The sequence below is a fragment of the Cryptomeria japonica genome, chromosome 2, assembly GCF_030272615.1.
Source record: "Cryptomeria japonica chromosome 2, Sugi_1.0, whole genome shotgun sequence".
Taxonomy (NCBI): Eukaryota; Viridiplantae; Streptophyta; class Pinopsida; order Cupressales; family Cupressaceae; genus Cryptomeria; species Cryptomeria japonica.
The window spans coordinates 132,945,895-133,017,983 of NC_081406.1; the positions used below are offsets into that span (position 1 = coordinate 132,945,895).

General features: G+C 34.9%; 2 protein-coding genes across 2 annotated transcripts; one reads left to right on the forward strand and one right to left on the reverse strand.

Annotated features, from left to right (window-relative positions):
* Positions 1–22,525: 22,525 nt before the first annotated feature.
* LOC131073253 (vacuolar-processing enzyme alpha-isozyme) lies at positions 22,526–28,011 on the forward strand. Its single transcript, XM_058009661.2, has 9 exons — positions 22,526–22,912; positions 23,724–23,888; positions 24,009–24,165; positions 25,297–25,382; positions 25,641–25,840; positions 25,925–25,973; positions 26,523–26,741; positions 27,012–27,218; positions 27,453–28,011. Exons 1-9 carry the CDS (start codon positions 22,709–22,711, stop codon positions 27,633–27,635), a joined length of 1,470 nt encoding a protein of 489 aa, XP_057865644.1. The 5' UTR covers positions 22,526–22,708; the 3' UTR covers positions 27,636–28,011.
* Positions 28,012–44,501: 16,490 nt separating this feature from the next.
* LOC131073209 (uncharacterized) lies at positions 44,502–45,230 on the reverse strand. The gene has a single exon (XM_058009597.1). It carries the CDS (start codon positions 45,228–45,230, stop codon positions 44,502–44,504), a length of 729 nt encoding a protein of 242 aa, XP_057865580.1.
* Positions 45,231–72,089: the final 26,859 nt, after the last annotated feature.

Sequence of the window (72,089 nt, forward strand, 5' to 3'; positions counted from 1 at the left end):
TATTTGTCTTATGTGAATTATATCACTTAAATTCATTTCATTGAAGTTATAAAGATTTAATTTTTTTTATTAGGAACGTATATTTCATACGTAAGTTTTATAACAGAATATAAATTTTTTATATATATTATAAATCAATGATAGTCTAGAATGCTCTGTATTGTAATCAATAATTTCATTTCATTTCATTTCAATTATTGATTTTGTTTCAATAAATTAATTATTAAATATTTTAGATAGTTACAAAATGTAACACAAACTATTTTAACAAATGTTTTGTAATTAATCTATTTTAAATATCAAAGATATCTAGCATGTGAATCTTAATGGAGTCTTGTTATTTTTCTCAATGCAATTTTTTCATTTTATTCTTATGTCTTAATAATTTGATTTGGTTAAGTGACCCTTAGTCTATTAATGAATTTGAATGTCTTCCAAAGAGTCCACTAAGAATAAATATTGTCGAGTGCATAAGCTCAATGACATAATAAATATAAGGCTAAGATTATGCCCTAAACAAATATGTCATAATAGATACCTCATGTGAAAAATTAATTATTGTTTATCTTCCAGATAAAATAATAATAATTTAGTTTGTGTGGGTTCTTAAATACAACTTGCGCATCTTTAAATTTATTATTATTTCCATTCTAAACATGAAAATTCTCAATTTCTTCTTTAATAAAGATAGATTATATGATAAGAGTGGGAAATGGATCCTTTTATAGCCCATGAAATAGCTTACAACATATGAGACTACCTCATACTCCATGCATGAGACACAAAACTTTATCCTTCAAATAAAATAATAATAAATTAGTTTGTGTGGATCTCATATACAACTTGTGCATCTTTAAATTTATTATTAAATGAGGTGTACATGTTTCTTACTTTGTGTAAAGTTTGAACTTGTGACCTCTCTTTCTCTATAAGTTCTCCACCATTAGACTAGCTCACATGTACAAAAAAGAAAAACAATTATAAAAAATAAAGATACACAATAAATAAACACAATATAAATTTTTATTTTCCATTGAATTGAAATATAGATCTTTTAAACAAACTATCTAAGTCTTAATTTTCATTTATCAAAATAATTAAAAATATAATTCAAAACATCGAGAAAATAAAAATGTACAATTATGGCAAAATGGAGTTTGCATACGAGACCATTTTGGCAAAATGTGTGCTTTCCAAGCTTCACCCATCCCTTTGGGTACGAATAACTTGGCGGAAGCAAATGCCTTACTAACCGGTCTGGTGTTAGCAAGGAAGTGTGGCCTCTTCAATATACACATAGAAGGGGATTCTTTAGTCATTATCAACTCAATTACCTCGAAAAGATCTAAGACCTGGTAGCTATGTTATGTTCTGAAGCATACCTTGGATCTTCTTGATACTTTTTCGGACTACTCTGTCAGTCACACACTGAGAGAGGGCAACTTTGTTGCTGACTTGTTAGCAAACATGGGCTGCGATGGCATTTCTGTGGAGTCGATCACAATTCCTTCTAAACTGTCCTCTTTTCCCAAATTGCTCGAATTAGTACAAAAGGAAAGTACAACACTCTTATCACAAGCTACTTCCTATTAAATACTCGCATGCAAGCACATAACTAGTGTCGGTGAACAAGAAGGCTGACAGGACACTTGCATTTATGCTTTTAAATGCATTTTGTAGATGGTATGTATGGAACTTTAGTGCGAAGTACCCGGGGATTCTCAATATGTCACTTCACATGGGGCAAAATAGACTTAGGCCTCTCACACATCTCCTTGACTATATTACGGTCAAAAAATTAATGCAAGGATCAAAAACATGATCCTAAACTCTGATCATTTATTGCACTTTGAGATGGTAATTTTTGTTTATAAATGGAACCAACCTGCTCTTACACACACAATTCTTAGCCGAAATTTTTGAAAATTTAAATTTTTGAAGTATCACAGTGCTCTGCAATATGGAAAATGGTTCTTGCAGAGGATGCAAGCAATTTCACTGGGAGTATATGCCATGGAACGACTGGATTTCAGTGCAAATTCTAGAACCTTCGACGGCTTTTCATGGACACATCAATGACATGGACCTCGACCAACTTTTTATGTTACACAATCCACAATTGAGAAGAGTTGTCAAAGACTTCATCGGTGAGGAGATGTTATCCCTGCAAGCTAAAAGGATTTTGTATCCCCATCAACTTCTTAGTTCCTTTTTGTCAAATGCTCTAGATCTCTTGCAATCTATTCCTCTACCGAAATTAGTATTCTTCAAGTTGGTAAGACAAGATGTGCTTCCCCCAGCCCCGTTCCATGAAGCCTTGGCAAAATATAATCTATGACAAGGGTCGACTCTCCTTGGGGGCCTCTTTCCATGTCACTTTATTCAATCTAGCCATGCTTACATGGTACTCTATGACTGAATAAAAGCATGCCCTTGAACGATAAAATTTTTGCCATGTGAAGAACGGCTTGCATCAATTCGACAGACAATTGGATGACCACATTGTACATAGAGTCAAAATTAAAGTTGGGGCTCTAATGGAAATCCTGGAAATAGAAAATGTTGACCCCTGTTTGCAAATATTGCAACCTGTGGAAAGGGGTCGGACTATAGATAGGGTTCCAGACCTCAACGTATCAGCGCAGGATGAAGTCATGGGATGGACTACTTTCCTTCTGCAGGCTTTCGATGCCCCTGCAATTCAGACCCAGGAAGACGCTGCCATGAACAAGTAAAGTTATTCTGGCTTTGTTTTTTGCTACCCAGAATATGCTCTTTTTTTACGAGTGGAAAATCTAATGGCGACCGAACCGATAGAGGAGTCATCTTCTTTGCTTGTCGACTAGCACCGGTATTGGAGGCTTTTCTTTTTATGAACTGGTCATAAGGATATCATATCGGTATCAAAGCACTGGTACAACATAATTGAAAACCGGTTGTTGCAGCTAATCAATGCTCTGACAATCAGATTCACGCTTCTTAGTTGCCACGGTAACCGGTTAAGGGGGTTGGTTATTTTTGGTTTCCTCCAGTCTCACCCCGACCGGTTACTCTCTTTTTGGCCCCTAAGAGACTCATTCTATGGGCAGTCCCTATTTATCTCTCCGGTTTGGGTGGATTCTTCTCATAGCCTCCTTCCTTCTTCTTCATTGTATCTAAGCAAGGATATAGGGTTTTCTTTCTAGTTCTTTCCCTATTGAGCTCTTGAATCAGTTTTCTTATTAATATATATATCAGTGGCTTGCCACTTTTGATTAAAAATAAAATTAAAAAAATGTACAATTATTCTTAAAACATTAAATCCTTCCCAAATTTTATTCAAAATATACTTAAAAAAAAATCCTCACCTTTACTAGCCACCAAAGTTGACATTTTCACTCAAAAATCTTGAAATTACGAGCCATTTAACTTCATCCATAATAATAGATTCCATATTGATAATATTGATTATGATCTAAGAAACTTTGTCAACTACAATCTTCTTCACAATGTAGAGTCATAAAACCATAGCTTCATCTTGTTCACTTATTTCCTTCCTATCCAAAAGCATAAATCAATATGATTTAATGGTTAGCATATGAAGAAACTCTTAACATCACCTTTTGGCTAAGATTACATTTTCACTATACCATTAAAATCAAGGATAATGACTTTCAAAAGAGTCACATATTGCCATTTTTTTCTCTAACCTTAGTGATCTCAATTCATTATCAAAATATTTGTCATATGTGAATTATATCACTTAAATTCATTTCATTGAAGTTATAAAGATTTAATTTTTTTATTAGGAACGTATATTTCATACGTAAGTTTTATAACAGAATATAAATTTTTTATATATATTATAAATCAATGATAGTCTAGAATGCTCTGTATTGTAATCAATAATTTCATTTCATTTCATTTCAATTATTGATTTTGTTTCAAAAATTAATTATAAAATATTTTAGATAATTACAAAATGTAACACAAACTATTTTAACAAATGTTTTGTAATTAATCTATTTTAAATATCAAAGATATCTAGCATGTGAATCTTAATAAATAATTAGACAAATTATATGTTTATCAATAAGGTTAATAAAGATTATTGAAAACATATAAAGAATAAGATTAAAAAAAAAATAGTATAGTTCAATTGACTAAGTTAAATTGATAAAGATAATGATCTGTTCTTTGATTACTCCATCCACAAACATTCATATCTCTCGAAAATTACGTTCAACTTCTAAACAACTTGAATGAACTCGTCTTCTATTGATAAAATTTAATATAAAATAATGTATTATAAATTAAAATCAATTTTATAAAAATGAAAATATTAATATCTATATAATCCAATCGTTTAAAAAATAAAAATAAAAAATAATAAAAAACTATGACCTCAAACTAAAGAATACACTCTACTTGATATATTATCTTAATTGAAGGGAGGGAAACACACGTAACCTTAGTGTGCACGCAATTCGATAAAGCCATATATTTTTATATTAAAATTTATTAAAAAGTTCAATTCTAATGAAATTGTTATTGGCCCCTTCACCTAAGTCTCCATCAACTACTTCACGTGACAGCCCAGAAAATTCCAAATTTGATGTTACATTTCAAGATATTTCATTTACATCATTATTTGACTCTTATATTTAATGCACTTACTCAATATTAATATACCTCAATAATTGCATTAGTTGTTGTGATGAAAAAACACAAGATTTTGTTGTATGGTGTATATGTTGAGTTTGAATTTTGTCTTTATAATTAAAAAAATATTTGATAATCCAAAGTAAATGATATTAGTAAATTTTTTTTTAAGAATTTGATTTGAATTATAAGAGGTAAAGTTTGTTGCTTTTGATAATAAAAGCAACCAAAAACGAGGGCGCTGACCCATAGGTACAATTAAGAGAACAGTGGCATAGCCATTATCCGCATATAATCAGCAAAGTAGCAGCCTTTTACCTCTATCAAAAACAAAAGCCATACTACAAGAGTTTAATAGCGATAAAATACTACTAGTCAGAGTATAATTCATATACCACACAGGGCCATAAACAACAAAATATAAGCGAAGGTTTAAACTAGGCTTATCCAACCAATAACTACACAACATCGACAAAAAACTCCTCCACATGCAGAAAGTTATTTCTTTTTCGCTTGGCTCTTCTTAGGGAGCAGCTTTCTAGCGCATTCCTTAGTGAGGAACTTGAACAGGCCTTTGTAGTCGTCGTCCTCCTTGCCTTTCCCTTTGGTCGTGCTTTCCTGCAATAGGCACAGCGTAGTAGTCGAGCATCTCATAAAATTCAGAGCAAACTTGGACACATCGTGCATGTTGGTCTCCACCGCCTCTAGTCTATTGGTGATCACCTGCACATTGTCAGAGAGGGCCTCTATTTTTTTCTCAAGCTCTGCCAGGTTGGAATCCTCTTCCTTCACGTTGTTGGCCTCTTCAACGACCAACATTTTTCAATCCTGAAGGTTGGGGAGGGGAAATTGGCTGGCTCCGGACTCTTGGAGGAAGCGGGGCTTTCAAAAATCTGGGTGGAGCTCACAGAATGAGGGGTTGGATTGTGCTGGGCCAAGGGCATTTTAATAGTCGGAATGGAGTTGCCTGTGTCATGCGAGGAGGAGGGGTCTCTCAGGGATAGGTAAAGTTTGTTGTTGATAAAAAGGTTTAAATGATTTTATTTGAATGTGAATTTTTTGTTATAAAAAAAGTATAGTTTGTATTTATGAGAAAAAGGAGATTTAAAATATGAATAATTGTCAATGGGTGTTTGGTCTACTAGTAAAATTGAATGGTTTCAAATGAGCCCACTAGCGGTTAATTCTTGCTAAGTGCAAAGGCTCTGACATCATAAGAGATGTGGTTGAGATCGTGGCTCACGGGCTTCGTGCCCTTGTTGGGTTGCCATGCTCGTAGGTCTGGACCTCCATAAGAAAAAAAAGAAAGAATAATTTTGGTTTTAGTTATTTTTAAATGTAATTGTCTATGCTTTGCGATGTCTATGCTTTTATGATGTTTTGAAGAAGGCAAGTCTTTGTCTTTAAATCATTGGTAATGTTATTTTTTGTTTGTTGTGAACCATCAATCGAGCTAAATTTGACTAGAAAGTATCCAAGATCTAATGGTTTCTTATAGAAGAGTTAGGCTCAAATCATTCTTCTCATCAATCATGGCCTAACTACAAATAATGTGTTATACCTATTAGAGCATGCTTTGATCTACAAGGTAAAGTTGTGTTAATAGAATTACAATTCAAGCAATCTCCCTATCCCTTTTCCAAGCAAGTTTTAGTAGTTTTAGGATGTGTTTTTAAGGGAAACAAGCCATAATTTGGGGGTTAATCTTCAATTTAGGTCACCCACAACCTAAAGATGTCCCCATGTTGCACAAGATTATTGAGCTTTAGAGATTAGCATTTGGCGCAATCCTTCATGACGACAATTCTATTTTGAACATAGAGATGCACAGCTTCAAGTGAAGCATGTTGGATAGGTAGATATCAATGTCATTAGATTTCCACAATCCATTATAGTCTATTTGTATAATGCTTATGGATTTTATTGTGTGAGTTTTTTTGCATCAACATTTCGGATCACACTTTGTGACCCATCATGAGGATGATAGTAGAGAGCACCAGGAGAAAAATGTGATCTCCTGGTGCTCTCTACTATCATCCCGATGATGGATCACAAAGTGTGATCCAAAATGTTGATGCAAAAAAACTCACACAATCAAATCCAACAACATTACACAGATAGGTAGAACTCACCGACATTTTAACCTTGTGAAAGATTAATGTATATTTGAGCATAGTTTATATTTGTTGGGTAGAGTGAGTCCCAATTAGAAAAGTAATCATGTAAGTCAAGAACTAGGAGGAACAATTGAATAGTTTGTTAGTTAATGTAGTTAGTTATCTTGTTATCTTTCCCATTCTTATGCTTGATAACTAGATGGTTTTTCTTAACTATGTCACCCATTTCATGTGCGCATTTATAGTTTTCATTAAGTATGAAAGAACTAAAGCAAATTATGAGTAGAATGGATAATCATCTCCTCTTCTAAAATATATTAGTGTTATTGTTTGATGGATTTCATAATTGCATACAAATCACTTTTGCAAATGGAGTAGCATCAAATCATGCCACTAGAATTACCTACGTAATATGTGATTATATATCTATGCTACATCAGTACAACATTGAGTGTATAGTTACATGTGTTTATCTAGATTTTAATCCCGTATAATTTCTAGCATTGCAAGAACAAGCATCATGTAGAGGTGCTAATTAAGATCCTAGAAAGTGTGTTGTGAAAGTGTCTATGAGAATGGTATCTTGACATACATGTTTTGGTTGAGTGACTAGGTGATATGTGAGAAGCTAGGTATGAGACTATAGAATTTGGAAGGTTCAATAAATTTATGCAAGTTTTATGAATTTTTAGTATTAGCTAATCACGGTTCACTTTGATATTGATGGGGTCTACATGTATACCATATTGCTCGATTATGTAGCCTAAGTAATTGATTTTTTTGGTGTCAAAACTACATTTTTTTATCATTGACTTGTAACCTTGTTTTAGCACAATGTATCTAGTATGTGAGAGACTTTCTCCACATTGTATTCCTAAGTCTTTTGTAGATAGGAATGTTATCCACATATGATTTTGAAGGACTTAGTGAAGGGTCAAATTTTTTTGTTCATCGAGTAAATAATAATCACTAGAGAATTGGTTAAATCAAAAGGCATGGTCATGCATTTGAATAGTCCTTCCTAAGTCTTGAAAACAATTCCCAAATGTTTTCAATCTGAATATGCACTTGATGGTATATTGATTTTAGGTCAATTTTGGCAAAGTATTGTACACCTCAAAGTTTGTCAAGCAAGTTATTGATGTGTGATGAAAGGATTTTTTTCATTGCATTCTTGTTGAGTGTGTGATAGTTGATACAAAGGCATTTTGATCCATACCTCTTAGGTGTGTTGTCATTGCAATAAAGTGGGCATGTGAGTGCACATTGCTAGCACTTGTGAGTTTATCCATGTACATGTATTTGGGTGGACCATGATAAGCATAATTTTCTACCTCTGTGTAATTATCTTATGACACTTTTTAGTAGAGACCAAAGCTAATTTGGGTAGTTTAGACTCATGAAAATTTAAATAATATTTTTTGGCATGGACCATCCATTGTGGTTAAGGTCTTATAAGTAGTATATCACATTATTCTAGAGGCACACACATCAAAAGTGATAATGGCTTGCATGATTTTAACCTCCTACTTGGAAGTTTATTTTCCCTTAATGGATTTATTATGTTGCTACCATCCTAGGGAGTAGGAGCTTAGTTGTGATTGGTAGAGAGACTAGGTGTCAAACTACATCATGTGCAATGATTCTCTTTTGGTTGCTTTTGTTAATGATGAAGTGGATAAAACATTCATTTATCTAACACTTCATGTGGAAGAGATGATCACATTCCTCCAAATAACTAGTGGTCACAACATTGGTGTTGAGGCACTTTGCCTCTTGAAATTAGTATCCTCATTTTTTTATGGCTTGCATGAATAGGGGTTATTGTATGCAATATTTAGTGTTATTGTGAGTGTTGGTGTGATGACAAAAAATCCACATGTTACCTTGTGGCTTTTTACCACTATGAACTACCTAGATAATTTTGTAGATATGACTTGGGGTTTTGTATAGATAATTTGGAGTGCCATGGTTAATTTTGCATAAAAGTGTTTTTTTCATGCAAAATGCTTGCATCTTGTTTCCAATATAGATTAATTCTTATGCAAGTATTTTTTTTGCTTAAGATTCACCTTGGATTCAATATTAGACACATTATTGCTTCTCTCAAGATATTTGAAGTTGAAAAATATATTTCATCATGAATGGAAGATGATAATCAACTAATGTGTTTTAAAACTTGATGTCGCTAAAAAATGCTCTTGCAAGTGTGTGAAGAAGTTGTGGTACTCAATGATATATTATTCATAGATTGGCCCTTTCATTATTGGAACTTCACTTATTGATCCTCCAAATGGTCTAGGGGGTAAAATTCCTCTTGTAGAGTATCGATAAAGGCTTCATATGCTATAATTGGTTGGTTATCTTTGTTGTGTTGTGCTCTAAGTGCTTACCACCAATTTGATACATTAAGGAAATATTATTAGCATCAATAAATATTTGAATTGAGAAAATTACATGATTGAGCTATTAAATCCAAGTATCTAGTGCTAAGGCATTGTTTTTACTTTCTAACATAAGAATATCTAAATTGACATGAAGTTTGAAGGGATTTTAATATTGTACAAATTGTGTAGGTTTGTGTGGTGTTAGTTGAATGTTGTTAATGAAATCATGGAACTACCCAAAGAGTTCCCTAGAATTATATCTACAAAGTGGCATTGAAAATTTGTTGAATTTCATATACTTTGAGGATTTATCATTGACCATTTTTCTTTGATATTCATAAAAGCTTCATGATCCAAACTAAGTACACTGAGTTTTCTTAGTTTTTGTTCATATTTTTAAATTGAAATTAAAGAAGATATTTATATTTTACGCTAATGATCTGATTCCCAGGGTAAGCTAGGGACAATCTTGTAGATTAGCTAGTAATGCAACAAGATCATTGAATGTGGTATGGAAAATAGGTATACAAATCAAAGAACACTTAGTTGCAAAAGGGTTATGGAAAAACTTCCATTTAGATTGAATGTGATAACTATATAGAGAGAGGTCAAATGGGAATATATATAGCTTTTCTACTTGACAAAGTGTACAATGTAGGGAATTTTACAAGTAAGCCATTAGCTAGGCTCCACAAATATGTTGATAAGTGTCGAATGCCTATGGTGCACTAATTATGTGGATGGGGTCATGACACATGCCTAATTTATATGATGAATGTTGTATTGTAGTAATATGTTCATACATGTGTTAAATGTGTATATCACTAGTTGGGAAATCATGTTTTATTGTATAGAGGTCACTAGGTGGTGTGCTATATGGAGGTGTAACATTTGGATGTGGATACTCTGTCACAAATGTATGGTTTTGTTCAACACTAGCATATAAAACCATGTGCAAGGTCATAAGATGCATTTGAGCAATATTATATAGTGGTATGTGAGAATTAAATATGAGTGTGAGTGTAGTGTTATGTGGATGTGTGAGTACCATGTTGCATGCGTTCACTGAAGTTGAGTGTACAAATGAAGGTGATGAAGAGAACACATGAGGATGTCCTTAGATCAAAATAAATTTTACTTTGATATACATTCTCATACTAGTTACCATGCAATTCAAAGTGGGATAAAAATGGAATGGTGAAAATAACATAGCTTACACCTTTTCCCTTCACTTTGGACTCATTTAAAAAAGTTATTCTTTATGTAATGATAAATGCACAAGTGACATAATTTTATTGAAAATTTGGCACATAGCTTAAACCTTAACTATTTCAATCTACAACATTCCTATAAATTGGTTTTGATCTCTATATGCATCCATTTCTCACCCAATCCCAAATCTATAGTGGTGCAAACAAACAAGGTTCGATGTGTAATTTGCAAAAATACCCCTTAAGCTTTTAGTTTTCAAACATAAATTTATGGTTAACTTAACACTTCTAATTAATTGTTGTGTGAACTTGAAGCACAAAATATTTTACTTGCACCATTTGAAATTGTATTTAAGGATCAACTCTAGTTCATTTTTATACACTAAGATCTAATACTTAGAATTCATGAGACAACCTCGTAACTCTATAATCATTCAAAAATTAATTTAGAACATTCATTATTACACTATCTACTTACATCAACATATAAAGTATCTCTTGCATATTTTTATTTTCATTCATTTTTAAAAGTTGTTAACTTATCGGGTAAGTGCACCAAGTTGTGGTACCAAAAAGGTGCCACTTCTTACTTTTTCATAAAAATGCGTCATTGGCATGAAAAGGTCGTCCAAACCTATGGGTTGGATGCCCAAGGCAAATCCAACCCAAAGGGTTGGTATTCTCCCAAGCAAACCATTTGGCGAGCGCCAAATATGGCGCTCGCCCTATTTGGCTCTCACCCTGTTTGGGGAGCGCCAAATGTTTTGCATTGTCCAATGTGAAGGTTTTGTGAGTGTTTAGATTTTTCAATCTTGACACAAATTAAATCCACCCCCGAAGGAGAATATATACATGAAATATAAAATTTAAGTATAGCTCTATAGGACTTATAATGTAGATTCTAGTTTTTAGAGGATCATATAAATTTCAGACTTAGTCAAGTTTCAATAATCGACATGTCAAATTTCAGTAATCAACATGATCTCATTAGCATTCTTTAGCTATATATCTCACTCTCTTTATCTTCCCCAAACTCTAGACCTATCTCTCTCCCTCTCTTGTCTCTCTCGCTTCTTTATCCTTGACTCTCTCCCTCTCTCTTTTCTCTCACTCCCTTATTGTTTCTCTCCCCTCCCACTCCTTTCTCTTGGTCACTACCTATCCCTTTTATCCTCTCTCTCCCCATATCTAGGGTTGTCCCTCCCTCACTATTCACCTCACTATCTCTCCCTCCCTATATTATTACCCACCTTTCTCTCCCCCTCTAGGTTTCTCACTTATCTAATTGTCCACCCTCTAGTTCTCTCCCTCCCTCTCCACCTTTCTCTCCCTTCTCCTTACCTCTATCTATTTATGAACTCTCTCCCTCTCTTATCTCTCTCTCTCTCCAAACCTTTCTATCTCCTCATTCTCTAGGTCTCACAGTCTCTCCATGTCTACCTCTCTATCCATCTCCTCTTACTCATCTCTTTGTTCTTCTATCTCTTCTATTCTCCTTCCCTCCCCTCTCTAGGTCTCTACCTTCCTTTCTTCCTCTCTCCCTCTCTATCTCCCTCTCCCACTCTCTCGTCTTCTCTCTTCCTCTCTTATTCTCCATCTTCATTGTCTAGGTCATTACCTCTCCATCCCACCCTATCTCCCCTCTGTATGTTTCTTCCTCCCTTCCTCCCTTCCTCTCCACCTATCTACCTCTGCATATAGGTCACGTTACCCACCTCTCTTTATCCCCCTCTATCTATCTCACTCCTCTTTGGACATCTAGGTCTCTCACCTATCTATATGCCCCCTCTATAGTTCTCTATGTCCCTCTCTACCTCTCTCTCCCTCCTCCTTAACCCTATCCCTTTATGAACTCCCTCCTTTTCTCTTCCTCCCCTAACCTCTTTATCTCCTCTTTCCATAGGTATCTCACTCTCTCCATGTCTACCTCTCCATCCATCCCCTCTTACTCCTCTCTTTGTTCTTCTATCTCTTCTATTCTCCCTCCCCCCCTTCTCTAGGTCTCTCCCTTCATTTCTTCCCCTCTCCCTCTCTACCTCCCCATCCATACATACCCCCATATATATCTCACTCCCCCACTTTTTAATTCTCTCTTCCTCTTTTATTCTCTCTCTCTACATGCTAGGTCATCAACTCTCTCTCACCTCTCTAGGTTTACCACTTCCTTCTTCTCCACCTATCTACCTCCGCATCATGTCTCATTACTCACCTCTCTCTTCCCCCCTCTATCTATCTCATTCCTCTCTCTTGTCATCTAGGTCTCTCATCTCTCTTTCCCAATATAGTTCTCTCCCTCTCTCTTCCCCTATATCTCCCTCCCCATTTACCCCTATTTATTTTTGAACTCTCTTATCCTCTTCTCGCTTTCCCCCCACCTCTGCATCATCTCCTTCACTAGGTCTTGTATTCCCTCAATGTCTACCTCTCCCTCAATCCCCTCATACTCTTCTCTCTCTTTATTCTTTCATCTCTCCTCTTATCCCTCCCTCCCATTTATTGGCATCTTTATTATTTTCTTCCCCTCTCTCTCTCTCTCTCTCTCTCTCTCTCTCTCTCTCTCTCTCTCTCTCTCTCTCTCTCTCTCTCTCCTTTCCCTACTAATTCTTATTCTCTCTTTACCATCTACATCATCAGCTTTCCATCACACCCTCTCTAACCCTCTCTAGGTTTCTCCCTCATTCCCTCTCCACCTCTCTACATCTCCATCCATATCTCATTACCAACCTCTCTCTACCCCCCTCCATCTATCTCAACCCTCTCTCTCTCTCACCCTATCTAGGTCTCTCACGCCTCTCTCCCCCTCTAGGTATCTTATATCTCTATATAACCCATCTGGGTATGTCCAGGAGCATGGTAGGCCATATAACCCTTTAGGAAACCATTACTATCTATCTTAGGAAACCATATGACCTCTTAGGACAACATATGGTGTCATTACAAGTCATATGTTTTGGGAAAAATGGTGTCTCAACCTTGCATTTATGTGAGGTTACTATTTATAGTAAGTTTTCATTTGAGCACGAAATAGTGCGAAACTCTCCCTGAAGCTTCTGGTTGGCTAGATAAGCATTCCGGTAAAGTTTCGTCGCAAGGTCACAGCTAGTTTTGAAGATATTAAAGTTTTCGTCTTGGAGGGGTGCAATAAAATGTTTAAACTTAATTTTGAGGACTTTAGAGGCTCCGAAACGCCCTGAAAAGTTGCCGTAACCGACGAAGCTAGTTACGAGGTGATAGAGCACTTCGCGAGCTTTCCGGCGCTTCAAACGGTTCGTCAATCGGACACCCGGTTCTCAAGTTATGGCCTCCGGAAGTTTGTACTCCTGAAATAGGAAAAATAATTTGTATCGGATACATAAATGAGCTGTAAAAGGGAGCGACACGTGTTGATGTGTGCTTTAACATGTCATAGAAGGGAGATAAGGTCGGCTACACCTTATTGGGTGGTTTTAGCCCATGGTTTTGTAATACCGTTTGACGGTTTCTTGTATTGTATCTCCTATTTATGATGTGTGTGAGATAGAGGTTGTGTGTAAGAGTCCTATGGCTATTGAGTTGCCTCTGAATCTCTGATTAGTGGTACTCCTGCGAAGAGCTTGCTCTACAAGTATTTTGTAATCTGTTTTTGATTGCTGAATAAAATATTGAGCTGCTTTTGGAGGGTGGGGTTTTTCTCCCGAAAGGGTTTTCCCCACGTAAATCACTGTGCTGTGGTATGAATGCTATTATATCTATTTCTATTTTCTGTAACTGTTGTAATGATCTGAAAAAGTTTTGCATTACCCTCCTCTCAAGGTTATTGTAGGAAGTTGTTTCCGCTACTTAACTTCCTTACAATATGGTGTCCTAAGGGGTCATATGGTGTTCTATGACCCCTTAGGATACCATATGATCTCTTAGAACACCATATGAGCCCTAAGGACACCATATGGTGTCCTAAGGGGTCATTTGGTGTTTTATGACCCCTATGGACATCATATGACCCGTTAGGATACCATATGACCCCTAATGACACCATATGACCCCTAACAACACCATATAGTGTCCTAAGGGGTTAGGGGTCATATGGTATTCTATGACCCCTTATGACATCATATGCCCCATAACGACACCATATAGTGTCATTAGGGGTCATATGGTGCATAAGGGGTCACATGGTGTCGTTAGGGGTCATATGATGTCCTAAGGGGTCATATGGTGTCCTAATGATGTCAAATGACCCCTTAAGACACCATATGGTGTCATTAGGGGTCATATGGTGTCCTAAGGGGTCATAGAACACCATATGACCCCTTAGGACACCATATAGTGTTCTTAGTTATATGATGTTATGTGACCCCTTAGGACACTATCTGGCCCCTTAGGACACCATATAGTGTTCTTAGAGGTCATATGGTGTCCTAAGGGGTCAGATAGTGTCCTAAGGGGTCATAGAACATCATATAACCCCTTAGGACACCTTATGATCCCTTAGGACACCATATGACCCTTAACGACACCATATGGTGTTGTTAGGGGTCATATGGTGTCCTAATAGGTCATAGAATACAATATGACCCCTTAGGACACCATATGCCCCTAACGACACCATATGACATGCACTAAGGGGTCATATGGTGTCTTAAGGGGTCATAGAACACCATATGACCCCTAAGGACACCATATGGTGTCGTTAGGGGTCATATGGTGTCCTAAGGGGTCATTGAATACCATATGACCCCTTAGGACACAATATGACCCCTAACAACACCATATTACCCCTAACGACACCACGACACTATATTACCCCTTAGGACACCATATGGTGGTCTTCGGGGACATATGGTATCCTAAGGGGTCATAGAATACCAAATGACCCCTTATGACACCACATGACCCCTTAAGATACCATATGACCCCTAACGACATCATATGGTGTCATTAGGGGTCATATGGTGTCCTAAGGGGTCATATGGCATCCTAATGGGTCACAAAATACCATATGACTGCTTAGGACACCATATGACCCCTAATGACACCATATGACCCCTTAGAACACCATATGTTGTCATTAGGGGTTATATGGTGTCCTAAGGGGTCATAGAACATCATATGACCCCTTAGGACACCATATGTTGTTGTTAGGGATTATATGGTGTTGTGTGGGGTCATATGGTGTCCTAAGGGGTCATAGAACACCATATGACCCCTTAGGAAACCATATGACCCCTTAGGATACCATATGATAATGTTAGGGGTCATATGGTGTCTTAAGGGGTCATAGAACACCATATGACCCTATAGGACACCATTTGACCCTTTAGGACACCATTTGGTGTTGTTAGGGGTCATATGGTGTCCTAGGGGGTTATAAAACACCATATGACCCCATGGGACACCATATGACCCCTTAGGACACCATATGGTGTCATTAGGGGTCATGTGGGGTCATGTGGTATCCTAAGGGGTCATAGAACACCATATGACCCCTTAGGACATCATATGACCCCTTAGGAAATGATATGACCCCTTTGGACACCATATGGTGTAGTTAGGGGTCATATGGTGTTCTAAGGGGTCATAAAACACCATATGACTCTCTCATATATGTTCCTTACTCTCTTATTGTCTCTCTCCATTCTCAAGGTCACCATCTCTCTCTATATTCTTAAGGGGTCATATGGTGTCATATGACCCCTTAGGACACGATATGACCCCTTGGGACACCATATGGTATCATTATGGGTAATATGGTGTCCTAAGTAGTCATTAGGTGTCTTATGACCCCTTAGGACACCATATGATCCCTTAGGTGTCGTTAGGGGTCATATTGTGTCCTAAGGGGTTACATGGTGTCCTATGAACCCCTAGGACATCATATGACCCCTTAGTTATTGTTAGGGATCATATTGTGTCCTAAGGGGTCATAGGGTGTCCTATGACCCCTTAGGACACCATATGATCCCATAGGACACCATATGGTGTCTTTATGGGTCATATGGTGTCCTAAGAAGTCATATGGTGTTAGATGAAGGATACCATATGGTGTCCTTTTATGGGTCGTATGGTGTGCTAAGGGGTCGTTGTATGACCCCTTAGGACACCATATTGTGTTGTTATGGGCTATATAGTGTTTTAAGGGGTCATATGGTGTCCTATGACCCCCTAAGGGGTCGTTAGAGGTCATATTGTGTCCTATGACCCTTTAGGACACCATATGACCCCTTAGGATACAATATGGTGCCGTTATGAGTCGTATGGTATCCTGAGGGGTCATATGGTGTCTGATGACCCCTTAGGGCACCATATGACCCCTTAGGATACAATATAGTGTCGTTATAGGTCATATGATGTCCTAAGGGGTCATATGGTGTAGGAAACCATATGAGCCCTCATATGGTGTTGTTATGGGTCGTATGGTGTCCTATTACCCCTTAGGACACCATATGGTGTCATTATGGGTCTTCTGGTGTGCTAAGGGGTCATATGGTGTTATATGACCCATTAGGACACTATATGACCCCTTAGGACACCATATGGGGTCATTATAGGTCGTATAGTGTGCTAAGGGGTCATATGGTGTCATATAACCCCCTAAGGGGTTGTTAGGGGTCATATTGTGTCCTAAGGAGTCATATTGTATACTATGACCCCTTAGGACACCATATGACCCCTTACGACACAATATGGTGTTGTTATGCATCGTATTGTGTCCTAAGGGGTCATATGGTGCCTTATGACCCCATAGGATACCATATGACCCCTTATATGTCATTAGGGATCATATTGTGTAATAATTGGTCATATGGTATCCTATGACCCCTTAAGACACCATATGGTGTCGTTATGGGTCGTATGGTGTCCTAAGGGGTCATATGGTGTCATATGATCCCTTAGGACACCATGTGACCCCTTAGGATACCATATAGTGTCGTTCTAGGTTATATGGTGTCTTGAGGGGTCATATAGTGTTCTATGACCCCTTAGGACACCATATAACCCCTTACATGTTGTTAGGGTTCATATTGTGTCCTAAGGGGTCATATGATGTCCTATGACCCATTAGGAAACCATATGATCCCTTAGGTGTTGTTAGGGGTCATATTGTGTTCTAAAGGGTCATATGGTGTCCTATGACCCCTTAGGACACCATATGACCCCTTAGCACACCATATAGTGTCAATATGAGTCATATGGTGTCCGCAGGAGTCATCTGGTGTCCTGTGACCCCTTAGGACACCATATGGTGTTGTTATGGGTCATATGGTGTCCTAAGGGGTCATGTGGTGTCCTATGACACCTTAGGACACCATATGGTATCGTTATGGGTTGTATGGTGCCCTAAGAGGTCATATGGTGTCCTATGACCCCTTAGGACACCACATGACCCCTTAGATGTCGTTAAAGGTCATATTATGTCCTAAGGGGTCATATGGTGTCATATGACCCCTTAGGACAACATATGACCCCTTAGGTGTCATTAGGGATCATATTGTATCCTAAGGGGTCATATGGTGTCCTATGACCATTTAGGACACCATATGACCCCTGAGGACATCATATGGTGTCGTTATGGGTTGTATTGTGTCCTAAGGTGTCATATGATGTGCCCTTAGGGCACCATATGACTCCTTAGGTGTTGTCAGGGGTCATATGGTGTCTTGTGACCCCTTAGGACACCACTTGGTGTTGTTGTGGGTCGTATGTTAAGGAGGAGGGGGAGAGAGATAAAGAGGGAGAGAGAGAACTATAGAGGGGACATATAGATAGGAAAGAGACCTAGATTTAAAGAGAGGAGTGAGATAGATAGAGGGGGATAAAGAGAGGTTGGTAACGAGACCTATATGCAAAGGTAGATAGGCAGAGAGGAAGGGAGGGAGAAACCTAGAGAGGGGAGAGAGGGTGGGTTGGAGAGTTAATGAACTAGACAATGAAGAGAGAGAATAAGAGAGATAGAGAGATAATGAGAGAGTGGGGGAAGGATATATAAATGGACAAGGGAAGAAAGGAAGGGAGAGATCTAGAGAGGGAAGGGAGAGAGAAGAGAAGAGATAGAAGAAAAAAGAGATGAGTAAGAGGGGATGGATGGAGAGGTAGAAATGGAGGGAGCGAGATACCTAGAGAATGAGGAGATGGATCTAGGTTTGTAGAGAGAGAAGAGAGGGAGAGCGTTCGTAAATAGATAGGGGCAAGGGAAAGGGGGAGAAAGGTGGAGAGGGAGGGAGATAACTAGAGGGTGGACAATTAGATAAGTGAGAAACCTAGAGGGGGAGAGAGAGGTGGGTAATAATATAGGGAGGGAGAGGTAGTGAGGTGAATAGAGAGGGAAGGAGAGACCTAGATATGGGGAGAGAGAGGATAGAAGGGATCGATAGTGAACAAGAGAAACGAGTGGGAGGGGAGAGAAATAATAAGAGAGTGAGAGAGAAGAGAGAGGAAGGGAGTCAAGGATATATATTAGGGTACAAGGAAGGGATGAAAGGTAGAGAGGGTAGGATATACCTAGAGACGGGAGAAAGAAGTGAGAGAGACACGAGAGGGAGAGAGATAGGTGTAGAATTTAGGGAAGATAAAGATAGTGAGATACACATCTAAAGAGTGCTAATAGGAGAATGTTGATTATTGAAATTTGACTAAGTATGAAAGTCAATATGATCCTCTAAAAACAAGAATCTACATTATAACTCCTATAGAGTTGAAACCACTCTCAAACATCCTACCAATATATACATGAAATATAACTTAAAGTGACTTATACTTAAATATTATATGTCATGTATATATTTGCATCAAAAAACCTTTAAATTGGACAATGCAAGACATTTGGCGCTCCCCAAATGGTCTGCATTGGGAACTACCAACCCTTTGGGTTGGATTGTACTTGGACATCCAACCCAAAGGGTTGGACGACCATTTCAGGCCTGAGACATGTTTTTAACAGAGGATTAGAAAATTTTCACATATTTTTGGCTGTGCTCTCCATCAAGTTTGCATGTGTTTCAATAAAACTAAAAAAAATACCATAAAGACCTCGATCTCTCTCTTAGCTATCCAAGCATGTAATTCTTTTCACATTTTTATTTCGTTAAGGCTTTCATCTATAATTTCTTTTGTTAGTGTGTTCATTTTTGGTCAAAAACCAACATGCACTATTTTGGGTATAGTTTTTTACACGTTCATCGGATTTTGAAGAAACTTACATTTTTAGAAACTAGACTCCATTCTACACAATTAAAAAAAAAAAAGTTTTGATTTTTTATTAGTTATCAATGATTTTAGGGGGTGAGCACGCTCAAATTTCTGTTTTTCAGGATGTGTCCACTTCAAAAATTAGTAAAAAATCATATACTCATTAAAAAATTAGCTAAAAAATCTGGCATAAACTACAAGGTGTTAGCTAATTTCTCACCGAAATGATTTTAAAAATTCAAAAAAAAAGTTAATATTTTAGGGGGGCCACAACAGACGCTATGTTATGTTTTTTGCATAAAAACAAGACCACTTTTTGTGGCCCCCCTTTTTGAAGCCCTTAATCTCCACCATTTTCAAAAAAAATTAGTAGTTTAGAAAGTAGACTTGAAGCACTCTGACTTTTATTCTTGTTGCATCTTCAAATTTGGAGTCTAACTATCTTCAATTTGTCGTTAAAGTTCAAACTTTGTTGATTTTAGAAAAAAGTGGCATTTTAAGACCCCCTTTGGTACCACAACTTGGTGCACATACCCTATCCTTAATCATTTGACTAAAAGTAAAATACTTTTATGATAATTAGCAAACTCCTAACCACATAGCCAAGTTTTTACAGAAATATATGTTTGAGTACTAAAGATAGGCCAATGGTAAACATTAAAATATTCATATAGATAGAATTTGTGTATCTAGATCAAATCCACACTTGTGTGGGTCGAATTGGTAGGTGAATGATTAATCACACAATTACATAAGTGACTTGTGACATACAAAGACTTCATTGATTCATAAGCATTCATCTAAGCTTCACTAATAATTTTGCACCTGGTTAAATCACTTTTTGACATCTATTACAACCTTTATACATAATTTTTTTAGCTAAGTATTATTGTTCTATTCATTTAAATTATAAACATTTATTGCAATATATTTTACAAGTTTCACTTCTTATTCCTAAGGTATGTTTTAATCAATGATTACTTAATTGAGTTATCCTTAAAAAAATGAAAAGGATGTATCTTTTTTAAATTGAGTCTTCTTTAAAATTGTATTGAAGTCGTATGTTGAATAAATCTATGGACATCGTGATATTGAAAGACCAAGCTTGTGGAGGGAAAAAAAAGTGAATAGATTTCTTTTACACAAGCAAATATAATTGATTTTGTAGTTGTGGTTGAAGAACAACATTGTAAAAAAAAAATGGCTTTATATAAATAATCAAGGTTGATTAATCTAATACAAATAATTAAATCAAAATTAATATATATTAATAACAACTGGTTTGACAAATTGAAATGTGAATCTACAAAATTGAATGTAATAAATGAGCGTGATTGGCTTTGGGAACACAAAAGTGATGTCGATTCTATGCAAAATTGATTCACCAAGGTACAAAATCACAATCTAATGAATGTCTCAAGCTCTATACAAATGGAAAAAAAACCTTTATAGGTTGAATATGAGTTCCTTTAGATCAACCTTGAGTTATATGAGAATGATTTGATATTGGGGTGAGTTGGGGTGAGCTATGCCCTATACAAATGATTTGATATGCACGAGCCAATTATGATTGACATAAATGATTTGACATACAATTGTAGTGGATGTTTCTTCACTTCCACCTTTGTGTCTTTGAATTCGACAAAGTGGTGTTTACATACACTTTAAGTGAGGATTCTAGATAACTAGGGTCAAGTGCTCCTAGGTCAACCTCTTGTACCAACCAATTTTACAACACTCAGCAAATATTTGAAGAGAACATATGCTCACATGCAAATGGCCTACATGATTATGATAAAGATAATGATTCTTTCATTTCATTGAAAATAAAAAGTCCTGTAATAAAATTCATTTTAATGCGTATTAAATGATTTTAAAAAACACGACATTAAGAATTCTTTAAAAAAAAGTCAACTCATAGTAGCTAGTATCATGGGCTAAGAAGATTGAAATTTGAATTTGAGCATTTAAATTAAGGGTTCAATTTCATGCTCCTCAAAATTGAATTAAGTCAATATTATGTCTTACAAATTTGTCCTAAATAAGAAAACTAATTAATTTCAAACAAAAAAAAAAACAATACATAGAAAAGTGTGCTAATATAAAACAATAAAATGACCAAGTGAAAATAATATAAAATCGAATCTAAAAAACAAAAAGAAAAAATAATATAAATAAAAAAACTAAATATTAAATCATTAAAAAAACTTAAAGACATAAAACACCTTCAAAAATTTTCACTATTACAAATATATCTATCATTCAATGGGAATGGATACCCTAACCCATCTACTTACCAAACATCTCCACAAAATCAGATCCTAGTTAGCTAACAGTCCCCACCGATTGCGTTAACAAATCCCTAAATGTTCCACTTTTTTACGAAAGACCATTCAGCTGGCACCTCAAATTGATCACCAAACAAAAAAGGTTCCATCAATTATGAAAATAAATCAAAGTGATTTAGATTCTATAATACTATATTCTTGTAATTTTGGGTTGAGTATAATCTCTGCTTTACTCATTACAAAACTTAAAACTTGGAGTAAAAGCAAACCCCACAACTTCTGTAGCTTTGCGTATTAATGGTAGATTCATGTTTCTCGGACGGTAAGGCGTATCACCGTCCGATCGCACGGTTAGTAAATATTCCAAAATCCTTGGAATTGCACATCACCGTCAGATGTGACTAATTGTCCACAGATTCACATCTATTATTGCCAACCACTGAAAGTGGGCCATATAGCTAGCAATACTTTACTTGCATATCGCTTTCAAATTTTTATTTTTTTGATTCATTCTTTGGAATCTCGGAAACATTATTTACTTTTTGAACGACAGTTGGAATCGCAAAGTATCTAGCCAAACTAACATAGAACAGAAACCACGAAGATTCTTTACGTTAGAAAGCAATTTAAAGTTGCTAATATTCCTTGGGTGAAGAAATTTACAACCTTGAATTTTGCCACCAAATTTGCAGCTGAAGGCACATTTTGCCCATTTAAAGATGCTGCTTTGACCGGCAGGTGAAAATTACATTTTTAAATTTTTCTTGGAAGGTTAGATACACAATCCAGTGCGAATAGTGACAATTTGGTTGGAAATTTGTATATATGTGATGGTAAGGGTGACCAAGATTCATAGGAAAGAAACTGAATTGTAGGTGAGGCTTAGAAGGGTAGTTGAGATGGATTTGGTTTCTGTCAATAGGTTCTTTTGTCTTGTCTTCCTCTTGTTTTGCTTTCTGAAATTCGATAGAGTTGTAGAAGCAGCACGAATCCATTTCAATAGTGAAATTCGCTTGCCATCAGATAGGGAAGATGAAGCTGGGGGGACCAAATGGGCTGTTCTCATTGCAGGCTCTGCAGGATACTCAAACTATAGACACCAGGTGATATTTTTGTGTACATCCCTCCATACCCAACTGTGTGTATATATAATACAACATTAGAGATTTTATAATTACTGGCGTATGCTTGCCGGTAATCAAAGTAGTATATTATAACAGATATTACTTCTACTCATATATGCTTGTGGGTAGTCATAAGAATATATCAAGCTGACATAGTTGTCTTTGTTTAACACCCAGTATCTCCACCGATGATGCTTGTGGGTGTTTAGTCAAGATACTTCTCTGTTAGCTTATATAATCTATTTGGACTAACCACAGGCATATATTAGTCAATTTGTTTGGTTTTATATATTCATTAACGGTGTTGCATACAGATAATTTTATGTCACCATACATGTTCTCCACCCCTGCTTCACATTAACCTGCAGGTGTAGCTTAAAATAGTTAGATAAATCTAATTGTGAACTGCAAATAGTGTTTAGATTAGGAAGATCTAAGCACACGGATATATGCTAACAAAGAAATTTATATCATATGTGATTTCGACTCCATATCTCTGTCTTGGAATCTTGCTCTGATGATATACTTGATTGCTAATGTTTCTTCCTTGTTATGAAAGTAGAGTGTACTTTAATGGATACTTTGGTGTTTTTGTTTATGCATGTATATATAGTGGCTAAATGATATATGATTAGATAGATGATAGATCTAGTCCCATACAGAGATGTGGATAGACCACATACATGGAGAAATATGATTGTAGCGCTTTTTGAATTTTAAGACATGTGAGAACATACAGTAAGAGAATCTAAGCTTATGTAAGCTGAATGTTGAATTACTGGTTTTGCAGGCTGATGTTTGCCATGCATACCAAATTCTTAAAAAAGGGGGGCTGAAAGATGAAAATATTGTAGTGTTTATGTACGATGATATAGCACATAATCCTGCAAATCCCAGACCAGGGATTATCATCAACCATCCTGAAGGAGAAGACGTCTATGCAGGTGTTCCTACGGTATGCTCAATTTCAACTTTTTTTCTTTATTAATCTGATCTTTAAGGGCCCAGTGCGTGACTTCATACTAGATCTTCCAAGACTGCACGTACTCTAATTGTATATTTTCATTTCATGCAGGATTACACAGGAAGTGAGGTAAATACAGATAACTTTTATGCTGCTATCCTTGGAGATAAGAATGCCGTAAAAGGTGGAAGTGGAAAAGTTGTTGCCAGTGGTCCTAATGACCATATCTTCATTTACTACACCGATCATGGAGGACCAGGAGTGCTTGGTGGGTATATAGAATTCTTTGTTTGTGAACTTTAATATGCAGCAGATTTCTTCCACTTGTGGCTCCCAAGAACTTTTGATTGATGTCAGCATATTTTTCCATAATTCCCTTGATTTTGTTCACACAGAACTTAGAAAGGCCGTTTACCTTCAGAAGAAAGGGTTTCATGGAATCCCCAAATGTTTTTAATTGATGCCAGTTAAATTTTGTGATTTACTTGAGTTTGGTCTCACAGACAGCTTAGAAAGGCCACTTAGCTTCAGAAGGAATGGGTTTTAAACTTTTATGGAAGCCCACTGGCATAGCTATTCCTTAGGGGAAAAAACGTTCACATAGAGGATTGATAAGCTAGCTTACTTGAGCTCTAAATATGTGGTTCTGAAGGCTCCTAGCATGATGGATCCCATATTCACAGACTAACTGAAAAGAACTATACGATAGTAAGCTTGATCATTTATTTATGTGTCACGTAAAGATTATATTTTCCTCAAACAAAAAAAGAGCAACCAAACGGAAATTAGGAAATCCTTTTTCTATCAGATATTTTGTTCTTTTTGGCTCAATTTCTTAAGAGCATCAGTTCATACTGTGTTTGTTATTCAAATCGTCTATTCAAGCCGTTTCATCCAAGTAGGTTTTACTTTAGATTTGGTTATATAGGAAGTCTTGCATACTCTAGGAAGATTTCCTTGGTTTTTGTTCTTATTAGTGTAAAGACAATCCAATTTTTGCTAAATAAATACTCTAAATTATTCTACACAAGCCAATAATCAATTAAAACTATTACTATTGAATTATGTAAAAGTAGAAGTAAAATTTGATAATTAGGAGATCAGATCTATGTAGATCCATGAGTTTCATCAGCCCTAATTTTTAATTTAAGGGACTGAATTTTAAGTATCTTTCATATTGATTTATTTTATGTAAGAAAATTGATTCATTCAAATGATTTGAACATTTTATCCATGGTTAACATCTAACAATGAACACTACAAGTTGTATGCTTCTAGGCATGGCAGGTGACCTGCTTTGCTAGTTTTTTGTTGCCACATTAAATTCTTGTTTTATCAATCTTTTATGAAGTTCCATACTCTTGAGACCTATACCCATGATTGGTGAAATGGCTTGTAGGAATGCCAAGCGGTCCTTTCCTCTATGCAGAGGATCTTATTGATGTTTTGAAGAAAAAATATGCTGCTGGAACCTACAAAGAAATGGTGAGTAAAGTTAACTAATAGTGTTCATATTGAACATGAGTTCATAAGGCGAGTGCTTTGTCAATTTATATTTGTGTAGTTACACCCTTCCCATAGATTTATCATCTGATTTGGATTTCTATAGAATTAAAATCTCATCGACACTAATATATGCCCACCTATTCAAGGCAATTTTACTCAAATACAAGTCTACTGCCTTTCGGTACTGAAAACATTTTTGAGTTCTTGAGATTTAATATAAGGTATTTGATTATGCAGGTATTTTATCTAGAAGCATGTGAAAGTGGAAGCATATTTGAAGGTTTACTTCCAGAGGGAATGAATATATATGTTACAACAGCATCTAATGCAGAAGAAAGCAGTTGGGGAACATACTGTCCTGGAATGATCCCCTCTCCTCCTCCAGAATTTGACACCTGCCTTGGAGACCTATACAGTGTAGCTTGGATGGAAGACAGGTTTGTTATACTGTGTTATAAGAGGTCCAATGAAAGACCTTAACTCACAACTTGCCTATTGAGATTTACTTTTTATGTTTGCAGTGAAGAGCACAACACCGTATTGGAAACCATAAAGCAACAGTATGTAGTGGTAAGCATATTTCACATGCCTTAGACAGTTTGGTAATCCTGGGAGCAACCTGAATTTTTAGAATGATTTTACTTCTGTTTATATGTGATATTTTACAATAGTGCCAATTGTAATGATGAATTCTCTCATAAAAACACTTCCTGATTATATGGCTTTGGTTTAATGTTTAGGTTTGCCAAGATCTCACATAATCCCTACACTTGCTGTATGGGCACAAAATCTTATTCCTCCTAACCATGAGAAATGAAAATTTCAACAGATAAACTTGAAACTTGACACCTCACCTTGCCACTTCAACATATAGGCAGTTTATTATTTGCTGCATGCCCATATACAGATAAACATATTTTAATTTGCACATATATATCATATTCTGTACAAGTCTAAACAACAGTTACATACCCTGCTCTGTGTAGTATATACATTTGATTTTAAAAGTAATGATTTATAAATATTTTCTTCATTGATTTCATCTCTCTATGCAGCGGTGAATATATATTCACTCCAGAACGACTGTTATCATAGTTTATGTGTTTTAACGTGTGACAGGTGAAAGAAAGAACATTAAACGATGGTTCATACATGGGCTCCCATGTGATGCAATATGGTGACATTCCCATCAGTGAGGAATCATTATCCTTCTATGTGGGCTTTGATCCTGCCAATGCTAATGCTACCTTTGAGAACAGTTTACCACGATATCTTAAGGATAAAAACCCTACATCTATAAATCAGCGTGATGCAGATCTTCTCCACCTGTGGCAAAAGGTTCGTAAACTGGGAAAAAATAAGATAGTCTTCTTGCTGGCTTATACAATTGTTGAAAACATGTTCATGTCAAACTAGATTTAATATACAAGAGGCATTGCAGACATCAAGTGCCTCCATTTTCGTTGTTCTGAAACATTCATTTAGCATCTTTTAGAAAAAGATTTTGGAGTAGTTATGTTTATTTTGTTCTGATCAAGGACATTCATGGAAGATATTTTAGTCTTACAGCTTATCTATAACAATAACTGGGGCTTTCCTCCCTTGCAGTATCAGAGATCCAAGGTTGATTCCCCAGAAAAATTGAAGGCTGAAAAAGAACTCACTGAAGCCATGGCACATCGTTCACATGTGGATACAAGCATAAAGCTTATTGGAAAGCTTTTGTTTGGATCAGAAATAGGCTCCTCTGTTTTGAGTGCTGTACGACCACGTGGGCAACCTTTGGTTGATGATTGGGACTGCCTTAAAGCATTGGTAATAATTATTTCTCATATATTTCATTTGCATTAATCGTATGTAGTTCCCCACTTCTATATTATAAAAATATTACAGAAGGAAATAAGAATTGAAATTATTATTTTTTACCTCATGTTTTCTTCATGCCAAGTTTCAAATTGGTAGTAAGATAACATGTAATGTTAGGAATATTTTTCATGCTAGTCTTTTGTGCAATCTATTGTAGCTGCTAATATTGCTTGTCTATGACAGGTACACACATACGAATCCCACTGTGGACCACTTTCCCAGTATGGGATGAAACACATGCGTTCTCTAGCAAATATCTGTAACAAAGGTATTGGTGTGGATACCATGGCTGAAGTTTCATCTGAGGCATGCACTCAAATCCCAGCTGTGAAATGGAGTTCACTCGTAGTTGGCCACACTGACTGATCACTCATAATGCAAAAATAATTTCAAGAAAGATTTCCCTGTAATTATGTAAATATCATCTTATCTATTTCAGATTGGTAATTAAGCTGAAATTAGAGCATTCAGTAAAAACTTATTATAGATATTATAGAAAGTCTACTTTGTAGCTTTGTTTCCAGTTGGTTTCCATCATACCGATTCATGTAATGCCATAACAGTGATGTTTCTGGAGTTGAAGGCTATGCAGCCATTCAAAATCCAAATATGTAATGTGCAGCATCACTGCTATTGCCAGACTTGCAATGAGGATCAAACAAAGAGAAAAAAATGGAACCTTCTCAGCAGATGTATTGAGATATATTTGATCTATAAAATTCAGTTCAGCATCTTATAATTATGACTGTGTTCATGTCAAGCCATGATATTGCGATTCTGTATGCTAATGAAAGCTCTCTTGATTAGGGCCGCCCTTGGTCAACAGCTGAACATATAAATTGGAAAAATAGCTAACATATAATCAAGTGCTCATTTTCAATCATAAAATTCAAATTACTTCTGATTCAAGAGACCCAAGAAACTTCTAATACATACCTATTAAGTCAAACACATTGATAATGTTTTTTATTTAAAATGCTTTACTGCTAATTAAAAAATGAAAAAGAATTTGGGTTAGCATTCATGAGATCTATGTAACTCTGAGGTATCTGCAATGTGGCCAGTTAGCCACAGCTCATGACAAACATTTATCTAACTGCACTGCTTGGTGTTATGTTGGATTATAACCTGAGCATTCTTGAGGCATAATCATAGCAAGTTGCTTAATTTTGAGGATTCTAATTTTTCTTTAGTTCCATGATGCTGAGGAATAGCAGGAGCTTGGTAGTAACTTGGTTGACAACTACAACTTAAAAGTAGCTTCTTGGTGTGGAAGGAGCAAGCTTTTCTAGAAATGATTCAGATTATTCTTCGTTCAATACTTGTTCAGTGGCCCCTCAAATATCCATCTTCTGAAATTTTCATAATAAAACAAAGTGCAATCTACTAATTTTCTACCTTGAATGCTCATCCTGGGTCATTTTTCTGTAAGGTTTCAAGTAAAATCTAAGGATCACTACCAAGTTTCTGTGCTTGAAAGTAGTGATTGTCAAAAGAGGTTTCATGGTTGTCTTACAAAAACAAAGGTCATGACAGATAAACAAAGGATGGGGATCACATGTAGTGGTGAAACCAATACACTTTAAAACAATATGAGATTTAAATACGTCTCCAGTGCTATACTTAATACTGGAACCTTAGGTTGTCTGAAATGGTAGTATGAAGAAAAAATAGGTCATAGACGAGAGCTGTATCTAAAACAAACTAGGCTACTTTTCAGAGAAAATGGCAAAATAGATGCGAGTTAAATAACACAGATTGACATTATATGCTAAGTAATCCAGATTCAAAAAGGATGAAGAGAAAAGATGTGTCTAATTAATAAGAAGAGTCCTAAAAGATCCTTAAAGAGGATTTGAAGATGATACTAAAAACATTTGTGTGAATGCCCACAATTTTGCCATTATGCACCAGAAATCTTAATCTCAGTTCTGCTTGATGCCAGAAAACAACAATTCGCTACTCATTGCCAAAGATACAATGTTCACAAATCATTACCAAATGGAAAAACAGGTTTTATTAAATAATGCAATACAATTTTTTCTTTCTAAATCAGCATTGCTTTCTGGAGTTGGATGCCCTATAATTATGAAACAAAATTAGTACCCAAATTGGAATCAATGTAAGGTGCCATCATGCAGGCCCACTTTGCCTAGAATGAAAAAGAAAGCATTTATGGTGCATCCAACTTTTGTTAAGCTAGTTTTGAAATACACCTCAAGTACGCATGCATAGCACAAACTTAAATGAGAAAAAATTAGTTACCTATTAGCTGAAAATAAAATCATTTCAGGAGGCAAGGGTGCATGAGTTGTAAAAACTTAACGTGTTTCTCAAACAGTTTCTGTGGATTGGCAGGCAAAAGCATCATAGATGAGGCCTGCATATAAACTATACTGCTTTTCAAAGAAATGATGAGAGTTAAATAACACTGATCAACATTATATGCTAAGCAATCCCGATCCAGAAAGGATGAAGACAAAAGGTATGTCTAATTAATAAGCACAGTCGTAAAAGATACTCATAGAGGATATGAAAGTAATTCTAAGAAAAGGATGTGAACGCACATGATTTTGCTAGTATGTGCTTTAAATTTTAATCTCAGGTCTGTTTGATGCCAGAAAACAACTATCAGCTACTGATTGTTGAAGATAATGTTCACCAATTACTACCAAATTGAAAGACAGGTTTTTATTTTATCAATGAAAGCAATTAGTATCCTTTCCTGGATTTGGATGCCTTGTAATTATTTTGTGAAGACAGAGTTAGTGCCCTTATTGGAACCATTATAAGTTGCTATCATGTAGACCGACTTTGTATCGAATGAAAGACAAAGCATTTATGGTGCATCTGATTTGTGCTTGGCTAGTTTTGAAATACGCCTCTAGCATGGATGTAAAGCACAACCTTGAATAAGAGAAATTTTGTCACCCGTCAGCTGAAAATAAAACCATTGCAGGAGGCAAAGGTGCATGAGTTTCAATACTTATGTAATTCTCAAACAGTTTCTGTGGATTAACAGGAAAAATCCTTCATATAATAAAATGAAGCTGAGAAAAATAAACACAGTTGCAGGATCACTCTTCTACCAAAACATGTACCGAGTATATAACAGTGGACAAGATCAGCACAAAAAAAGTAATTAGTCATGGCTAATGAAATCTATGAAGAGAATACAGTACCACCACACTAAAGAAATTCGTTGCAAAGATTCACCAGGAAAATTGGGCCCAGGATGTACTCAAATCTCCTGGTAGCTGCATTTAAATGTAATTTCCTGGTGACACTATTCTTGCAAAAGATATAGCAAAATTAATCAAAAAAATACCAATGTGTAGGATATGGTTCACGCTAAGTTTTACACCAGGAAGCTGCCTAATTAGGTACCACACATCCTATTGCTGGTTACCTAGAGTTGTGACTTTTAAGTTTCACAAAGATGGATTGATTCCTTTTGCAGTTATGTATATTGGATCATCTGGGACCTGGTAAACAATGCTTAGAGATGCAGAATTTTATATTCAGGCATAAGAATGGACTAGCATTTGGTCCAGAAGCCTTAGTTAAGCAATATATAAGATATAAAAGAAATCCAGAATCAAAGTTTTCGACACAGCATGCTTCATACAGCTTGACCTTCCCTCATTGCCAAGCCCTTCTACATTGCAAATGATTTCCCAAAACAAACAAAAAGAACTAAAACTTTAATTACACATCCAATTGTCAGAAACATTTTCCACGTCTCCAAATATCTTAAAGGCTTAGAAATAAATTCCCCTAGAGTAAAAAGTGAAACTTAATGCTTTGCTTTCTTCCCAGGCACTTTAATGTACACTTCTGTACCGTTAATCAATGCTATTGGTACTATCTCATCTACAGTCCCATTTCCCGATCCAGCAATAGAACAACCAGAGTCTACTAAATTGGCTATGGTAGCACAACTGATGTGCATTCACATGATGATTATGATTATAAAATAAGCTTCAGCACAGAAATTGCTTACATAACTTTTAAGCAGACTCTGCTCCAGCTTCAGCAAAAAAATTATTAGGTGGGACGCCTAATAGTTTTCAGAGGGTTCAATAACATAAATTGAACAAAAACTTACTCAGTCAATTTGTCAACAGATTTATGCACAGTGAAGGCCTAGGACACAATGCACAATGCTCTAAGTGTAAGTATACATCACACTTGTTTTACTTTTGCCACCTGATTTGGATAGGTACTCAATCTATTGATGTTCTGTTTTTATTTGTTCTCTGTATGTTAGCTTAAGGGCAATCAGGACAATCACCATATCTAGACAAATTATTTAAATACATAAAGTACTATATTATAGAAACAGGTTTCTGAAAAAATGTAACATTTTTTTTTGGGATAGAAACCACCTGTTAGATCACATTTTCCTGCTCAATCGTCAGGATGAGTGATATGGATCACAAATTGTGACTCTTGTCCCAGTTTTTCTTCCAGCCACCTGTTTTTTCCAATATATATTGTTGTTTTAACAAAATTTTATTACCCTAAACTTGGCTGCAGGGCAATTGGTAGATGTGCTTGTAAAGGATAATCTGACTTTGAATTCCTAACCCATTCGAGCATCCTGAAATAATAGAAATTTATAAATTTCATTCCTATCAACACAGTGATCGGTAGGCCTAAAATTAAGAAAAAATGATTAGATCCCAAACAACAACAAAGCACCATAAACTCACTTAAACTAGAAAATTTTCCACCAAGATGCAAATCTCACATAACAGATAGTCTATGATAGAAAAATCTGTATCAAGAATCTGGGTTTTCACCACGATATAAGTTTCATTCCTACCAAAACAGTGATCGTTAGACCTACAATTAACAATAAAAATATTGGATCGCCCACTACAATAGCAAAGCACTATAAATCCACTTTAACTTGGAAATTTTCAATCGAGAAAAGCAAATCTCACATGAAAGATAGCATATAATAGAAAACTCAAAATCGCTACCCAGTTATAACAAGAGTCTGGGTTTTCACCACAGGGCTTAAAACTGGCCATAAATTCATAATATATTGAATAATGCTTCTGAAATTGATACCAAAAATTTCAAACACAGTTTAATTCAAAAGCATTATTCAATATCAGCATGGACAATGAAAATCTAATCTTTAATGGACACAATATACTCCAAAATACAAAACCCATTACAATTCTAGTGCTGTTTCCTTGCTTCTGAATCCAGAAATTCCAAACTAAAATGCTTACCCATTACAATTTTAGTGCTGTTTTTTTAATTCCGAATCCAGAAAATCCAAACTAAAAATGCTTAGCTATGGAATTTCTGAAAAAGCCAATACCCAATACAGTGTTGTGCTGAACTGATTTTAATCGAACTGAAATCAGCTCAGAAGAACCTATTCGTCAATGAGTGGTAGTCTGTTTTACTTACTATTTAAAAGATTCAGTGATCTAGTCTCATTGATTTCAATCTCCACTCCAGCTTCTGATCTTTTTTCTTCCCTATCTTGAATTTGTAGTGTTTCAATGGCACATGAATTGTTGATCTTGCATCACAGTATGCAAGATTTATGACATTTTTGTTTGTTCGGAGGTATTCCTCTGCACTATTATATCAACGATTTTCACGTGGAGAAAAGGTACTAGATAATTAGATATAGATAAGCATTCAAATACGGTCTTGCAAAGATTTCACTTGGATTGGATAGTATTTATTTAATACTATCATGCCATGACACTTGGTTGATATGCTATACGTGTATTTTAGAGGAATTTATTTCCTTTATAATTATCAGTGATGCAAGCTTGTTTCGCATAAAAAGGTATATTCTACCTTTTTGTTCTTTCCTTCACTAATCTCAACAAAGGCCTCTTGATTATAATCCCTACTAGCTTATATATATTAATATTCTATATAAAATAAATCGAGAGATTATTTTATATAGAATATTAATATATAAGCTAGTAGCACTTGCGACCTAATATGGAAGACATTAAATTAGTTAATATATAAATAGACTATTGTATTATTAGGCTTAGGCTTAGACTTAATGTCTAGGGTTAGGCTTAATTAGAATTATGCTTAGGGTTAAGGGTTATGGTTTCAATTATGGGTAGGGTTAGGGTTGATTTCATGGTTGGGTTATGGTAAGGGTTTATGTTATGGTTTAGCATTGTGCTCGGGATTATTAATAAGGTTAGGATCTATAACATGGTTATTGTTGGGGTTAGTATTGGAGTTAGGCTTAGGATTTATGGTTATGGTTAAGATTATGCGTAGAGTTAGAGTTTATATCATGATTAGTGTTAGGGTTAGGATTAAGGGTTATGCTTAGAATTATGATTATGGTTATTTTTTAGGGTTAGAGTTATGGTTACTGTTAAGATTTACATTATGGTTATGATTAGAATAAGGATTATGGTTAGAATTAGGGGTTAGGATTATGGTTAGGGTTAAGGTTTACATCATTTTTAGGTTTAGGGTCATGTTTTTGGTTAGCGTTTAGGGTTAAGATTAGGGTTATAATTATTGTTTACCTCGTGGTTAGGGTTAGGATAAGGGATTAGTTCATGATAAATGTTCAATTTGTCTTAATCCGCAGTTAGGTTGAAGGTTGGGTTATGATTCCATTTAGTTTATATTAGGGTTCAATTTGTTTTAGTTAGAGAAGTAGGGTTCAAATTAGTTTAATATTTAATTACATGGAGGAGGTTAAGGGTTCATTTCAGTTTAGTTTTAGGTTTAAGGCTCAATATCGTCTAGGGTTCAGGGTTAGGGTTTATTGTGGTTAGGATTAGGGTTCATGAAACATGACAATTCAATATAATTTACGATTACGATTAAGGTCATAAATTAGGGTTCTTGATAAATTTGGCATACTATTAATGATAGGGTTAGTTTGATTTAGGGATAGGGTTAGGGGTGTGGTTTAATTTGGTGGTTACAATTTTGTGTTATAGCTTTTAGTTGAAACAAAGGTTAACATTGGTGAATTCATTAGTTTTCACTTTTAATCTTCATATCTAGTGTTCTTCAAAATTGAGAAGTTATATTTGTTATATTTTACATAGTTGTTCTTCTATGCTTAATCTAGTTTTCTATTCTTCTTTTATTTTTACGCTACATGATTCCTTTTAATAATATATCTATGTTATTTTAATTTTATTTCAAAAATATATTAAAATCATTTAAAATATTCATATGTCAAACTTTAACTGATTTGAAAATGGAGAAATAATAAATTTAGTTACATTAACCATATAAAAGAGGCACTACATTGCCAACTTCGGAATAAGTTTAATAAATTTAAAATATTAAATTCTTTTAAATTATTTTATATACAGTCAAAGTTATTGTAATGCATAATCAACTTTTATGTACTAATCTTGAATTTCATGATTGGATGTAATAGATGGTTACACATTTGGAGATGAACTATCTCAATATTTAAAACATTTAGATTAAATATGTCTCTTCATCTATCTTAAGTTATTAAGATATAAAATTTGATATTATTAAGTTTCACGAATTTCATAATTTTTATAAATGCACTAGATTTAATAAACTAAATACATTTGGAATATCTAATAAGTTTAATAAATTTAAGAACTTTAAAAGATTTATAAAAAATTAAAAATTAAAAATATATTTGTTGGAGTACATAAACACTGAGAATGGGGGGGGGGGGGGAGGGTGAATCAATCTTTCAACTACACTAAAAAAATTAACAAGGTCTATTTCAAAAACATAGTTTGAAATGAAACTTGATTTTCTCATACAATCAGATACTTCTGTGTTTGCCTTTTGTTAATCAAGGAAAGTATGCTTTGCAGATTTATGCAAGAAATGAACAAGTGAAATATGTTTGACACACTTGTACAATAGATATAAAAATTGTTATGATAGAGTGAATCTGCAATAAAATCAAATTTGACTGAATAGGTATTAAACTGATAAAATGCAAGCAATCATGAAATTGACAACACATAACACAATATGCACAAGTGGAAAGCCTTCATGGGGTAGAAAAAAAACTCAAAACTTGCCTCACTGGCTTAATAATGATAAAACCATTTATAGTGCCTCACTAGCAAAAATTCATTGCCTCACTGGCATAGTACCAAAATGCATGCCTCACTAGCAATAACCATTACATCAAATAAAAGAGAGTGACAGAGTTTTGACCTCTATTTCAGTGTAAATCATTTCTTGCTTAATCAAGAAGATGTATGTCATGCAATTATGAAAATACTGATAATCAAATTCGGCTCTCAAAATCTCATCTTATTTTATACTTTTTTCTCTCTCTTTCTCTTCAAAATAACATTACTCCACACCATTTTAAAAGACCACGTGAAATGATGTTAAGTTATAGAAGAATAGAAATGACTACTTTATAGTACAACTAAATTTTTTTCAATTGCCAGAGTTTGCTAATTTCATAATGTGTTTTTCTTTGAATAAACTGGATGTTGCTTTTACAAGAAAAACTGTCTTTTTCAATATCGTTCTGGTTTCTCTTAATAAAGAGATAATCAACTTGCAGTTTTCTGAGTAAAGAGTGCATGATAACTAAATCTGTATTAACCAGACTAAGAAATTCAACCTCGTACAAGGATTAAGACCATAATGTTGCACAATGTTTATTTTTGAATAGACAAAGAAAACTAGAATACCAACCATGGTGAAATCCTTAACAAAATGCATGATAACCCAACTTGAACTAAGGAAAACAAAACTACTCATACTTGGGTTATTTTAATTAAACCCACAACACATAATATACTTAACCATAGACAAGTGAAACCAGATAAGGGTTAATCGAAACAAGGATTTAACACCAACAAATATTTTATTATTTGCATATTAAACAAGGCAAACAAATCAAACACAAAAACCTTTTCTTGAATGAACAAATAATGAAAAAGATTAAAGAAAAGAGAACACCTAAACTTTCTTGCACCTATTAAAATTGTTAATACATGTCAAAAACTTGTCACATGATTCCATGCTCGGACCAACAAAATCCACTATCAAACTTTTCACAACTGAAACCGCCTCAGCTAAAACCCTAATTGCTTGAGCTTGTGCCCTATCTCAAGAGATTCCAAAATAAAACTTTCAAAAAGACCTTTGAATATGAGTTTGCCTCTTATGACTTATGCCATTAAACTCTTCAAAAATTTATATCCCTAAGATGGGATATAATTCCATTTTTTTTATTTCAAGTGCCATCTTAATTTCCTTCACCTTGGGCTTTGATCATATGTTTAATGTTCATGACAACTTTGAATTCATAGTGTTTAGAAATGAAACAAGACCTCAAAATTTGCACATATAAATTGAGGTAAACATATAAGTGACAAGTCTTATTATTAAGACCCTTATGCAACTGTGTGCCACCTTTATCATCCTGAATCATATGACCATGCAACCTTTTTCAACTCATGTAACCATATTTGCAAATGATCACAATTTTAGTTGCTTATCACATATACAAGGTTACAAGACCTTATGCATTATAATAAACATCTTGTTATGAATGCTTAATCAAAGAATAAACCGAAGAGGTCATTATGATGTTACTACATATGCCTCAAATTGAAATACCAAACCATAAGATACTGTGATGTAAACCAAGTATACCAAGGGAGATACAATAAAGAGCACCTTATCATCTCATTGTTTTGATATTAATGCTAACACATTGCTAGAGGGTCAACACCTTTGGCGTTGATGTCAAACCAAAAAGTTGTATACAATAAGGTAGAACGCCAAGTTGAAAAATATACCTATCTGTACCAGTTTTGAGAAAATATCACTAGATTGAACATTACAAGTCACACCACTGTCAGATCACCCTGGAATCTCAAATACCAAAATAAGATGCATAATACCATTATACCATTGTCAAGAATACTTCACTGCAATACTTATAAACCACTATACAAGTTGTGACCATAAGCTATGACCTATACAAGCTGTAAACATGTATCAACCAAAAGTATGTATCATGGTCCACAAGCGATGACCTATACAAGCTGTAAACATGTATCAACCAAAAATTTGGTAACCATAAACAAATCATCCAGATCAAGGACTATATCAAAGTCACCACTACAAACTAACAACAATTTCATTGAAAAAGTAAGAAAATAATCACTGCATCATTTCTCCCCCTTTTGACAACAATGCGAAAGGAGAGATAACCAAAAAAGTTGCAAAAGTAAATACATGGTGCATAAGAGTACAACATACAATCACGCAACATAAATCCACTTGAGAAACCAATAATGCCAACACTGCCAACCTCCAAGGGAAACAATAGAGGACAACAATGTAACATAGCATGAGTATAATATCAAGAGAAAGTACAACACCATACCACCAAAAACCTATAACCTCAATTGAAAAAAAGTTGTCCAAAAAGATATCAATACTCAAGAAGGGGACAACCATAGGAACTCCCCTTGAGTAAGTCACTAAATTGTCAATGTAGAGAGGGGCGAGAGTGAACCCCAATTATGTCTCTGAAACATTCAAACACATCTTTAGGCAGAGGCTTAGTGAATATATCTTCAAGTTGTCTTGATGTAGGCACATACTCCAAAACAACCTCATTAAACAAAAAATTTTCTCATTGAAAATGATATTTAATGGAGATATGCTTGGTTTGTGAATGCATGACAGGATTCTTGGAGATATGTATGGTACTTGTATTATAACACATAATTGGCACATGATGAGAAATTTTAATTTTAATTTCTTTTAGAGTTTGTACCATCCAAAGTACCTGAGCACAACATGAGGCAACTGCTATGTATTCCGCTTCAATTATTGAAAGAGAAACTAAATCCTATTTCTTGTTGTACCAGGAAACCAATCTGTTGCCCAAGAAAAAAGATCCTCCACCAGTGCTTTTTTTGTCATCCAAACAACCAGCCCAATCAGAATCAATATATTTTGTTAATGTAAAATCAATATTTCTAGGATACCACAACCCATAGTCAATGGTTCCTTTTATGTACTTAAGTATTCTTCTGACTGCATTCAAATGACTTTGTTAAGGTGATGCCTAAAATCTAGATACCAAGAAGACATATTGCATAATGTTAGGCCTTGAGGTTGCTAAATATAACAAACTGCCAATCATGGATCTATAAATTGTTTGATCCGCAATAGGTGAATCATCAATTTTACTAAATTTACATCTAGTTTCCATTGGAGTATCAACATGTTTACAATCTTCCATTTGAAACCTTTTTAACATTTATTTTGCATATTTGATTTGTGAAATGAAAATGCCTTTTTATAACTGTGAAACTTGTAAGCCAAGGGAAAATGACAATTCCCCAAGGATTGACATTTCAAAATTAAATTTCATATTCTCAGGAAAGGATGTGCATATATCATTATCATTTCTACCAAAGATGATATCATCTACATAAATAACAACAATAAGTATTCCATCACCTTGTAAGGAAAGCAAAGTGTGGAAAAGCCTTCCTAATGTCAATTAGTAGGGAAGATCATACAAGAATACAGTGTAAATTTTTTACAAAATGTTAAGAATAACATAGACAAAAAAAATAGAATCAACACAAAGATAGAACACCAAGGATTGCATGGGAAAACCCTTTCGGGAAAAAACCCACCACCAACAGTTGAACACTTTATTTTCAGTAAATGGATTTACAACAAAGTTTCAGTCTGCATCTATAGGTATTCATTCTCAGATTCAAATGAACATTACAATCAATGCACGAAATCAGTTAACACACAATAGTTATCCAATGGCTTCATATACCAAATTGTCGATAGTTCATTTGAGCAACTGCACCAACGATTGGAAGTATAACCGTCTGCATCGGTTTGCATTCATGAGAAACACAATATCCCACATGCACTAGGAAGTCAGGTCAGTTCATATTCATATACACCGACAAGACCATCTTTAGTGTCCAAGTGTTCACCTTTTGGACTTTAGTTCGAGCACACACCCGTAGTCGGTCTCTACTTCATCGGCCATCAGAAAGACCACAAATGCGTTCCTCTGATCTCCTGATGAACCAGTAGACGACTCCACTAATGCGGCTCCAAACAGGTCGGCTCCATCGGCTCATTGGGATAGCCTTCAATAGGTAGACCCAATCTCTTGATGACCCTAAGACAATTCCATTGGGCCATCGCTAATCCACTTCCATCTTTTCCCCGATCTATGATATTACAGAAGTCGATCAAGGAGGATCCATCAGATGATCAACATATCTTTCCACAAGTCCCTCTGATATCCAACTAATCCCCAATCGCCGAAGGCGATCTCATCAGTCATAGGTATAATAATAATTCAACTCTCTCGATAGCCGATGTCAACCCGATCGCCTAAGACAACTTCATCGGTATTGGTGTAACGCCGAACAAGTCCACCCGATAGCCGATGCTACCCTGATGACCAAAAATGATTTCGTCAGGTCATCGGGATGACTTCAAACTCGCTTCTCTGAGCTCCATTACACTTCAAGACATAGGAAGACAGACTCATCGGGTATCGGTATAGCAAACTGAAACCACTCCCGATGACCGATACCTAATCTGATATGTTGAGTTCATCGGCAAAGGTTATACCGATAGAGCTCACAAATTTTCTTCACACCGTTTCATCGGCCAGAGTTAACCCAATCAATATGAACAAAGGTCAAGTGAATTAGAGGCACATTTCCAACACACCTTTAGTTTTAAAATAGAGATTGCTATCAACACCACCTTTTGTGAAGCCCTGATCCTATAGATGTTTGTCCAACCTTGAGTACCAAGTTGTAGGAGCTTGTTTAAGCCCATACAAATCCCTTTTCAACCTGTAGACAAAATCACCTTCACAAGAAAATCCTTCAGGTTGTTCAATGTAAAATTCCTCATCAATAAAACCATTAAGAAATGGTCAAGTGAATTAGAGGCACATTTCCAACACACCTTTAGTTTTAAAATAGAGATTGATATCAACACCACCTTTTGTGAAGCCCTGATCCTGTAGATGTTTTTCCAACCTTGAGTACCAAGTTGTAGGAGCTTGTTTAAGCCCATACAAATCCTTTTTCAACCTGTAGACAAAATCACCTTCACAAGAAAATCCTTCAGGTTGTTCAATGTAAAATTCCTCATCAATAAAACCATTAAGAAATGCAGATTTAACATCCATTTGATAAACTTTAAAGTTCTTATAAACCGAGAAAGAAAGGAACAATCTGATTGCTTCTCATCTTGCTACAAGAGAAAATGTTTCACATAATCAATACCCTCTACTTGAGAGTATCCTTTACAGACCAGCTTGGCTTTGTTTCTTTCCACTTTACCATTTTCATCCAGTTTGTTCCTAAATACCCATTTAACCCCATTGACATTTTTGTCCTTAGGCCTAGGCACCAATTCCCAGGTTTTATTTTTCTCAATTCGAGCAAGTTATTCTTCCATTGCCTTGATCTAACAATCATCTTTACTTGCTTCAGTATAACTTTTAGGTTCCATTTAAGAAATCAAACATATATTAGCAGAATGTATACCTATTTCAGTAAGTTTTCTTCTTCTCTGAAAACCAATATTTTTATCACCTAAAATCTGGCTTTGTGGATGATTTTTCTACAAATATTTTGGCATAGTTTTTGACACATTTTTAGGAGGACTCTCATGAGTTTCTTTTTCTTCTTCTTTTACTGATTCTTGTTTAGAATCAGATTGTTCGGAATTTGATTTATTTTCAACAATCTCTTCTGGCACATGAGGCTACATATTTTCATCAACCTTAACATTAGAGGTTTCAACCATTCTATGAAGTCTTTTATTAAAACATTTGTATGCTTTTTAATGTGTTGAATACCCTAAAATATACCCTCGTCACATCTAGACTCAAATTTGCCTAGATTTTCCTCATCCCTTTTTATAAAGCATTTCCTACCAAATATTTTAAAGTAAGCAACATTGGCAGGATGACCATACTAGAGTTCATATGAGGTTTGTTTACAATTTACTCTAAGTTTAACTCTGTTTAAAGTATACATAACTGTATGAACAACTTCTTTCCAATAAATATCAAGCAATTAGGAACCTTGTAACATAGTTCTTGCAAGTTCTTTGACAATTATATTCTTTTGTTCAACCACACCATTTTTTTGTGGTGTTTTGGCTGTAGCAAATTGTCATTTTATACCATGTTGTTCGCAATAATCTGCATTCTTTAGAAAGAAACCTATCTCCTTTATCAATTCTCAAGCATTTTAGTTTAAGATCAAACTCTTTCTCTACCATTTTTCTAAACACCTTAAACCTATCAAAGGCTTCATGTTTGTGCTTTAGAAAAGTGACCCAAGTCATCCTTGAGTGGTCATCTACAAACAACATAAAATATCTTTCACCATTTAAATCCTTAGTCCTAGTAGGACCATAAAGATCAATATGTACAATCTGCAAGGATTTCGTAGAAGTATGCTCCTTATATTTGTAACTACTTTTTGTAAGTTTGTCATGCTGACAATTAGAGCATATACCATTTTTCAAGTTTACTAATGATAGGCAAATTTCTAACATTATGATATTTTCTTACTTTAATAAGATTATCAAAAATCAAATGACCAAGTCTTTTGTGCCAAAGCCATCTTTCCTTTATTTGTCCCATCTAACATACACTAGAGTTTACATTAAACTTTGTTCCTAAAATACTATAAAAATTGCTCTTTCCCTTAGAAATTGTTTTGCCTTACTACTTTTTAATTTCACAAGCATTGTTGTCAAATGTGACATGAAATCCACTATCACAATTTTGACTAACACTTAATAAATTGTGTTTAAGTCCTTCAACAAAATATCATGGATTTGAGCTTTACCATCAAGTAATATTTAAAGTACCTTTTCCCTTGATTTGACCTGTGGTATTATCACCAAGTTTCACCACACCACCGTTATAATCTTCTAGAATTATAAATTTCTTCTTATCTCTTGTCATGTGGTTAGAACAACCACTATCAAGGATCCATGAATCCTTCTTTTTGGTATGCAATGCAACTTGTATGTACAAAGATCTCTTAATGGCCTTAGGTATCCAAACTAACTTAGTCTTTAAGCTTTCCTTTAAGGGATGAGTTTGAGTATTAAACCTATAAAATTTAGCTACATGGCCAAATTTGTTACAATTATAGCACCTCATGTTATTTGACATCTTAAAGGAATCCTCAAAAACTAAGTGAGATCTTCTATAAATGTTTATCACATTACTACCTTATGCCCATATTGATTACAATAAAAACAATAACTTGAAAAGTATGATCCAAACCTTTGAAACACATTACCTCTAGCAAACTGTGTCTTTGAGAAATTTTTAGACTTGTTAAAACCAGAGAAGACCTTGTTGTTATGTTTCTACATTTCAACATCTTTAGAACATTCACCTTTATAGCCAAGATTTGTTTCATCAAAGGTTGACTTTTTTTTATTTAGTAGATCATCAAATCTGCTATTGTCAGATCTTTCTAGTTTTTGTTTGAGATTAGTGACCTCAACTGCAAGATCTTGACAAGTTTTGTTTTTATTTTCTAATTCTTTTCTGCTATCTACTAGTCATGTTTCTAAATTAATATTTTATTGATCAAAATTAGTAATAAGTTTACTACTTTTGTCAAGTTCCTTTTTAAGCCTTTTTATTTCCTTTAAGGCACATAAGAGTTCTCTTTTCTAAATCAATTTCACCATGTTGATAATCATTTGTAGTATTCTTATTCTTATTAGGTTGATTAGTGGCGGCAGTTATTTCTGCCATGAAGAGAATTTCCTCCTCATCATTAGAGAATTTAGGATTGCTTGCCAAACTATCTAAGCCTTTGATATAATTATTTCTTTTCTTGAAGTTAAAATGTGGTGTAGGAGCACCTAACCCAAACATACACCAGGAGGTTAAAGATCATGTCATGAATCATTTCACTCATATTTGAGTTTATATGGTCATTTTAATGTATTTTGAGTCATTTTGTGAAGCATTGTAAGACATTTGTTCAAGATGTGTATTTGAGTCCTAATATGGTCTAGGAGGTCACATTGTGCAAATATGCCCATGGAAGGGTAAATAGGATGTAAAATTTTGTTTTGATTCCATCTAAATGTATTTCAAGTGCACAAGCAAAGATTAAGGGTCATATTTATCAAAATGTCAAAATTGTCAATTGTGTCAAAAAAGTTGTCAAGCACAAATTGCATTATAAAGTTGCAAACCAAGAATGTAATTGGTCTTAGGTAGTTGTAACTTCCATATGGATGTGTGGAGGTTATAAAAACCATCCTTTGGTCGAATCCAATGGGTGTGTGTAATATTGGAGGAAGGAAATGAATAATATTTGAAGTTTTTACACACTCCACATTGTTTTCTGGGTATTGCAGTCTGATCATTCACATTTTTCTTTATGAAAAATCATTGGTATCCATTGGAAATGTATTGGATATGATAATGGCATGAGTTAAATTTGTTTTCCCTTTGGTTTCATTCAATTCCAATCAGTTTGAAGCAAGTTATGCAAGATTTGGTGAAAACTGTCAAAAAACCCTCCAAATTGGGGTTTGTGGAGAGTTTCACTAAAATCTTTTGATTTCACCATTGGAAATTGTTGTAACTTTGGTGTTTGATAGAGGTTTGAACTATCTTTCAAATTAATTCAGTTTCAATGTGATTGGTTAAGTATTTAATGAGATATTTGATGCCCTAGGCGGACTGGGTATGCACATTTCTTGTTTTTTCTGTAATAGTCAAAAAGGTCTCGGTACAGAGGGAATAACTTTCAAATGAACCGTTGGATCGTTCTCAATTTTGGATATGGTTTTAGAAACCTAGTTTTCTACAGCCTCATCGAAGCGATCTTCCAAATATTCTCAGGTTTTAAAGTTATTAATAACTGAGTACGGGTATATCAAACTGTCATTAACCGGGACAGCATAATGCATTTTTGGTCTTGATTAATGTTCAAGGGGTTATAAAATGATATGATGGATTTGATATTGGATTGGTTGGTTGATATTAATATTATTTTGGACTGTATAATGATGATTATGATCAGATTATGCCTCTAATGCAAGTGAAGATGTTGTGTTGAGATTGGAACTCCATGTTGATTTGGGGTTCTTGAAGGGTTTTTCATGATGCTCCGCATCAAAATGTTTCATTTTTCTCTTTTTGTCTTTATCTATATCATTAGCTTTTGATTATGCATACTTTGCTGCAAAATGTCCAACTTTACTGCAGTTAAAGCACTTAAAAGGGAGTTTCCCTTTGTATTTATATAAACCCTTCTTGAGTCTCCCTACAATGTTTAATTCTTCCTCATCTGAAATTTCAAAATCAGTGTCAACTAATTTTTCCTGTTTAATAGTTTTAAAAGTTGTTTCCTTACTAGTGAAAACCTCATTTCGAGTTCTCATTTCACATGTTGTAAATGTTCCATGCAATTCATCTAATGTAAATTTCTTTATATCCTTTGCCTCTTCTACAACTGAGACTTTTGAATCATATCTAGAAGGTAAGGATCTAAGAACCTTTTTGACAACAATAGGCTCATCAACAGTCTCACCAAGGCCTCTCATTACATTAACTGTTTCATCTACCCTGAGTAGATATTCTTCAATTTTTTCTTCCTTACTCATTTTAAGACTTTCAAAATTTTCCCTAAGTGTTTGAAATTTGGCTTCCTTAATTTTATCATTACCTTTGTAAACATTATTCAGTTTATCCCAAACTTTCTTAGCACTTTGACAATGCATTACCTTAACAAGAATATCATTAGTTACACTAGAAAGAATGAAATTTTTGGAATTTGCATTGCTTTCATAGGCCTTTTCTTCATCAGGTGTAGAAGGTCCTCTAGAAGGTATTGTATAGTCATTTTCAACTGACTTCCAAGCTTTATAACCCAAAGAAGACAAATAGGTCTCCATTTTGAGACACCTAAAAGGAAAATTATTTCCATAAAATAAAGGTGCTTTAGATGGAAAGGTAATGTCTTGTGTAGTCATTGTACTCACTATCAGGGTCACCTCGAAGTTGTTTAAAACTTATGGACATGGGAACCTTGCTCTAATACCACTTGTTGGACTATGAAAATACTGAGAAGGGGGGGGGGCGGTGAATTAGTGTTACATCTACACTAAAAAATTTAATAAGGACTACTTCAAAAGGGTAAATACATGAACCTGTGTCACACTTTTGACCAACTATGGGTAGTTCAACCAGACTACAACTAGGTCGTGTGGTGCTGAAATGGTGCTAGGAGTCCGGCTGGACTATCGGTTATATAAACCGATATTTTTCCCACCGATCCCCATTTGCACCCTAAGGAGCTTTGAGAGTTCGACCAGACTCACAAGGAGCTTATTTCCAACCCTCATTTTTCCATGTAGGTTTTTTTTTTTTCCTTTTTTGTTTTGTTTTGTATTTGTAATTAAAAAATTTATATATTTATTGCTATAATAATTTTTATTGAATAGTTTATCAATTTTAAAAAAAAATTTAGAATGAAAATATTAGAAAAATATTAAAAAAACTTTAAACCTAGCAAAATTAAAAAAATTAATTAGAAAACTATCAACAAAATTTTTAGAATGAAAACATTAGAAAACTATTAAAAAAATGCACATATACCTATTAAATAATTAAAAAAAATTCATTTTCTCATTACCCTTACATATAAACCATAAAAAATTATAATCAATACACTGTACACAAAAAATAAATCCCTGTACCCATACAAAGACATAGACACATATATCTACACCTACACCCACACCCAGACTCACGTTCACATACATACAAATACACATACACACACATACATAGATGTACATGTGTGTGCATGTGTATGTGCGAGTATGTATGTATGTACGTGTATATATATGTATGTGTGTATTGTAAAGTTCTGATGCCAATAGTTAATAAGATGAGAGGGGGGGGGGTGAATCATACAAACTTGTTCAATATATTCAACAGATTCAACCTCGGTAGCTTATACTTCAGAATATGTAACCAAAACTGTAAAACATTCAAACTCATGAACATATAACATCACAACACATATAACACCAAATTTAACATGGAAACCCAAATAGGGAAAAACCATTGTGGGATTTCGGACCCACTAAGAAATATACCCTTCTAGAGTATGCTCGGTTAAAAGCTAATCTTGTTAAAGATTACAAACACATTGCTAGATGTGACCCAGTTAAGGGATTTCCCTCAGACTTGTTAGAGTCTTGCACTTTGTTAGAAGTGACCTTGTCAAAGGATTTCAAACACTCATTTAGAATGTTACCTTGCTAGAGGGTTTACAAATAAGACTGTTAGGTCCACTCGGTTAAGAGATTTCCTGTCACTTACAAAATAAATAACAGTAATAAAAAATATTTGCAACTTCACATCTGAAATGCTAAAGCAAATTCTATTTGCTTAAAACAATCTTGTCATAAGACTTATCTTTTCCCTTGTTGGGCTTGTCAATCTGTTCTTCAATCAGATCTTCAAGCTTCTGAGCTTGGTAAACAATCCCGTAGCATCACTATGCATACATTTGTCCACATTCATTGTTTATCAACAATTCTTTATTTATAAACAATTTCTAATTGCTTAATCTCCTTGATCACATTTCCCATGATCAATCTTAGCCATCAGATCATCAAACTTTGACTAGGTTCAATGTATCCTTTGATCTGAAAAACGTTTTACCTCACCTTGGAACTTGCATTCCTTCCTAGGAGCTTGTGCTAGGGTATTGCAGTTCAATCTGTGTTGTAGATATTCCTCTTGATTTTCCATTGCCATAGATTCTTAACGATCTTCTTGCACAACATACCAATCATTTATTCATCTCCATCTCATCAGCATCCTTCATTAAATAATGCTTTTATCCATCCAATGCGATTTACTATAACTCAGTTGTTACTCGGTTAATACTGAACTTCACTCAGTAGACATTCTGCCTTCTTTAACTGATATCGATAACCTTAGGGTTTACCGACTAGGTTCTTTGCTCGGTGACATAGTACAGTATTAAACTTATAATCAGCAACATATGTAGGATATCAAAAACAATAAAAAACAACATGATCTCATCATTGTCTAACTCAGTAATAGTTGCCCATTGAATAACTTATTTCTCCCCTTTATTATCACATTGTTTCTACGTCTCTTACCGACCTCTTAATACTCATCAAAACATACTTCTCAAAATACGACAACATCATATTGAATCAGAAAATCAATTTCTTGACATCAATGACAAAATAATATTATTAAGACAGTAATCATCCTTCTTCAGTTATATCAATAATCTCCAACAACCTTCTCAATATCCTGATTGAAATACCAACAATCTCCTTTCTATTGTAATGCCAACATGTATATGTGTGTGTATGTACGTATGCATGCATGTGTATGTGTACATGTGTGTATGGGTGTATGTGTGTGTACATGCATGCATGCATGCATATATGTATGTATGTGTGTTTATGTGTTTATACATAGACACATACATACACATACACACACACACATACATATATATACACGCACACACATAAACATATATACATACATACATGCATACGCCAACATGCATATATATAGACATACATACATTCATACACACATGTACACACACATACATGTACATACACATACACACATGCATACATACACATGCACATACACTTACATACATAGATACAAACATGCACACATAAATGCACATACATACATACATACACACACATACATCCACATCCACATACACATGCATGCACGCATGCATACATACACATACACACATATGTGCACATGTACACATGCATACACATATGTACACACATACATATATATATGTATGCGTGTACATATGCATGTATGTATGTATGTATGTGTGTACATATGCATGTGTACATGTATGTGTGTACATATACGTGTATGCATGTGTACATGTGCACGTATGTGTGTATGTGTATGCATGCATGCATGCATGTGTATGTGTGTATGTGGGTGTATGTGTGTGTGTATGTATATATGTTTATGTGTGTATTTGTGTATGTATGTATGTACATGTATGTGTGTATGTGTATGTGTATGCATATGTGTATCTGTAGCGTCATAAAATTGTGACCTTGCAATTTTCGACCGTATTTGGGTCTTCACATTGGCAGAGGAATCCCTAAGCCTGATTGGAGACTCGAGACATGCTCAAAACACCTAAAAATTGCACCCCGCACTACTTTTTGTCATTGTGTGTCCTAAATTACGACAGAACAGGGGCGTGGCACCCTTGTCCTCCTAAGACAAGGGGTGTGGCGCCCCTGTCCCTGCCCTATTTTGGACCTCCCTTGACCTAATCCTGCATTGGGTTTGTCAATTGTGAGCGGGAAAAAGTTTTCCTATGTCCGTCTAAGATGAAAAATTAGTTAAAAACCCCTAATTGACAAGTATATAAGGAGTGTTTCCCCTCCTATTTGCATAAGCAAAAATTAAGTTCAATAAGCGAAATCAAGCATAAGCGATCATAAGGAAAAATTACAAAGTGACATTGTCATCAAGCATTCAAACATTCTTTCAAGAATTGAGCATTTCAAGTCTCCTTTCAAGGATAGGTGTTGCATTCAAGTCAAGGATTCAACCATTGAAGAGGAGATCCCTATCAACATACTTTTCTATATATCCTTTCAATCAATTCTATCAACATTTCAATTGCATCCTCTCTTGAGGTGACTTTTACTTCAAACATTTCCTTTCACTTACTTGCAAGTATTTTCAATCACTTGGTTAATTCCAAAATGGGGTTTGACATAAAGGCAAACCCCCAATCCCAACAACATTTCCTCTCTTTTTGGTGTGTAGGTTGCAGGTGTGCAGCTGTAATTGTAGGTTTAAGCTTCATTATCAGATATGAAAAAACCTTTTTTTTGCACATGGATTTTTTTGGAGGACCAAGTACACTTTCAACCCGGTCCCGACAACTTTTGCTCGAATTTATAGGAGAGCTTCGTCTTGACATCTTACTGCTAATTCCAGGTGCACAACTTCATCCCGCATCTCTATCTCAAGATATAATCGTTTCTTTGTCATCTTCATACTTAGTCTCAATTCGCTTAATTCAACTTGTCTATTTTAAGAGAGGGTTACTTTACTTTCCAAATTGATTGTCAATTCCCTACAATTCACTTAGGATTCAATCTCTTTCCATTGGGATTGGATCTAGAGAATTCAACCCCCCTCTTTTAAATGTAATGTGCGTGAGAAATTGAAGGGAATCCCTTGTGAAACTTTCACTCCTTTCTTAAGGAGGGTAAAGCTTTCCATTTGATCTCCTCTCATTACCTTTTCATCCTATTACATTTTGGTGAACCCGACGTCTTACATGCTTAACATTAAAAATTATTGCATATTTTTCATTTACAAGTTTATTTTTCTTGCAAAACTTAGTGGTTAATTCAATCAAACCCTAGTTAAAATTAAAGTTGAACTTGTGTTTTGCAAAAAATGCTATCTATTGTCTTCAATTTGAAAATTACATTACTTGTCAAATTCAATTTCTTCATTGTCTTGTTCAAATTGCAAATCAAATTTACAAAATTAAGTGGTTAATTGTCAAAACCCTAATTTTCAAAAATCAACTTGAACTTGTGCAAAAATTGGATTCACCTTGAATTTTCAGATTTAGGACTATTTTCAGACTTGTCTTCTTGCCTAAAATTCAAATTTTTAATTTCCCTCCTTTTTCCAAAATTCAAAATTTCAAAATTCAGTGGTTAGACCCCAAAACCCCAATTTTCAAATTTTCTTGGATTTTGTGCAAATTTCAATCAATTTTAATTTTCTAAATATCATTCAAGGTGGCCCTATCCATTAGGTTTGACCTTTTTCAAATTTGCAATTCAAATTCTTATCTTTTTCAAAACCTTAATAGGGTCTTATTTTGACATTCAAACCTTAGTTTCGCCTATCTACAGTTCGTAAAATCAACCAAGCTTTTGGGGTTACCTCTCAACTCATCGTAGCTTCCGTCCCTAAAATTTTTTGAAAAAGTTGGGAGGACCAGGTACACTTTCAACCTGGTCCTCAGCTTTTTTCCCAAAATTTCAGGAGACTTTTATGACTGTATTTAATTGCTTAAATCCAAAAAATTGGCTGATTTTGTCGAATTTTGATCCCTCTAAAATAAAAAGTACTTCCCAATTTCAACATCACAACTTTCAAGGAAACATTTAAAATTAAGTGGTTAATTGTAATTTGCCCTGAATTTAAAATCTTAATTTTGTCAATTTTAATTTTTAAATTAAGTGGTATCCCATTGGCCCTAGTTTTAAATTTCAATTTCTTTCATCATAAGTTTTCTGGGAAATTGTGTCATTTCTTCTTTCTACAAAGTTCAAATTGTATAATCATCATTTTCTTGAATTTTGCATTATTCAATTTTGTAAACTTTGTTCCCAAAATTCAAAATTCAAATTCAAATTTCAAAATTTCTCTCTAGTGCATGAGTTTTACCACTATTAGTCCTACCTATACTATCCCCGTTAGACGAAGCATTAGAATTAAGGCTTCCCAAGGTTTAATTTCGAAAGAGATGGAGCCTAATTTAGGTGACTCCTTCAATGAGGATATGGCTAATTCTTCCCATCCTAATAACATCCCTATCTACCCAATTGATGATGCCAATGATGAAGAAGAAGCTTTGACTAGAGTTTCCATTCCTACTTTCACTTCAAACATCATGGCTTCATCAACTCAAAATGTAATACCTACAACCATTAGTCATGGGGGCAATCCCTCTTCCTCAATCAATCCTCCATCTTTATCTATGCCTTCAATGAGTATTCCTATTGTCTCTCAACCAATCAATGTGACACAAGGGGGCAATTCATCCAATCATTCTATCCCTCCTTTTAGTGTCCCATTTCCAACTCAATCATCACCCATACCTAATTACCATAGTGTTCCACCACCGTATTCTCAATCAATGCCTTCTTTCACCAACATCACACCACCTTATCAATCAAACATGTCTAACATAAATTCTTCAACCGAAGCAACCATTAATAGCCTTGCCCAAACTGTGTCATCATTGCAATAACAAATCGCCTCTATGAGTCAATCCAAGTTTAGTGTGTCCACATTTGATGTTGTGAACCCACTTTCTCTTGATATGGTTAGAGTTGTCCCTCCTAAACATGTTGAATTCCCTCAACCCAAACTCTATAATGGAAAAGGTGATCCTTTAACACATGTCAAAACATTCCAAACTTTGTGTACTGACTTTGCTTATGATCAAAGATTGCTTGCAAAATTGTTTACTAAAACACTAAGAGATAATGCTTTACAATGGTATTTCTCTTTGCCTTCTTATTCTATTACTTATTTTCAACAATTAGCAAATGCTTTTATTCAACAATTTCAAAATAACATAGGTCCTAAAATCACTTTGATTGATTTAATGCATTGTAAACAAGGCGTTAAAGAAAAAGTGACCGATTTCATTGGTAGATATAAGCATTTGTGTTCTCAAATTTCTTTTCCAGCGCCTGATAATGATATTCAAATACTTTTCATTTCTAATTTGCAAAAAGACATTCGGGACAAACTTCTCCTTTCTAAGTTTACTTCCTTTCCACAGTTGTGCGCAACACTTCACAATTATCAACTGACTATGAGTCAACTAGAGCAATCTACTCCTATTTCTCTGAGTGATAAGGGTGAGAGTGCTTAACAACTATTTGCGAAGTTCAAACTGAATAAAAGCTTCATCAAATTCAATAACACCATCAACAACAACAACAATGTGAATGCTACAACAAGTGTGCCTCCTATTTCTAAATTTTTCAAAAGAGAAAGACAATGTACTCCTTTGAATGAATATTTGCATAGCATCATGTCTTAGTTATTACAAAGAAATGTTATCAAACTTCCTCCAATAAAACCAGTTGACCCTTCTAAGGCAACCTCACCTTACTTTGATAATAATTCTTTTTGTCAATTTCATCATCAACCTGGTCACGAAACTGAGAAATGTTTTGAATAAAGAGTAAGATTCAAGACCTGATTGATAATAATACTATATCTGTGGTAGGTGTGAATGATAAGGAAAATAAATCAGTAGCTCCTCCTAATCAAAATCTTAAGATTTTCACTGATCCTTTACTCTCTCATACATCTAATGTGATTGAGACTGAACATACCTCTTTCTCTCCCTCTGATTTCACTACCACAACTCCAAATTTGGTGAATATGGTAGAGAAACAAGAAACACCTAAGAATCCATGTATCACATTTAACCCTAGTGAGACCATTAGAGCACCTGATGGCCCTTTATACATAGTTGTGAAGATCCAAGACAAACCTTGTCGTGGTGTGCTTATTGATCCCTCTTGCATGGTTAATGTCATCACTGAAGAATATCTTTATACTTTGCATTTGCATACACCAATCTATGATGACACTAATGTGGTCGATAAGTTATTTGATGGATTTTGTTGTCCTACCATTGGTTCTATCAAACTCCCTATTGAGGTTCACACTAAATCTATAGATATCAACTTTGTTATCATTCCTTCATTTGAACAATTCCGTGTGAAGTTAGGCTACCCTTGGCTATCTTCCATGAAGTCTATTTATTCTCCAATCCATAAGTGTTTGAAATTTCCCCATAATGGATAAATCATAACTGTTAACCATAGCTTATTTTGACCAATCGAAGAAGGCTAGGTGTTCCTATTGATTACTTTTGACCTCAACATGAATTTCAATCTCTTCCACCGAGAAGTGATGATCTCTTTCAATCCTATCAAAAATGGAAGAAAGATATGATCTTATCCTTAAGCAAATCTCGCACTCCAAAACTTGATATTCCCTGATGATGAAGTTCTTCCCCTAATGGATAGAACTAATCTTCCTCCTAAGGAATATTCCCAACCCATTCCTATGGATGAAACGATGCCTTCTCCTAAGAAGAACAATAATATTTTTCCTAAGGTTAGAACTGTACCTCCTCCTCATGATGGACTTGGTCTCCTTCCTACACCGAACATTCCTTCTTTATATGGCGCAGTTCCACCTCCTTGCCCTTATAGAGAGAAGAGGACTGCCTCTCCTCTTGTTCAACCTAAAAGACCTCAACCCAACCATCCAACTATTAAAGATGAAAAAATTCCTCCTTCAACCAATATTCCTCCATCTTCTCAGCCTTCTGCTAAGACTTGATGGAATCATTGTGCGAGAGAACACCGATGAAAATGTCATAGTCGAGCTCGTGAAGCTATTCAATCTCCTAAAACACCAACACTTGACATAGTTCCCTTTTCTCCTAAGCAAGATGTTGAACCTAAATCTCCAAATCATAAATTGCAAAGAACATGTGATGGTTTTACTTCTATTCATGTTAGAGATCCTCTTTCTATAAATCTTGATGAAGAAATAGGTGAAAATGTTATTCATGATGGCAATACAACTCCTAATGCTTTTGATAGTGAACATGAATATGTTAATATTTACAAACATTTATCTACAGAATTTTCAAAAGCCTTAATCCTAGATCCTAGAAATGAACAAAGTGACTTAGCACATGAGCAAACTCCTTGTTTGGACCTTATGATAGCTCCATTTGTTATGCTCGATGTCACTCCTCTAGCTTGTTTCCCACCTTCCCGAAATAGTGATCAACAAGACCAGGAGGTGGATGTTGTGCTATACTAGCTACATTAGCACCATAGATCCTCTACCTTTCTCTTTTCTTGCTCTTTTGTGACCATTCTTCTATGTGTATCCCTATTATTCTATTTTCCCTAGTGATGTCTACTTGAGGATGATGCAAAGAATTTAGATCTCTTTTGGTCTCTTTCATGTTGACTCAAAACACACATGTGTTCCCTTTCTTCCAAGGTTGTTTCCTTTCTCTGGGAATTAGGACTATTCTATGCATTTATATACATGATATACATGAGTTATCATACAACACACTGACCCCAAGGAAAGAGAAGCCACCTTGTGCTTTGTGTTTTGTGTTCATTATCCTTGGGTTTATTCCTCGATTGGGGGATAAATCCATGCGATAACGTGCTCTCTCTCTCTCTCTCTCTCTCTCTTTGGTGTATCCTACCTTAAAGCAATCACTCCCAATAAGGCATGCACGATCGCTTTAACGTGGCAGCATACACTTCGCTCATATTTTCCTTCTTGATACTTTAAGTTACTTAGTGAACTTGTCTTTGCTTTGTAATTTTTGGTATCCCTACTTTTCATGACTCATAGTGAGGAGAACCTTGCTACTTGTAGTCATGGTTCTCTCCCTTTTGATCTTCCCTTTTACTTCATCAATCGAAGTTGTAAGATACTTAGTCCACTTGGGGCTTGATGTATCTTGCCTCCTTGATGTGGTGAAATTATTTCAATCTTGTTTCCTTATACTTTACCAGCATTATTAGCACATGCTTATACTCCTGCTAAAGTGGGGGTTAAATGTAGCATCATAAAATTGCGACCTTACAATTTTTGACCGCATTTGGGTCTTCACATTGGTAGATGAATCCTTAAGCCTGATTGGAGACTCGACACATTCTCAAAACACTTAAAACTTGCACCCCCGCACTGCTTTCTATCAGTGCATGTCCTAAATTAGGGCAGGATAGGGGTGTGGCGCCCCTGTCCCTACCCTATTTTGGGCCTCTCTTGACCCAATCCTACATTGGACTTGTCAATTGTGAGCGGGAAAAAGTTTTCCTATGTCGGCCTAAGATAGAAAATCGGTTAAAAACCCCTGATTGGAAAGTATATAAGGAGCATTTCCCCTCCTATTTGCATAAGCATAAATTAAGTTCAATAAGTGAAATCAAGCATAAGCGATCATAAGGCGAATTTACAAAGTGACATTTCCATCAAGAATTCAAGAATTCTTTCAAGCATTGAGCATTTCAAGTCTCCTTTCAAGGCTAGGTGTTTCATTCAAGTCAAGGATTCAACCATTGAAGAGGAGATCCCTATCAACATTCTTTTCCATATATCCTTTCAATCAATTCTATCAACATTTCAATTGCATCCTCTTGAGGTGACTTTTACTTCAGACATTTCCTTTCACTTAATTGCAAGTATTTTTAATAACCTGGTTAATTCCAAAACGGGGTTTGACCCGAAGGCAAACCCCCAATCCCAACAACATTTCCTCTCTTTTCTGTGTGTAGGTTGTAGGTGTGCACCTGTAATTGGAGGTTTAAGCTTCATTTTCAAAGATAGTAAAACCCTTTTTGATGCCCAGATTTTTTGGAGGACCCAGTACATTTTCAACCCGGTCCCCACAAATTTTGCTCAAATTTGTAGGGAAGCTTCGTCTCGACATCTTACTGCTAATTCTAAGTGCACATCTTCATCTTGCATCTCTATCTCAAGATATAATCATTTCTTTGTCATCTTCATACTTAGTTTCAATTCGCTTAATTCAACTTATCTATTTTAAAAGAGGGTTGCTTTACTTTCCAAATTCATAATCAATTTCGTACAATTCACTTAGCATTCAATCTCTTTCCATTGGGATTGGATCTAGTGAATTCAACCCCCCTCTTTTAAATATAATGTGTGTGAGAAGTTGAGGGGAATCCTTTGTGAAACTTTCACTCCTTTCTTGAGGAGGGTAAACATTTTCATTTGATCTCCTCTCATCACCATTTCACCCCATTACAATATGTGTATGTGTATGTACATGTATTTAATTTTAAAACATTTCTTTAAAATAATTTGTATATGTGTATGTACACATGTATTTAATTTTAAAGTTTCTTTAAAGTAATTTGTATCAAATGTTTCAATTACTTCAAATTGTACTTTAAATTACAATTGTATATCATTTTGAAATTTTTTTGAATTAGTTTAAAATAGTTTTCAGAATTAGTTTGAATTGTTTAAAATAGTTTTGAATAATTATTTTTAAAATTCTTTTCTTTAATAATTATGTACATATAGATATTTTCTACATGGCCAATCAGGCATCAGATGGTAGTGTTCATCGCAAGGGAACTGACTAGACATCTAGCCAGTCTGGTCAAATGCTTTCTAGTGATAGTGATGTGAGGGCTCAACTTTTTGCCAAAACAACTCAGGCCCTACAACATGCTCTAGACCATCTTGCGTCCACATTAGATTCTACCACTACCCGACCTAATAATGAAAGGGTGGATACTATTAGGGATGAGTTGCTACATATTATTGACACTATTCCAACATATAATCCTTATGATGATATGTCGGTTGATTCTTTCTATATCTCCCTTTCTCATAGTGTCACTGGCATGGTGAAATGGGAAACTGTGAGCAGTGATGCATCTTCTACACATGTCTATACTATGTTCCCTCCTTATCAGGGTCTGAGACCACATAAAATTAGAGGATATTTATAAGTTACCAGATGCACTGATCTAGTTGTGGCACCATTCATATATCCTAGATGGTTGGTAGCTCATCATATGTGGCCATAGAAGGATGAGTTGCCACTTTATTTTTGCAAACAATTGTTTGCAGAGTATACATCTATACCAGTGAATGTTGGATAGGGGAGATGGAGGCTCAGTGATAAATTTAGACGACCTGATGCACCAATGCTCATTAATAAACAAGCATTAGTTGGTCCAAACCTTTTGGTTCTACCAAAATGTTTGGAGTTATCACAAGCAACAGATGCAACAAATGATGATGCCATGTGACATATCTACTCCAACATTGCACATATTACCACTCAGATCAACCAGATGATATCTGATCATGTTGGGAGATATTTGTTGTGATCGTAGGGTACCATTCCGTAGGCTATAGATGCAACATATAGTAGTGGCACTATTCCTTACACCCATGTAGACATACCATCTCCACTTGAAGTTGCACAATTGATAAAGGTTGATCCATTGTAGTGGATGAGTGCATTGTTGTCTATTGACATTGGATTCGTATACACTTCTTTCTTCAATTCTTGTGATCCCACTCGAGGATGTATCAACACAGGTGAGACTACATGTAGACGAAGGTAGAGCATCTCAGTGTGATATGAGGAGAGAGGAGGGGATTTTGGTGCATCCTACAACCCCTCCACCACATACATTAGTTGATCCCACCTCCTTCTCAACCTACACCAAGCGATCCGACACCCAAGCCACCACGTCCTACACTGCTGTCGCCTATTACTTTTACACCTCTTGCTCAAGATCATGGTCACTATACCAGTCTTCTTATTGACAATTTAGAGGATGCATCGCTAGATATAGATGTTGACCATGTGTCCTTCCATTCATCGGAGGTCAGCAGGATTAGGAGAGCCTTCGAGTCTCGTGAGGTACACATTGTTTTTTCTATAAGGTTGAATATTATTTATTTGATTTTAAATAGTGGATTTCAACTTCAAAATTGTTAACACAATTTTAATTTTGAATTATATGTACAACACCCTATTACATTGGAAACATTAGGAGATTTGCAGTCTCCTTCTTCTGCACATGGTCACAATCAGGTACACATTATTTTTTTCTGTAAGGTCATATTATTTAATTAATTTTAAATAGTGGATTTGAACTTCAAAATTGTTAGTTAGCACAATTTTAACTTTTAATTATATATGATCCAGGTTCGTGGACCACGTTTGAGTTCTTCATCTCAGATACCTTTGGCCCATGCACACTTTGGTGGTGCAGATGATGGATCATACCAGGTAAAATTTGCATACTTATAGTTAGATAATATTTGCATGTGCTTATATATATGTGTGTGCTTACATTTACTTTCTTGTGTAGGGACAACATTCAGGACATGGATTAATGGAGGGTCGATCGACTTAGTCTATACATTATCATTGTTTGATGAGATTATATATACATTGCATGTACTTTTTTTTTTACATATGTGTATCTAACGCTTGTTTGATGAGATTATATACATATCAGAAACTTGTACAAGTTAGTTTATGTATCAGATACTTGTATATATTAGACACTTGTACATGTTTAATGACATTATATACATATTAGACACACTTGTTCGATGAGATTACTTGTTTGTTTATTGCACGAGTCTATGTGTCTATGTTATATTTTTATAATTAGTTTAAGTTACATAGAATTGATCATGTTATTTTAGATGATAAATCTTGATATAAATTGTTGATTTAATAAATATAATTATTAAATCAATTAGTTAGTTGAATTGATAATTTTTGATTTGATTTAGTTAGTTGAATTATTGATTTAATTATTAGATTAATCAAATCAATTCAAATAAAAAAGTGATTCAAATCAATTAATCAAATTAATTCAATTCAATTCAATGAATTAACCAAATTAATTCAAATCAATTCAAACCAATTCAATGAATTATTAAATCAATTAGTTAGTTGAATTGTTGATTTAATTATTAAATTAATGAAATCATTTCAAATAAAAAAGTGATTCAAATCAATAAATCAAATCAAATCAATTCAATTCAACAAATTAATCAAATTAATTCAAATCAATTCAAACCAATTCAATGAATTATTATATCAATTAGTTAGTTGAATTGTTAATTGTTGATTTGATTTTTTGTATTAAGTATCATAGAATCACAAAGCTCATTTTTTGCTCATTCGAGAATCCACGTTACAGCACCAAACTAGAAACAACAATTGGAAGACCAGGGGTCACAACTTAGAAATCCACTTCAAACAATGAGACAAATACAACCAATGGAAGACCAAGAGTCACAACTTAGAATTCTACACAAAGGTGTACCTCATGGGAGTTGAACTTGGGTCTCCACATTGAGAACTCAATGCTTTAACCAACTAAGCTCAACCCCTTGGACATTGTTGATTTGATTTAGTTAGTTGAATTGTTGATTTAATTATTAAATTAATCAAATCAATTAATCAAATCAAATCAATTCAATTCAATTCAATTCAATGAATTAATCAAATTAATTCAAATCAATTAATCAAATTAATTCAAATCAATTAATCAAACCAATTCAAAGCAATTCAATAAATTGTTAAATCAATTAATTAGTTGAATTGTTAATTGTTGATTTGATTTAGTTAGTTGAATTGTTGATTTAATTATTAAATAAATCAAATCAATTCAAATCAAAAAGTGACTCAAATCAATTAATCAAATCAATTAATCAAATCAATTCAAATCAATTAATCAAATTAATTCAAATCAATTCAAACCAATTCAATGAATTAATCAAACTAATTCAAATCAATTAATCAAATCAATTCAAACCAATTCAATGAATTAGTCAAACTAATTCAAACCAATTCAATGAATTAATCAAATTAATTCAAATCAATTCAAACCAATTCATTGAATTAGTCAAACTAATTCAAATCAATTCAATGAATTAATCAAATTAATCCAAATCAATTCAAACCAATTCAATGAATTAATCAAACCATTTCAAATCCATTAATCAATCCAATGAATTAATCAATCCAACAAATTAATCAATTAATTAAGTGATTCAAATCAATCCAATGAATTAATTAAATCAATTCAATTAAGTGATTCAAATACATCCAATGATTTAATCAAATTAAATCAAATTAATTAATCAAATCAATTAATAAATTCAATTCAACTAAGTGATTCAAATCATTATAAGATAGCATGCAACAAATTAACTCAAATTGTGCAAATTTTGATTTCAAAACAGTTGCAACAAATAAACTCAAATGTACATGTGTGTACATATGTATATATGTAAAAATAGCTTGAATGTACATGAGCACATATGTATGACGATACAAAAAAATAGTACATACATATATATGCATATATATACATGTATGTATACATATATATGCATATAAAAACATGTATCATGGTAAAAAAAATACATGAGCTCACTTGTTTTAATAAATTAAGTGAGCTCATGGTACATAAAATCTGGATCCTCTCTATCTTTTACTATCTCTAGTATCCTTTCATGATCTTCGATAGGCAACCTCCACTTTTGGGGGTCACAACCTCTTTTTTTGTAAAGTTTCAAAATGTAATCTTGTTGCTATAACTAAATGACTATAATGCAAAACTTTTTGGCTAGGCATGTATTCAGCAAATGTAACACTATTGTTATCTATCTTCATTTGTTGATAATAAGTACTTTCAAAAATGACTGATCTAGTGGGATATTGTTGCCCATCAAAATCTTCCACTAATTCTGACAATTTACATTTTGGTTTTGTGCATCGTAGTAGGTAATAGTCAACACCTTCTACATTGTTAGGATCTGCAAGCACAACAAAAATATCACCTGTACACGACAAATTACAAACAGTTAAATTATAAAGTGTATGGTAGAATGTAAAAAGAATTCAAATTTAATTAAAATTTAAACAAAGTACATGAAAATGCATAAGGATATTTAAATAAAATGCAAGTGTACCTAGCACAACTAAATTAGAAATACATTCATAATTAGCTAAATATATAGGATCATGAATATCTACAATGTCACTTTCTTCAGAAAGAGGCATTGTGACAAAATGTTTCATCTCCCATTTGTGAAACAAATCCATCTCTAATGTTCTGACATTGTTGAATATTTATGTTTTTTTTCGGTGCAATCAACACAAAACCATGACTTTTCTCTAGCCTAAATCACAAGAGGTTTTGTATGTCCTATAGTCATCACGATGCAAACTTCTAATGCCATTAATTGGTTGACAATTATAAGGATTAGATCGATCAATGTCTTTAACTTCCAAAAAATAGTGTTTGTTGTATGTCGTGTCATGTGCCCCAAAATGATTTTTGCACCATTCTACTATCTCACTTGAATTTCATATTTTGTTACATCTAAGTTCATATTGGCGAAGTGCACGCTTCACACAAACTCTTGATCCATCATGCTCTCCTTTTCCATGTCCACTCTAAAAAAAGTTACACAAAAACTTTAGACCATATTTAGCATGTTTTTATGACAACCAATTGAATGCTTTTGCGGATTTAAATTGTCCTATGAAGTTACAATTAAATATATTATATTAGTTTACAAAACTTAATTATACTAGATAAATAAAAGACTACAAGAAATTTAATCAATTTTTTTTCTTACCAACACATCCATCAGACCAAATGCAATGTTGTGAAGCATTTATTTGATGATGTATGATTTTTTCAAAAAAAATATCAAAACAATGTGCTACATAACTCTTGTCATGACAAGTATCATCACTGATATAAAAATGAACTTATTTAATGATAATGCATTCATCTTCACCAGATTCTACACCGTCCACATGAAACTTTGCATGTCTATACAAAACTTGTACAAAAATGGCAACCTGCTCAGAATGATAGTATTGACTTTGAATCTCTGGGTGAGGACTGAACGTATAGTTCTCAGAGAAGTCTACTATTCAAAGAATACAACCCGCAGGAAAGCAATTTTTAGAGATATGAAACTAGTTTTCTTGCCATCTTGCACCATGCAATGTAGGATATGTGGATATATCATATTGTGAAATCTACACATAAACTCTTTGTAAGGCAATTCATTCTCTTTTAACATAATTTTTTTTTACTCAGCTCTTGACTTTGTCTGATATTTTTCATATTCAAATCTCTTCCATAGAACTTGCACTGAAAGATCAATGTTCTCAATTTGTACAATTTTCTTCAAATCTCCACAGTCAACACATGTATTTTTTATACATGGTACATTGTACTTATCTAAACCTTCTAATCTATCACATAAAATAGACTTCATAAACTGTATTGCACTTGTAGGGATGGCTGCATTTGGATTAGTTTCTACCATTGCCTTTTTATATGACTGGAGATGTAGTTGAAATTCAACATGATTTTGACAACAACACATTTCACGTACCTTATTGATATGCACAAAACATGGTCATAATCCCTCAAACATTCTTTGACATATCTTGACATCTTGGAATTCTTGTTTGAATGCTTCAAGTAGTTTGCTCTGTGTTGTATCTATAAACTATTTTGGATGTGCAATTTTTGTACCATTTTCATCTCTAATATGTATAGTGTCTCTTCTCTTGGAAGAAACACAAGAGTGACTGGTCCAGTATTCAATAACAAGTCTTTTTACATCTTCAACAATTCTATCTTTTTGAGGAACCCTTCAAATATTGAGCCAATTAATTTTAATATTCTCATCCAACCTATTTATTTTCCTAATATATCTCTACAGAGTTCTTCTAGAGACATCCAATAACTGGGCAATTGCTTGAGTTTTTCTTCTTTGTGATAATTTCTTAATAGAAAGCATAGTATTTAATGCTCTTCGTGCAACACTTAAATAAGTAGTTTGACTTGTGCTCTCGATACATTTCAGAGCTGCTTGCAAATTTTCAACCACTATCTGATTTACTGATCCCTCTGATGATTTTTCTTGTTATCAACACCCATTAACTCCAAAATGGGGGTCATTTATTTTCTCCTAAATAACTTTGAAAACAATTGTGCTCTTCCAATTAGAGATTTATCTTGAAAATATTCATCCCAATTTTTTTTGCTGTGTAGTTTTATTGTGCTTTCTAGAACCATATCCTTGATGAATACTAAGAGAGGGGGGGGGGTGAATTAGTATACCAAAAAATAGTGTAAACAAACTTTTAAACAATTTAGCAGTTAACTGGTACATCATGTTCACTAATAAACCGATTAAGATAAATTCAAACCAAATAGCAAACAAAGCATTCACCCACAAGAGCACAATCACCATAACACAAGATATTTGACGTAGAAACCCAAATGGGAAAAACCACGGTGAGCAGAAACTCACAAGTAACTATCTACAAAATAGAAACCAAACAGGTTAAGGTCATACAATGTTCTTCACCAGAACAGATCTTGTTAGGAATCTAGATATCTCTTAGGAGATAAGTCTTGTTAAAGACTACCTTGTTAAAGGATTTTAGATCCACAGTTGTGAACCACCTTGTTAAAGGATTTACAAAGGCTTTTCTGGGCCTACTCGGTTAAGGGTTTCAGACTTGTTGAAGATATTAGTAATCAATAAGTGAATGATCTAGATAATAGCACAGTATGCTTAGTTAGATCCTTGACAACTCATTGTTAATGCATTTCAGCATTACTTCAGTCTTCAATATCTCCACACTCTATCTCTTCACATAGACCTAATCATCTCCTTAATGATCGCACACAACCTTTTCTACCACACATCTATCATAAATGCAAACCCTAGACATGATGTCCTTATAAAGGAAACTGATTTCATGCCGGTCCAATAGGATTAGACTACAAGTTCCTAGGTTCAGTGCATTTGGACACATTTGGTAACATGACACAAAATCACCACCAAAGTGTCGGTGGATGATAACTCATCACACATTATAGTAATACCGGTTGGTAACTCATCACAGAGTAATACCGGTTAATACAATATACGATTACTAGTTGTAAAAAATGAAGACCGGTAGATCGTAGTTTTCTGATCAAAGTTAACTACCGCTTGGTTCCTTCATACCACTTGAGCTCCTCAAACTGCTTGGGATCCTTATACTGCTTGCGGTCTTCATACAATTTGTGACTGGTAAACCATTTTCTGCAAAACATCGACAGTCTAAAGACTATACATTCAATAATACATAATACCAGTTGGAGAAATTACCAGTTGAGCATAACTCATACATCAAGAAAGTGTGTGTCCATCAATGACAATCAAAACATCATCAAAATGCCAACAATCTCCCCCTTGGGCATTGATGGAAACATTTAGGAAAATTTTGACATCTAAGTGTTTTTACAACAAAAATGTCATAATCAAAGTTACTCCTCCTAAGCATATATACTATCCCTTTTTCTAAAATTACAATATACACTACTCCCCAAAGTGGTAACATGAAGGTACATGAAATGGTAACATTCACCAAAATTTTAATGTACACTACTCCCCCTTTAACAACAATGACAAAGTAATGCAAAATAACCCCTGTTTCCTTATATAATAAAATAGAGTAAATGTTCATGACAATAAGCAATGAAATTTCTCAAAAATAGATTTAAAGTCCTGCATAAAAGTTTTCATGGCCAATGTCCATGACTCAAGTAATGAGGTAGCAACCTCACTTTTAGTCTTCATCTGGAATACCAGTTCTTCCATTGCATCAATGGTACTCATTTCTTGAGTTATCGTGATAGCTTCCAGGTTGAGAAAACATTTTTGAAGAATCTGCAATAGGAGTAGTTGAAGCTTCTGCAAATCTTTAGTCCGGTTATTGATCTCCGAGTCCATCTTGGCAGTCTAAAGCTGATAATGATGAACCATTTGCCCATATGTAGTGAATGAATCATATGAAATCTTGAAATTGCTGATATAAGCCTGTAACTCCGATTGGAGTTGAGCTTTCTGTTTAAGCACATCGTCACAAAATAGATGGGGTTGGCAGATTTTACTCAACAATAATTTTCCTTCACCCATAGCAACACTGATATCATTCTATTGTTTCACTAGTTGTGACCATAGTTCATTCATTTGCTTTACTAAGGCAGTATTGAGTGCCTTTTCATGGTTCTTGTTTGTGGTTGCTTCAACAACATCTTCCAAGTATTGTACGTGGTCCTCCACTACGGTACACAAAAGTTTAAGCTTGGATAGAGAGGAATCGGTACTAGGGAGGTTGGTACCAAGAATTACGCTGTCAACTGCAATTTGTATGACATCCTGTTCTTTCTTTGTCCGCAACTCTTCTAGTCTCTCCTGTGCAAGTTTGATGCCTCGTAGTAGTTCAGACTCATCTGCTAATTGAAGATGAATAAGACTGGTGGTATCAACCTGTTTGGTTTGATCAGCAGTTGCTTTAGGAGTCTTAGCTTGTTTGTTCTTCTCTGCTTCCTTCTCCTCTTCTGCTTCTTTCTTATCTTCCTCCTTCCTTTCTTCTTCCTTCCTCTTGTCTTCTTCTTTCTTCTTGTCTTCTTCTTTCCTCTTCTCCTCTTCTTTCCTCTTCTCCTCGTCTTTCCTCTTCTCCTTGTCTTTCCTCTTCTCCTCTTCTTTCCTCTTCTCCTCTTCTTTCCTCTTTCTCATTATTGTTAAAATCATCAAAATACTCCTTTAAATCATCAAGCACTTTTCTCCTAATATTCTTAATTGTCCTTTGACAATGTGTCATTGGTTTATAAGAGGAAATATCTATATTTACCTGGTGTTGAAGTTACAGGTACATTACTGGTAGACTTTGTCTTCTTACTTGATTGCCTTGTCTTCTTTGTTTGAATTTCTAGTTCAATGTCCTCTGACTCCGATGAGTTGGTTTTGGTTTTCTGCTTCCTCTCAAAAACTTTAGCTGGAATAACCTCAGGTTTCTTCTTAGCTGGTGACCGCTTGGTCACTTTCAGATTGACAGAGGTAATTGGTGCATATACCAATGACAGTGCTTTGTCCTTTTTCTATTTTGGTTCTTCAACCAGCGTGACCCTCTCCAAGTAGGTATTGGTTCTCTTTTTCTTTGCATCTAGTGGTGGGGCAAGTAGGGTAGAGGCATACCCGATCGATAAGTCATTCACCACTTCATAACCCATAGGTTCAACTACTTCCTTTCTCGGTTCCACCGCTTCCATTATGCAGTCATCTATCCTTATTATGAAGCAAATGTCATCTTTATATTTCTTCACAATATCATTAGATATCCTCATTCTTTGGTTCATTTTTTGCTTGAATTCATTAAAATACTTGTTCAGAATCTCAGGATATGTAGTTCCCACTACTTGTAGACTTTCCTTAATTTGTCTGGAAACTGGTAGGTCAGCAGACCATTGAACATCAGCTACTCCAAGGAAATAACCTTGAAAGTAGAAGAATAAGCCGACCAGAAGTTGGCCAAACCTGAACCTTAGAGAATTGTCATGTTTGATGGACTTCAGATTCAATAACAATTGCTCCTATAGATAGGTACATAGGTCAAATGTAGTGTCTTCCTTGATCATTCTGTAAGCGGCATTCACTGCAGTAGTAGGGACATAATTCATTCTGCTGGCATAGAATATTCGGTAACCAATCACCATGCATGCATATTTCACTAGATCATCTATAATGGTGTTGATGGTCATCGCCCGTTGGTCACTCATAGAATTGGTGAGCTTTGACATTTAAGTTTTGGTGACCTTTTGTAGAGTTGGTACCTCTCCAATATTGTAGAAATGGTGACGACATGAATTTCTTTCGGTGTGATGTCATGTGTCCACTCGAGATACATCTTATCACCATGTACTCTGCTGAGCATGATGCGGATATGTTCTTCTGTGAACTCTTCCAAAAAGTACACCGCATTGTGCAGTTTCATCTTCTCAAGGACACTATACTCAAGTTTGATCTTCTTATCATCCCCACAGAACAGACTTAGCTAGGAATGAATCACTCGAGATCCTAGGTCTTCCAATTTATGGTCAATATACCTTGAAATATCTCCCTCAACAATAACTCCGATGGGTATTTGAGATAGGGCATTGTATTTCATTTTCTTTTGAAGAAATTCGACTGAATATACAAGTGCACTAGAACTAGAGTGTGATGCAGAAGCCATGCTAAGAGAGAATTTTGAGAAATACCTTCACAATACAAAATTTAGGGTTTGCCAATGTTGCCCACAATACACCACTTCGATTGCTGGATTACCGCTTAGTGTTCTTCACTGATAGATTGAAAAAGATCTCTGGATTCCTTTGCAAGATTTTTGAATTCACTTTGAATCGCTAGACGAATCGCTCTTTGTCGATTTGCTCTTGAAAATTCTTCTCTCAAAAATAGATAAGTGAAAATGACAACGAAAACCCTTTTAAACAAATTTTCACCTACCATAATAAATGCATCACCGTTAGGGCACAAAACCTATTTTTTCCTTTTACCGCTTCAAATCTTCTATCGATTGATAGGTAACATATATTGGTTAAGGTCTTTACTGATATAAACTAGGGGTTTGAAATATTTCACCGATATGTTCCCCCTAAGCTTTTCTGAAGCTCAGTTTGCCGGTTCAGAGACTTCTACACTAGGTGCAGAAACCGGTTCATCCTATGACACTTCTTCTAATTTGTTTTTCCAAGTTTTATTCATTTCCGTTTGAGCAGTTTCAACATCAATCTTCCCTTTTGGAGTGATCGGTATATCATCCGATAGGTTCTTTCTTAGTCTGCAAGTTCTGGCAGTGTGTCCCGGTTTGTTGCAATGATAGCATACCATTCCAGGTGTTCTCCATGGTCTGTTATTCATACTTCCATTCTTCCTTCTACATGTTGCAACAATGTGACCACTACCATGACAGATCAAACAAGTTGTTCTCCAACTAGTAGCCACTTGATAACCACCTGACTGATGGTCATAGGTATTGTACCGGTTGGGATTCTGATTCATAGAAGGTTTCGGGATAACTCCTTGAGTCCTTGGAGGATATCTCCCCGTGTTGTGCAAGATTGACCTACATCCAAATGCTTTATGCCCAAACTTGTTGCATGCATAACAATTTCCATTGAAACTATTGGATCTAGGCATATTGTTTTGAAAATAAGGAAAATTATTGTAGGCCTTGCTTCTACACACTTTAGCAGTATGTCTTTCTTTGAGACAATTAAAGTGAACAGGTTTAAATCTTTGCTCACTTTTATCCTTGGATGTCGGTTGCTTCTTTGATGATTTAGTTTTTGTTCCAGAGGTCTCACCTTCCTCATATGCAGAGAAACCAAGTCCAGTGGTATTCTTTATTGGTTTTGCCTATTCTAGCTTTCGCTCTAGCTTAGCAGTACTTTGATTGAATTTGGCAAGTATCTCCTTTGACTCAGTAAGTTCCTTGGAAATAGTAGCATTAGATTCCATCAAGGTTGCATTCGTAGAAATAGCCATGTTTAGTTCACCTTGCATTTCTTCTTTTTCCACTTTACTCTCTTGGAGATGAGCGGTAAGGGTACTGATTTCTTGCTTCAGCTTCGAGATCTCATGATCTTTGTCTTTTACTACATCTTTAGATTTCCTTCTATTCTCAAGCTCTTGACACATTTTGATAGTTAGTCCTTCCAACTCCTTTCTCAGGTTGGCTTTAGATTCATTCAGTTTTTCAACTTATTCAACTAGAGCATCCATGTTTGCTTCATCAGAAGAGCTATTTTTAGTAAGTTCCATTAGTTTTTCTACATGCTCTCTTCTCTTGGCCAAAGAGGCTTTATACTTGACTTTGAGTTCATCATAGGCTTTCTTAGTTTGAGTGAGATGTTGAGTAAGTTCCCTCGCACTGTATTCCCCCATATCTCCTTCCAAGTGGTTAGACTTATAGAAAGGTTGGCTCTGATACCAATTGATGAATACTAAGAGGGGGGTGAATTAGTATACCAAAAAATATTGTAACAAACTTTCAAATAGTTTAGCAGATAGCCAATACAACAGATTCACTAATAAACCGATTAAGATAAATGCAAACCAAATAGAAAACAAAGTATTCACCCACAAGAGCACAATCACCATAACACAAGATATTTGACATGGAAACCCAAATGGGAAAAACCACGGTGAGCAGAAACTCACAAGTAACTATCTGTAGAATAGAAACCAGATCGGTTAAGGTCATACAATGTTCTTCACCAGAACAGATCCTGTTAGAAATCTAGATCTCTGTTAGGAGATAAGTCTTGTTAAAGACTACCTTGTTAAAGGATTTCAGATCCATAGTTGTGAACCACCTTGTTAGAGGATTTACAAAGGCTTTGTTGGGCCTACCCGGTTAAGGGTTTTAGACTTATCAAAGATATTAGTAATCAACAAGTGAATGATCTAGATAATAGCACAATATACTTAGTTAGATCCTTGACAACTCATTGTTAATGCATTTCAGCATTAATTCAGTCTTCAATATCTCCACACTCTATCTCTTCACACATACCTAATCTTCTCCTTAATGATCACACATAACCTTTTCTATCACACATCTCTCATATATGCAAACCCTAGACATGATGTCCTTATAAAGGAAACTGATTTCATGTCGGTCCAATAGGATTAGACTACAAGTTCCTAGGTTCAGTGCAACTAGACACATTTGGTAACACGACACAAAATCACCGCCAAAGTGTTGGTGGATGATAACTCATCACACATTACAGTAATACCGGTTGGTAACTCATCATAGAGTAATACTGGTTAATACAATATATCGATTACCGGTTGTCAAAAATGAAGACTGGTAGATCGTAGTGTTCTGATCAAAGTTAACTACCGTTTGGTTCCTTCGTACCGCTTGAGCTCCTCGAACCGCTTGGGATCCTTATATCGCTTGCGGTCTTCATACAATTTGTGACCGGTAAACCATTTTCTGCAAAACACCGATAGTCTAAAGACTATACATTCAATAATACATAATATCGGTTGGAGCAATTACCGGTTGAGCATAACTCATACATCAAGAAAGTGTGTGTCCATCAATGACAATGAAAACATCATCAAAATGCCAACAATCCTCAACTAAAATCTCATTGAAAAGAGCATCTTCATCCATCTCCATCAAATTGGACATACCAAAGAAAACATTCTAGATTGACTAGGACCAATTTCTTCTCTTTCCTTAATCGAGACCACTTCATCGTTAATGGGAACTTGTTCTTGAGTAGGTGTTGTATCCCCTTTTTTGTCTCTTTTATTCGATCATACTTCCGTAATATAGTCCTTTTATTGCCCATTGGACAAATTGCTATTGAGAAGCAATCCAAATCTACAAACCCCTAAATACATATGCCCACATGCACATATATGTCAAGTCAATTGGACCTAGCTTTAAATTTAAATATACACATATACACAATATATACACACATACATGTAGATACACACACATACATATAGACACGGAAATATACATGCAAACACACACACACACACATACATGTAGACACAAAAACATACATGTAGACACACACACACATACATACACATATACACAGTATATACACAAAAATACATATACACATATACATAGACACACATGCACACACATACATAAATACACAGATACATAGTATATACACAAACATACACATACACATACACATACACATACACATACACATACACACATGTACACACATACACATACACACACACACACACACACACACACACACACACACACACACACACACACACACACACCCATACATGCACACATTCACACATACATGCACACACATACACTCATACACACCTACTCATACATACACATACACTCATACACTCACATACACAATACACACACACACACATACACTCATACAGATATACACATACACACATACACATACATACTCACACATACACATACATACATACACACATACACATACATACATACACACATGCATACACATATACATACACACATACACACATGCACACATATATACACACATACTCACACATGTAGACAAACATATACATACACACATACTCACACACATACATATACATACATACATACATACATACACACATACTCACACATTCACACATACATACATACACACACACATACATGTACACACACATACATATATATACTTGTGCACATATATACTCACACATACACACATGCACACATACACACATACACACATACACACATGCACATACACACATACACACATGCACACACACACATACACACACACACGTACACACACATACATACACACATACATGTACCCATACATGCACACATTCACACATACATACACACACACATAAACTCATACATACACATATACTCATACACTCACATACACATACACTCATACACTCACATACACATACATACACACACACATACACTCATACACACATACACATATACACATACACACATACACATACATACTCACATATACACATACACATACATATACATACACACATACTCACACACATACACATACATACACACATACACACACATACTCACACATGTAGACATACATACACATGCACACATACACATACATATATATACATAGATACACACATACTCACACATTCACACACACATGTAGGTGCACATACACATACACACATACAAATATACATACACACATACATATATACATACACACACATACACATATATACTCATGTAAATATATACTCACACATACACACATATAGACACATAATCGTACATACACACATCCATGTACATACACATATATAGACACACATATATATACACACCCATGCATACACATACATATACAAACATACATGTATACACATACACAAACACACATACACACATACACATATACACATATACACATATACATACATATCATACACATATACACATACACAGACATACACACACACACACACAAACACATACATGTACATATATAGAAACACATATACATAAATTTTTTGTATCCATTTAAATCAAATATCGCAAACAAAAAGACACAATGATCGTTACAACTAGTGATACTATTAAAAATTAATGTGACCTGTTCATAGGCCAAATTTAGCCCAATTTTCAGGGGTCTAAACACAATCGAAAATACATCAAACACTTTCTTATCCTAAGGTCAATGTTCTCATGGCAGTAAATTCAGCCCACTTGGAATCTCTGTCAGCTCAAGTGTAGGGACACTTTGAGGAGAGAATTCACTAATTTTGCCTTTTTCGTGAGTGAATAGCTAGGGGCCTCTAGGACTGGAAGGATGACCCAATCATCCTCTCCCCGAAAAGCTACAAGTATCTTATGCTAAGCCAAAGATTTATGTCTCATCCCATGGGAGCCTTAT

Excerpts from the sequence above, each read along its gene's own strand:
- LOC131073253 (XM_058009661.2), top strand. The coding sequence starts at position 22,709 with ATGGATTTGGTTTCTGTCAATAGGTTCTTTTGTCTTGTCTTCCTCTTG. Across the intron at positions 24,166-25,296 it reads TGGAGGACCAGGAGTGCTTG|GAATGCCAAGCGGTCCTTTC; the intron begins GTGGGTATATAG and ends AATGGCTTGTAG. Across the intron at positions 25,841-25,924 it reads GTAGCTTGGATGGAAGACAG|TGAAGAGCACAACACCGTAT; the intron begins GTTTGTTATACT and ends TTATGTTTGCAG.
- LOC131073209 (XM_058009597.1), bottom strand. The coding sequence starts at position 45,230 with ATGGAGACCTATTTGTCTTCTTTGGGTTATAAAGCTTGGAAGTCAGTT.